The sequence below is a fragment of the Ursus americanus genome, chromosome X, assembly GCF_024610735.1.
Source record: "Ursus americanus isolate L20-20 chromosome X, mUrsAme1.1.p, whole genome shotgun sequence".
NCBI lineage: Eukaryota > Metazoa > Chordata > Mammalia > Carnivora > Ursidae > Ursus > Ursus americanus.
In genome coordinates this window covers 1,522,315-1,591,036 of record NC_142164.1, presented here as the reverse complement: position 1 = coordinate 1,591,036, position 68,722 = coordinate 1,522,315, and the positions used below count along the sequence as shown (strand labels likewise).

Below are 68,722 nucleotides of genomic sequence, written 5' to 3'. Positions count from 1 at the left end.
CTTAACCCATAGACCACTTGAAGACAGAGGCAGGGACTAGAGTGATGTGGCCACAAGCCAAGGGATGCCTGGGGCCACCAGAAGCTGGGAGACAAAGAAGGATCCTCTCCTAAAGCCTCCAGAGGGAGCGCAGCTCTGCAGACACCTTTATTGCAGATGTCTGGCCTCCAGAAGTATGAGAGAAGAACTATCTGTTGTTTAAGCCACGCAGTTTGTGGCCATTTATTACAGCAGGCGCAGGAACCTCATACAAGGGGGTAAGGAAGGGGGTGGTTGAGACTTCCCATTGATGTCTGCTGATAAACTCGAGACTGTAGAGAATAGAGAGGATGGGTGTTGCTGCCCATGCATAGGCCACTCATAACCCTGTTGGAGTGAAGAAGGCTTGAGGAGGCCAGGGCCCTGAGAAATAAAACAGATGAAAAGAATGCAGATGAAGAAATCAGATCCAAGAAGGTCAGGTGGCTTCTCAAGGTCACCACCCAGCACAAGGATGTCGTTCCAAACGTGGGGCTTTTAGCTCCTGGCACAGTGCTTTCCTTGTTATCCCAAATGTCCCCCACTGAGGTTGGAAAGTGAAGTCCTCACTAGTTTTGTCATCCTTGCCAGCCCCTCTCTCCTGTGCACTGTGTCATACTCCATACCTCTCTAACTCTAGCCCTCTCGGTGTTTCCACCAGACCCTCTTGGGGTTACTGCCCACAAAGCCTTTCCTGTGGCTGGGATCACTGAGGCTTGAGGTCAGAACCACTGCCTTCCTCACTCTCCCTCTGGCCTCCCCACTCCCATATCTTTGGCCATGGGACCAGCACGACCCAGACTTTCAACCATGTGCCCACCACCATTTGACCAACACTGTCTCTAGGTTCAGAGTCCAGAGGGAGGATCTGATTGGATGAGCCTAGTTAATGAACACTCGCTCTGAAACAGGAAGCCACCTTTGGTCCACTGGGGGCAGTCCAGTGTATGTACTGGTTCCTGTGGAAGGGACTGTGTGAAGGGAGTCAGTCCAGGAGCCCAGGGCCACTCCAGGAGCACCTGAGTCCTTTGCTTTGTGTTCCACCCCCTTACACCTAGAAAGGGACTCGGTGAAGGACAAGTGGAGTCAGTCAGAGCTTGTCTCTGCTATTTGTTTCCTAGGCAAGGAAGTCAAATCCTCAACTCTCTTGACAGGCAGTCGATAGAGAAGGTGTAAATCGCTATAGGAAGAAATAGCTGTGGAAATCAGTTGTCTACTGATATGGAGGCAACTATTAGAAGAGTTACAATGTTAGGGCAAAGGCAACCAAATGAAGTGATAACAAAGTGCATCTGGACTGGAAAGGGAAAGAGAAAACTCTCTATTCACAGATGACACAAAAATCTAAAGGAAATCTAAAGGAATCCACAAAAAACAAATTAACAAAAAACCCATCAGAGCTAATAAACAAGTTCAGCAAAATTGCAGAATTCTAGACGAAAATACTAAAACTGATTGTATTTCCGTACACTATGAATGAACAATCCAGAATGAAATTAACAGTTCTATTCATAATGTCATCAAAAAGAATAAAATACCTAGGAATAAGTGTAACAAAAGAGGGGCAAGACTTGTACAACAATATACTATTGAAAGACATTAAAGATCTGTATAAATAAAAACACATTTTATGTTTATGGATCAAAAGACCTATTGTTACAATGACAATACTTTCCAAACTGATCTACAAATTCAACATTACCCCTATCAAAATTCCAGCTGGCTTTTTTCTTGCAGAAATTGACAAGCCAATCCTAAAATGCGTATGGGAATGCAAGGAACTCAGAATAGCTAAAACCTTCAAAAAGAACAAAGTGGGAGGACTCACACTTCCTGATTTTAAAACTTACCATAAAGCTACAGGAATCAAGACTGTGTAATACTGGCACAAAGTTAGATATATAGATCAATGAAATAGAATTGAGAGCCCAGAAATAAACCCATGCTGCTATGGTCAACTGAGTTTCCACAAGAGTGACAAGATATTCAATGGAGAAAGAATAGTCTCTTCAACAAATGGTGCTGGGACAACTAGATGGCTACATGCAAAAGAATGAAGTTAGACCCCCCCACATCTCACACCATATACAAAAATTAACTGAAAATGGATCATAAACCTAAATGTAAGACGTGAAACTGTAAAACTCTTTAAAAAAAAAAACCTAGGCATAAATCTTTGTGACCTTGAATGAGGCAATTGTTTCTTAGCTATGATACCAATAATACAAGCAACATAATAAAAAATAGATAAATAGGGCTTCATAAAAATTAAACAGCTGTGTGAAGCAAAGGACACCACCGAGAAAATGAAGAGACAATCCATAAAGTGGAAGAATTTACCTGCAGATCATATAGCTGTAAGTGTCGTGTACCTAGAATATATAAAGAACCATTACAACTCAATAATAAAAACACATATAGGGGCGCCTGGGTGGCACAGCGATTAAGCGTCTGCCTTCAGCTCAGGGCGTGATCCCGGCGTTATGGGATCGAGCCCCACATCAGGCTCCTCCGCTATGAGCCTGCTTCTTCCTCTCCCACTCCCCCTGCTTGTGTTCCCTCTCTCGCTGGCTGTCTCTCTCTCTGTCAAATAAATACATAAAATCTTTAAAAAAAAACACACATATAAAAGGGGCAACAGACCTGAACAGACATTTCTCTGAAGACCGTATACAAGGTACCATGAGTTTCTGAAAAAATGCTCAGCATCACTAAACATTAGGGAAACCACAAGCCACTACTTCCTACCCATTAAGGTAGCTATAACTAAAAAGACATAATAACAAATGTTGTCAAGGATGTGGAGAAATTGGAACCCTCATACATTGCTGGTGGGAATATAAATGGTGCAGCCACTATGGATAAGTTTGGCAGTTCCTCAAAAAGTTAAATGTAGAGTTATCATATGGCACAGCAATTTCACTCCTAAGTATATACCCAAGAGAAATGAAAGCATATGGCCACACAAAATCTTACCCATGAATGCTTATAGCAGATTTATTCATGATCACTAAAAACTGAAAACAACCCAAATGTCCATCAACAGGTGAATGGACACACAAAGTGCGGTCTCTCCATACAATGGAGTATTATTTGGTCATAAAAAGGAGTGAAGTATTAATAGATGCTACAACACAGGTGAACTTTGAAAACATTATACTAAATTAAAGAAACCAAACACAAAAGGTCACATACTGTATGATTCCATTTGTATGAAAGGTCAGAATAGGCAAATCCGTAGAGGCAGAAAGGAGATTTATGACTGCCAGGTGCTAGGGAGGAATAGGACAGTGGTAATGGTTGAACAATAATATGGTGGTAGGGATGAATATTCTGAAAACCATTGAATTGTACACTTTAAATAGGTGAGTTGGTATGTAAATTATACCTCAATAAAGCTGTATTTTTAAAAATGAAAGCCAGAAGGAAACATTTTAATTGTTACTTGCCCGGGGGCAACTCTAGCTAGAAGGGGAAGGAGGTTGTCCTGAGTGAAGGCCGTGCTGTGGGTCTCTGAGGCCCTGTGTGAAGATGCCACGTCACAACCTCAGGGTCAGGTATAATGCTGCACTATCATCATTGTGTAAGATGTCACCATTGGGGGAAGCTGGGAGAAGTGTACACACAGTTCCCTGTACTGTCTTTGGAACTTCCTGTGACTCTGTAATAATTTCGAAACAAAACCAAAACACAACAAAGATGTCAGATGGGCCAGGCTCTCATCTGGAGGCTCCTGAAGATTCTATATTCAGGCTGTTGGCAGAATCCAGTTCCTTGAGGCTGTAGGACTGAAGTCACCATTTCCTTGACACATGGCCTCTTCGTCTTCCAGCCAGCAATGCTGGGTGGAATTCTTCTCATTATCTTTGAATCTTTCTGACTCCTGTCTGGTCTTGGCTGGGAAAGTTCAGCATGTCAGGGCTCCTGTGACAACATTGGACCCAGCATACAATCTACACTAATATTCTTATATTCAGGTCAACTGGTTAGTAGTTTTAATTACATCTACAAAGTCCCCTTGGCCATGCAATGTAACATATTCACGGGCATAACATCAGAGGGCAAATGTCACAAGGGCCAAAATTGTGCCTACCACAAATGGATTATTTAAAAGCTATTTAGTTGTATGGTGACAGATGGTAGCTATCCGTGCTGAGCACAGTATAACATATAGAGATGTTGAATCACTATATGGTACACATGAAACTAATGTCACATTGTGTGCCAACTGTACTGAAGTTAAAAGTAAATAAATAAAATAAAGATTTTAAAAATAAGTAAATGAAGGAATGCTATTAGGGATGTAAGCCTCCAGAATGGGTGAGGAGTTGGACGTTGGGAAGGAGGAAGGCGGGCATCAAGAAGTTGTTCCCAGTTTGAGGCAACCCAAGGGGAAAGACCTGGGCAGATATGAGAGGAAGGGAAGTCACCCAAGAAGAGAGTGGGGCAAGAGAAGAATGGCTGGGTAGGGTCCAGCTGTGATCCCCTCCTGGGATGCTTTCCTCACCCTCTCCCGCCCCAAGCTTAGCGTGCAATCTTCTCCTTGGGTCGAGCTTCGGAGGACCAGTCTCCCATCTGTCTCCTTCATCTCCAAAGACCTCTCTCCTAAGTCAAGGCTGGAAGGAATCCCAGTGAGTCCAGGGAGCAGCCTGCCCCTCTGAGCCCAGTGTGCTGGCTGAAGTCTACCACTAGGGGGCACAGTAGTCTACACCAGAAACCACACCACTGGAGGGAGTTGTGTGCATGTGCGTGTGTGCGTGTGCGGGTGTGCGCCCGCACGCACTTGTGCCCGCTTGTTGGGGGCGCGCTCCTCGCTGGGTTGAAGGGACACAACTCACTCGCCCACCACGTCAGAACTTCCTCCCCGCAGCCAGGTGGCTGAAACGGTCCCCTCTGCTGAAACCCGGAAAGCAGGCTCTTAAAATAGAGAGGTCAGCGAGGAGGAGCCCAGCGGGTTCCGTCCCACCCCAGTGACCTCCAAAGCACCAATCTTCCCCTGTTCTGCCCGAAGAAGGTATGTAATTGTGGGTAGAAATTGAGTCTTGTGGCAGCACCAACAGCCTTGAAGGTTGGGGCCAAGAGTTGAGTCTCCTTCAGAGAAAGAAGGGGAGCATGTCACTTGTCCAGCCCCCTCAAACTCAGGCCCAGTAGCCCCAATGCCAGCTCTCCAGAATTGAAATTCACAGCAAAATGCAGAACTAGTGAATAACTGGGCTCAGGTCCCAGAAATAGGCTGCCCTTTCTGCAGGGTGACAGGAAGATCCTCCCAGCTTCCCGTTGCCATGGTTTCCACTCTGCTACCAGGCAGCCCCGCTCGGCGGCGGAAGCCATTTCCTGCAATGGGATGCTGGTGCCGCAGGGTGTGCAGCGGCCGGTGGCCAAAAGAGAGACGGTGAAAAAAACCGGGTCCCAGAGATCCCCCAGTCAGAGAGTAAATGTCAGGGCATTACATACTCCTTGAGTACACAGATCAAGAGGCCTTGAAGAGAGACTACAGAGAAAAAAATAGGAAAATGTTGAAGTTAACACATGCTTGGGCGGAACGTGTAGCTGGTTTGGGCGCAAGGTCCTCGGGACAGGGGAGCCCATCTGCTCTTCTAGCCAGAAAAACATATCAAGAGGGGAGAGCCCCTAGGCCATGCTACCCACGTTGGAGTGTCTTGGGGGTCCCCACCCTGACATTTGGAGTCTTAGGAAATGTCTAGTAGGTCTGAGCCTGGGCCACCATGGACTGCAGCTCCCCCGCTGAGCCAAGTCTCTTTTCCAAGGGCCCAGGGATGCCCTGTAGGCCTGCCCACCCCGGGCAGCTTGCCACCCTCCCAGGAGAGCGGGCAAAGATCTGAGCCCCTCTGGTCCCCAAACCTACAGGCCACCCCTATCCTGACTCAGAGACCCTCTCACCTCTGCCTCAGTTTGTCCTGAAACCACAGCCCAGTGATTTTCTGTCTATACTGAGTGTCTCCCCACCCTGCCTCCCTGGCCTCAGTTATGGGAAATGTTTTCTGGGGCTGCAAGTCAGCCTGGCTTGGCTTTTGGAAAGTAGAGAGTCCTTTGAGGTGCTGCCCTACCGACCCCAGACCCCCATCCTGGCTGCCTTCTGGGAGAGGCCCCTTGGCCGGTATGCTCCTTCCTGCTCTGCCCCACGGCAGCCCCCTGCCACAGCCCACTGCTGGCCCCATCTCAAGGGGACAGGGCATACAGAGCCCCCACAACAGGGGTTGTACCTGGGTCTGCAGCCCCTCTGGCACTTCCTGGGGCTCCACCAACCATTCCAGACCTTTCCTGCTGGTGTAGCTCAGGATAGGTTTTGTTTATGCCAGTCAGGTGTGTTCTGGCACCTCCCCCGACCCCCACTCCCTCACCCCTGACCATTAACTTTTCTGGTTCTTTTGGGTGATTAAAATTCAGCCCAGATTCACATCCTATTTGAAACTCCCCCTCCCCATCCCCAGGACTGGAATGGACTGGAATAAAGACAGGGTGCTCTGACCTCCCCTCCCCTCCCACCCCTGTCCTGGGCTGAGGCAGGCAGGCCTTGTCTCCAGCCCAAGGTCAAAGGGGGGAGGGTGCTCCATCTTTGCCTGTGGCTTCCGACAAGGGGGGTCACCTCTTTCCCAGGGTGGGCTCAGCCCCCTCTTTGCTGAGGATTCTTTAAGGCTAGCAAGCCCTGCCCTCTTTGGGCCCCAGCCATGTCCACAGCCCCCACCCCAGGTGAGTGCCCCCTGCAAGGACAGCTGCCCTGGCAGCCCTCCCAATCTGAGCCCTCTAGCTCCAGGTTTCCTGCCCTTAGGGTGCAGTGGAGCTGGGGTATAGGTGCCCCATCCTTTTCTTCCCAGCACAAACCCTCAGTCCCTCCTGGCCTCCAGCAAGCCTCCTGCCTCCAGAAACCCCAACACCCCAATGCCCCAACGGGCAAATGCAGGTACCCACTCATGAGTCCAGTGTGCACCCCCATTCCCAGGGCCACAAGCCCAGCTCTCCCTAGAATTTTTGCTCCCCATACCTCACTTCCTGCTTGGAAGGCAGCCCAGAAGTGGATCTTCTGAGACAGAGCAAGGGGTCCTTCTCCTCAAGTGACAGTCTTTGAGCCACCTCATCATTGGGCTGGGGATCACCCCTCCCCCCATTAAGCCATTAAGAGCTTCTGTATGAAGGACAGCAGAGGAGGCCTTGCCCCCCAAAGATGGTGGAGGCTCATGGGGAGTGAGAGGGAAGAATAGTAAAGGAAGAGAAGGATCTAGAGATCTGGGTGGAGTTCTCCATGCTGAGGGAAGGGCAAGAACAAGTCACAGGGAGAAAGCGGGGCTGCTCTGGAAGCTACCCAGAGGCTGGAGAGACACCCCCCCCGCCCTCCCCCCAGCCTTCAGATGCATCAAAGCAGCTCTGCATCTATATCAGGGCCTTATTTTTTCCCCAAATTTTGGTATTTTAAGGATTAAAAAAAAAAAAGGAGGAAAACAAAGCATCCGTCTCAGGGCAGCTCACTTTAGTCTGTGTTTCTGTAGTGAAGTGGATCTCCAGGCCTCCACAGCAAACAGTAAATGGATTAACTCTGAAGACATTGCACGGAGGAGGAGGCTGGTTTGACCTGTCGGGGTCAAGGGCCAGTGACAGCAGAGTCATTGGGTCCAGAGGCCATTAGAAACCAGGAGGACACCCAGCACATTTGTCCACTTCAAGGACTTTTTTGCCTTTGGTATAAAGATCTTTTCCTAAGGTTGTTTTGTTCTAGGCGTAAGTATATTTCATTAACATATTGTGTACATTTTGTGTTTCATAATCCCGTTTTCTGTGTGAATTTGATATAGTGCAACATAAGGTGCAGCTAAGGGCAGTAACTAGCTGTCCCACGTGCCCCTTCAGTGGACAAAACTGGTGTGGCGGTGTGGCGGGGCGGCGGCAGGGCTGCAGGGAGTGCCTCCCCGCCAGGTGGCCGGCGCTCCAGGGCACAGCCACAGGGAGGTAATGCTAAGCTGAGGGGCTAATGGGCAGCTCTAGGAAACCCTGCGATGTGCAGCTGGACATGGCTACTTTGGCAAGAAAAGAAAGAGCGCCCGGGAGAGTGAGGAACCCCTAATCCAGCTGTGAAACAATCCTTGGAAACACACCACAGAGACAGAATGGCCTTTGGTGAATCGGTTTCAAATGCTTAATTTTTTTTAATTGGGCAAATTGATCATTAAAGAACTGATTAAGCTGGAGGCACTGTTAGAATAAAAGGTGAAAATAAACTCCTTCATTTGAATTCCAAATCCCGGCTTGGAGGTGACCTGGTAAGTAGAGCAACTAGTCATTAGGCAAACTGGCTGTGGGTGGACTGGATGGTAAATGGATCCGGTGTGCCGAGGTAACCTTGAGTCTTCTCTCCTCCAAGAGTGAGGGTGCTGGGCCTTGCTGCGGGGGGGGGGGGGGCAGCATGAATATTCCTTGCACTTGACCCCAGAGGCCCAGGCAGGGAGGCTGCTCCGGGACTGGAATAGGATCCAGAGAGCGAGTGCTAGTTATGGAATCAGGATGGGGGCAGGAGGCACCCCACACACACCCCCGGAGGGGAGGCTGGGGCGATCAGCAGGTGGGGAGGATTTACTTTAGTCCCTTAAGTGCCAGTCCCACCCTAGCCCTGCTGTCAGCTGCTGTGACCCAGACCGCAGGGTCAGAGCACCAGGCCCCGCTCCCACGCGAGGCACCAGAGCCCGAGGGCTGCTTCTGAGCTTCCCAGCCGCAGCAGGATCACGGTGCCTCTCCGTACACGACGCAGGGGAACTCTTCAGGTTTAAAATGGTTTCTGTTACATATTGAGAAAACACACCAGAATACTTACAGAATGTGTGTGAGTATGAAGAACAATACCATGAGCCTCTGTGTACTCACCACCCAGCTTGGAAAAAAAGAAAGGTGACATTACCTGCGAAGGACCTTGAGTGTTCCTCCTCATCCCCCCCACGCACCCCCAGAGGTGACCTCTTTCCTGAATTGTGCATTTACCAGTCCCGTGCTTTTCCTTATAGTGTCACCACCTTTGTATGCATCCCCAAACGATACATGGTTTCATTTTGCCTCCTTCGAACTGTACGCAAGTGGAATCATGCTACTTGTATTGTTCTGCAACCTGCTTTTCCATTGAACCTGAGATTCCCAAGACTCATCCACGCTGCTCCATGAGAGCTGGAATCCATTGATCCTCTGAGCATGCTGTTCCCTTGTAGGACTAAGTTTAGTCCCATCGTGGGCCTGATGAGTGAGCTGTGGCGAGCCTGATGGACAGCTGGGTTGTTTCCGCCTTCTGTGATGTTGCAAACAGGCGTCCTGATGCCCAGCACAGGTTTCTCCAGTAATTACATCCAGGGGGAAACCCCCACCCCGCTTGGCTGAGGAATGACAAGCGATTGCACCAGTGCCCAGGCCCACCTGCAGGATCTAAGTTGTCTTGCGGTTCCCCAGGCTTGCCAACACCTGATGTTGTCACACTTTATTTGCCATCTGGATGACCAATTGTCCCAACATGATATACTGAAAAAACATCTCCTTCCTCCACTGGGCTGCAGCGCCAGCTTTGTCACAAATGGAATTTCTACACATGGTTTGTCTGCTTCCACATTCTCCATCCTGTCCCACTGGTCTATTTGCCCATCATTTTGCCAATACTGCACCATCTTAAATGCAGTACCTTTAGAATAATTCTTAGAATCTGCTAAGGCAACTCCTTCCACCTCCCTCTTTAGGAGTGTTTTAACTCTTCTTGGCCATTGGCTCTTCCACGTACATTTGAGAACCACCTTGTGAAGCTCCATTTAAAAATGGCATTTAAATTACAATTGCATTCAGGGGCGCCTGGGTGGCGCAGTCGTTAAGCGTTTGCCTTCGGCTCAGGGCGTGATCCCAGTGTTCTGGGATCGAGTCCCACATCAGGCTCCTCCGCTAGGAGCCTGCTTCTTCCTCTCGCACTCCCCCTGCTTGTGTTCCCTCTCTCACTGGCTGTCTCTCTCTGTCAAATTAATAAAATAAAATCTTTAAAAAAATTACAATTGCATTCAATCTATAAATCAAATGGAAGAGGAATGGCATGTTCAAAATATTGATTTTTTTTGAGAATTCTGGGTAACCAAGATAATGGCAAAACCCTCAACATAGCTTCCAAACAAAAATGAATTAAAAAAAAAAAGACAAGAACAAATAAAACCACACAAAACCCATGGCCTCAGCATCACTAGAAGACAGAGAGCATCTGAACTTCAATAAATAAAATCACAAGTTTGTGGGGAATTATCCAAAAATGAAATACAAATGGAAACAAATGGATGAAGCCATACATCAAACAATACCATAACCACCCTGAAGGGGAAGAAAAGAACTAACCCAAGTAACTTTTGAATGGTGTCCTTGGATGCTATGCCCTCAAAAGAAAAAAGAAAAAGAAACAAATATTGAGCTCTAGAGAATAGTTTCCTTTTTTTGCAGAGACAGAGGGTGACAATTCTGAAACGGCGTTCTGAGTATTCTAGGACTGAACAAATACATACATATAGTGCGAACGATGGGTGCCAGCTTTCTCAGTGACAGAGAAAGAAGTTACAGATAAGCAAGTGGGAAGAAGGCTAGAATGAACCTGGAATTAGAGGTGTCAGTATGAACCCACAGAGATGGATGGCTAGATGGATGGATGATGATGATGATAGATAGATGATAGATAGATAGATAGATAGATAGATAGATAGATAGATAGATAAACAGAAATGTGTGGAAGTGTAGATACATATACATTTTTTACTGCTACATTTATTAATAAATGTGTATATGTGTACATATATGTATCAGGGTGTGTGTGATTTTCCAATAGGTTTCTAAGTGCAATTACTCATTCAAATTGAACTAGGGATCCTAGGATAAATGGCTGGTTCTAGGAATGGGGGACAGGGAAAGTCTGGAGGAGCTTAGAACATCCTGTTCTTCCAGAAGGTAAGGTATCTATGAGTCTCCGTTGATATAAATAAGTAAGTTAATGGGGAGAAAAGAAACTCCTCCTCACAGTAGAAAAGCCAAATGATAAATGTAGAAGGAATGATGGAACTGGAAAATCAGCATTTGGCAACCATGATAGTAATGATTGATTCAAGCAAAAATGATCGATGGATGAAAAAAGTAGTGGGTGGGGGCGCCTGGGTGGCTCAGTCGTTAAGCGTCTGCTTTCGGCTCAGGGCGTGATCCGGCGTTCCGGGATCGAGTCCCACATCGGGCTCCTCCGCTGGGAGCCTGCTTCTTCCTCTCCCACTCCCCTGCTGTGTTCCCTCTCTCGCTGGCTGTCTCTCTGTCACATAAATAAATAAAATCTTAAAAAAAAAAGTAGTGGGTGAAAGTTTGATGAGGAACAGGATATTTAAATAGCCTCAAAATGTCTCCCCACAAAAGGAAAATAATAGCAACCTGATAGTGGAGAAACCTGGCAGACACCACTTTAACCAAGTGACCAAAGATACTATCACCAGTAATGGAACAAACCACCATTACGTGCCTCCAGATCCGATGCACAGAGCCTACATCACTTCTCTGGCATTCCTGCCTAAAGTGCAAGACCTGAATCTAATGGTAAGAAAACATCAGGCAAAACCAAACAGACGGACACTCCACAAAGTAACTGCCCTGTGCCCTTGAAAAATGTCAATGTCATACAACACAAAGACCAAAGAGCTGCTCCAGATTAAAGGAGACCAAAGAGATATTACAACTGAATGTGATGCATGATCAGAGATGCTCCTTTTCGGGAAAGAACATAGTTGGGACAGTTGGCAAACTCTGGATAAGTTCTGTAGACTATAGTATTGTATCAATGTTAATTTCCTGATTTTGGTAACTTTACTGTGGTTCAGTGAGAGAATGTTCCTTGTTTTTAGGAAACACTCACTGAAGTTTTTAGAGATCAAGGAGCATAATGTTCCAATTGATTTGAAAGATTCAGAAAATAAGTGTGTGGATGTGGTGGGGGACGTGTGGAGGGTGTGAGGGTGTATATATATAGAGATGAGAATAAAACAAACATCATAAAATGTCAACATTTGGGGAATCTGTACAAAGGGTATAGAAGTAATCCATCTACTATGCTTTTTTTAGCAGCTAAATTGAGATATAATTCACATGCCATACAATTTATCGATTGGGACTATCTATCCCTAGGAGCGAAATTGCTGGGTCATATGGACACTCGATGCTTAACATTTTGAGAAACTGCCAAACTTTTCCAAAGCAGCTATACCACTTTACATGTCCATCAGCAATGTATGAGGATTTCAATGTCTCTATATCTTCACCAATATGTTTTGTACGTCTTTTTGATTCCAGACATTCTAGTAGATGGGAGCAATATCTCACGATGATTTTGGTTTGCATTTCCCTAATGACTAATGCTGTTGAGCATCTTTTCATGTGCTCATTAGCTCATTAGATCTTCTATGGAGAAATAAATACCTATTCAAATTCTTTGCCCGTTTTTGGAATTGAGTCATATATCTTTTTATTGTGGAGTTGTAAGGGTTCTTTATATATTCTAGATACAAGTCCCATATCTGATATATGATTTCCAAATGTTTTCCCTCATTCTGTAGATTGTCTTTTCACTTTTTTGATAGTATCATTTGCAGTGATTTATCTAGTTTATCTTTTGTCACTTGTGCTTTTGGCATCATATCTAAGAAACCATTGCCTGATCCAAGGTCATGAAGATTTACATCTATTTTTCTTCTAAGAGCTGCATAGTCTTAGCTCTTACATTTAGGCCTCCGATCTATTTTTATTTACTTTTTGTGTGTGGTGTAAGGTAGGGGTCCAATTTCATTCTTTTGCACGTAGATATCCAGTTGTCTCAGCACCATTTGATGAAAAGACTGTTCTTTCTCCCACTGAATGGTCTTGGCACACCTGTTGAAAAATTAATTGACCTTAAATGTCAAGGTTTATTTCTGGACTCTCAATGCTATTACACTAATTTATAAGTCTATCCTTATGCCAGTACCACACAGTCTTGGTTCCTGTAGCTTTGTACTAAGTTTTGAAAGAGGGAAGTGTGAGTCTTCCAACTTTGTTCTTCTTTCTCAAGATTGTTTTGGCTCTTCTGGATCCCTTGCACTTCCATGTGAATTTTAAGATTGGCTTATCAGTTCCTGTAAAAATACCAGCTGGAATTTTGATTGATACTGCACTGAATCTGTAGATCAATTTGGAGAGTATTGCCATCTTAATATTAATAATTTGATTCATGAACATGGGATGTCTTTCTACTTATTTAGATCTTCCTTAATGTCCTTCAACAATATGTTGTTGTATGAGCCTTGCCATTCTGTACATTGGCCTTATTTCCACAACCTTGTTGAACTCATTTATTAGTTCTAACCATTTTTAGTGGGATTTTCTATATGAGATCATGTTATCTGTTTAATATAGATAGTTTTGCTTCTTCCTTTCCAATCTGGATAGCTTTTATTTCTTTTCTTGCATAATTTCCCAGCTACAATGTCTAGTATATTGTTAACTGGAAGTGACAAGAGCAGACATCTTTGTCTTGTTCCTGTTCTTAGGGAGCAAGTTTTCAGTCTTTCACTATTAAATATAGTGTTATCTATGGGTTTTTCATTCATGCTCTTTATCAGGTTAGAGATGTTCCCTTCTATTTATTTCTACTTTTCTTGTAACATTTTTATAAATTTAAAACTATGTTTAAGAAAGTTAAAAGGAGGGAGGCCTGCGTGGCTCAGTCAGTTAAGCATCCAACTCTTGATCTCAGCTCAGATCTTGATCTCAGGATCATGAGTTCAAGCCCCACCTTGGGCTCCAGCATGTAGCCTACTTAAAAATTTTTTTTAATTTAAAAAATCAAGTTAAAAGGAAATTGTGTTCTAGGGATGCCTGGGTGCCTGAGTCAGTTGAGCATCTGCCTTTGGTTCATGTCGTGATCCCAGCATCCTGGGACTGAGTCTGGCATTGGGCTCCTTGCTCAGTGGGGAGTCTGCTTCTCCCTCTGCCTGCCGATCCCCTGCTTGTGCTCTCACTCTCTCTCTCTCTCTGACAAATAAGTAAATAAAATCTTTAAAAGAAAAAGAAATTACGTGTTCCAGTCCATGAACATAGCATATATTTTTATTGTTTTTTATTTTTCCTTCACTGTCTTTCAAACTATTATAAATTTCTACATAATGGTTTTGCATGTCTTTATTAGATTTATTCCTAGCCATATATTTTATGCTATTATAAATGTTATCTTTTTCATTTATAAATTATGTCTCTGTTAATTTTATATATTGATTTTGTATCCAAAAAATGTGCTAAATTTTCTTTTTAATTTGAATAATTTATCTTTAGATTTTTGGGGTTTTTTTTTTTTACATAAACTATTATATCATCTGCAAATTACTTCTCAATCTTTTCTTTTTATTTGCCTTGCCTTACTGCACTGGCCAAATACTCAAATAGAATGCCAAATAGAACTGGTGTTAACCAGTAACCTTATCTTATACCTGATCTCAAATGTAAAGCTTTCAATATTTCACAATTAAGTAATTTGGGTTTTAGCTATGTTACCCTGATGTCCCTAGCTATGCATTTCTCTTCACTTATTCTGCAGTTTCTAAACCCTCTTTAATCTGTGATTTGACATTCTCCCCATTTTTGGAAAATTCTCAGCCATCATGTCTTTTTTTTTAAAGATTTTACTTATTTATTTGAGAGAGAGAGAATATGGGGGGAAAGGGAGAGGCACAGAGGGAGAGGAAGAAGCAGATTTCCCACTAAATGGGGAATCCGACATGGGGCTCGATTCCAGGACTCTGAGATCATGACCTGAGCCGAAGGCAGACTCTTAACTGACTAAGCCAACCGGGCACCCCACCATCATGTCTTTTATTATTGCTTAAGCCCCATTTTTTTCTTTCCTTATCTTCTGGGACTCAATTTACACATATGTTACATTTTACTATATCCTCTCTGTCTCCTTCTCTTTTAAAAAAAAAAAATTTCCATCCCTTTGTCTCTCCCTTCTTCATTCTGGATAGTTTCTTCTGATTTACCTTCCAGTCCAACACTCTTTTCAGCTGCACATATGCTGCTATTATGCCCATCAGTTATAGTCATTTTTGGTTACAGTCATTTTAATTCTAGAATTTCAAATGGCTCTTTTTTATAGTTTTGGTCTTCTGCCATAAGTATCAATATTGCCATTTATATCTTTGAACATGTGTACTTAGTTATTTTGAAGTTTATACTTGATAATTCCAATGTCTGGAGGCACTGTGGGTCTTTTTCTGTTGTCTGTTATTTCTGTTGGTTTTCATTACTATTGCCTTCTCTCCTCATATGCCTGACTGTTTTTATTGTTTGCTTAACATTGTAATTGGAAAAAAAAGTTTGTAGCAATAACTTGAGGGTGAGGGTGAAGTTATCTTCCTCCAGAGAAGATTCCACTTGGCTTTGTAAGCTTCTGAACAAAATGTGGCTTCTCTGAGCAATCTAGGGTCATCCTAATCCAGTTTCAGGGATTGTGAGGATAAAAAGCTAGCTAAAATCCTAGGAGACTCTTTCTATTTCTGGATCACCTTACTCCTAGGGAGCAGCTCTTCAGGGTCTCAGCTAAAATGAGGAAGATTCACCAGGGTGTTTCTTTGGCAGGTCCTAGGTTCTAATGCCTAACCTTCTAGCCTCATGTAGCTGTCAAAGCCCTCTGCCATCTCCAACCCACCCATTCTAGACTCTGAAGACACACTCAGAGGATAATCAGCTCCAAACACTGGCTTCACCTTCCTCAGTTCGTGTTCTTCTCTGCATCCTGACCTGGAAATTCTGCATCCTCTTTTTTCTCTGTGATGCCTTCAGGTAAGTGACTTTTCTATTTTTCTAGCTTTTCTAATTGTCCTCATCAGGAAGTAGGCATGAATTAACTAATTTATCATTACCAGAAATGGAAGTCCTTCATTGAATTTTCAAACTCTATTTTATTTTTCACTTTAAGAAGTATTATTTGTTTTTTCACATATATTTGGTTGTTTTTATAGAATTCTGCCCTTTATTATATTTTCAATCTCTTATTTCTCTGAACATATTAAACATACTTATTTTATCCTCTGTGTCTGATAATCTCACCATTTGAAGTCTTCGGGGGTTTTATTCTGTTGTCACTCCCTCATGGGGCTCCGTTCCCTTTTTCACTTGCCTTTTTTAAAAGACTTTATTTATTTATTTATTTATTTATTTATTTGAGAGAAAGAGAGAGTGAGCGAGAGAGAGAGAGAGCATGAGTGGGGGAGAGGGAGAAGCAGACACCCCCCTGAGCAGGGAGCCCAACGTGGGACTCAATCCCAGGAGTCCGGGATCATGACCTGAGCAGAAGGCAGATGCTTAACAGATTGAGCCACCCAGGTGCCCCCCCACCCTGCTTTTCCATTTGTGTGTTTAGATTTTCCAACTAGATATTTGTATTCCTTTGAACATCATAGTGGGAATGCCTTGAAACCTAGATTGAAGGTGGATTCCTTCAGAGAGCATGTGCATGGGCTTCTGGTGATTTTCTGGAGGCACTCCAACCCAGAACCATTTTAAACTAAATTCTCAGTTTGAGGAGTTCACAGACTACCCAGGTATTCTAATTCTAGCTGCGAATCCACGTGGTGCTTGCTTGTCAGCACAAATGTGCAGAGCAGATATTCTCCCCTCCCTCTCACGCCAGGTTTGGAAGTAAGCCACTCTCCTTGCGGTCTAGTGGACAAAGAGGTGGTGGTCAATGTCTCTAGTTCACCTCTCCAACGATGACTAAACCTTTTATGTCTCACCTTCATGCAGTGGGGAGAGGTGGATGAAGGTTTCCTATTTTGCAAGACTTAGGCTTTGTGGCCCGTCCCCACAATCCATGAGGCCATGAAAACTGAAGCTGAAGGTCACCAGGGTCCACAAATGCCCTCGGGGTGAAAGTTGGCCTCCGTGTTCTATTTACCTCTCTGGGTTCCTGTCTTGACTTAATTTTTGGACTCTGGGATTCCTAACTTTTTCACCATCTCATCGGTGCCTTTAAAAAGATGATTTTAACATCTTTTCTTCAGCAATTTTGGTTATTTTCATCAGAATGCTCATTCAGAGCATCTAGTTTATAATACTGAAGGGAACAAATCAACTTGTATCTTTTGAAATGCCACAAAACTTACATGCTCACTAACATAAAAACACTTTCCTTTTTGGTTTTCTGATTGCAACAGTCTGGAATCTATCTCTCAGTCTTGGTTTTTGTTGTTGTTGTTGTTGTTGTTGTTGTTGTTGAGGGGTGGCCTGGTAGTTTTCTTTCATAGATAGTTTTGCAATACTAATTACACACTTACCTATTAGATGTGTCATTAAATGGCTGTCCCCCCACTAGATAATATCAGAGACTGCATCTGTTTTGTACTTTCCTCTGTCTGTTAGGATTAGGTTTAGGAATACACATGAGAAAAAACTAATAATAATGGTGGCTTGACCAAAGAAGACATTTATTTGTCTTGTGCATTATCGAAGTCCAGAGGTAAAATGTTCAGGGCTAGTACGGATGTTCCACAAAATCATTAGGGTTCAAGGGTCCTTCCAGATCATTCCAACTCACTAATCTCTAGGGTGTGGCCTTTACTGCCTTGATCCAAGATGGCAGCTAGAGCTCCAGCAGTCACATAGAGCAAAGATGAGGCGGGAAATAGAGGAAAGAGTGAACAAGAGGAACAAGAATACCAGCATCTCTGAAAGGAGTTTCCCAGAAGGTGCTTTGCAAGACTTCTGGTTAGATCTCACTGGCCAGAACAGGTCATGTGGCTACAGCTAGCTGTAAAGGAGGCTCAGAAGTATAGCCTTAAGTCAGGCAGTCATGGGCTTAGCTGAGAATCTGTCACCAGAGAAGAATGGGCGAACAGACACTGGGGAAGCAACCAGCAGTCTCCATTGTAATCATGGCGTCCAGGGAGCCTGGCCCAGAGTAGGTGCTTCTCAGGAATAACAAATGAGTGGAAACCAGCCACCACCCACCACGCAGGCCTAGGTGAGTCAGCTGTGGAGACCTGCCTCTCGGAGCGCTATGCAGGTGGATAAAGGAATGCAGGAGAGCTCCTATCCTCCGCCACCGCATGTCTCCAGGATGTCAGGGTACATCCACAAACGAGGTACAGCACAGTACCTAGTAATATTTGTGTAAGAAATAGGAGGCTATAAATATACAAGTATTATTTCATGAAAAACGTTTTTCTATAATTGAAAAAATTAAAAAGGAGACCAAAGCAATCCCTAAGAGTCAAAAACAAACAGAAACAAATGAACATAACCATTTAACAGTTTTGGCATAACTGTGCAAAAAGGAAGTATTTCAAGTGTCTTGAAAACATGGAATTTTCACTATACATACCTAATGGGATACACCTTAAGAAGAAAAAGAACTACAAGAAAATCTGAACTGTATTCAGCAGTGTTTAGGCGTGGTCTTTCGGAATATCATCTCCTTCTAACAGGAGCTGGGACTGGAGCAGGAAGTGTACACAGTGAGCCCGGGACGTCCTGCTATGGCAGGAAATGAGGAGGGCCTCAGACCACAAACACCACATCAGGGGGACCTGAGAGCCCCCTTGCAGGAGCTCCCACAGGCCACAGATGGAACGACTGGAGAATCAAGGGTGGAATGATGGCAATAGCAGACACATATTCAGTGTGCAGGAGTCCAGGCATTCTTAATGACTGGTCATTCTGGAAGTTGCTAGGGGACCAAGTCATTACTCTGAAGGGGAATAAATAGAAAGAAGGCTCATACATCTATGCTGCTTGTCCCGGATTCCCTGTGTTTCATGATAACTGAATAGTTGATGAGGGGAATTTCTTTCATTACCGAATTCCAAGTAGGAAATGCAGGAAGAATGATCAAATCAGAAAATCGCCCTTTTGTAAACCTGTGATGAAGGACTTGGCTTTTCCACCAAATAGATGACACGGAAAAGACGTATGAGACATGTCAAGCCCATGCTAAGTGTGGACTTGCTGGCATTCATATCTGAACAAACCACCATGAAAAGGCGTCTTTGGGACAATCAAGGAAAGCGTGGATTAGGCGACATTAAGGACTTATTTTTAATATCAATTGTTAGGTGTGCTCAGGTTTTAGAAGCCTTATCTGCTGGCAATCCATAGGTAAGCGTTTATGTGTGAAATGACATGATGTTTAGAATTTATACTAAAATGTTCCAGACTAAAGGCACTGTGGGGTCCTGGACCGGGTCCCAGGACACAAAAGGGACATTAGTAGAAAAAGTGGTGAGATGTGAATGAAGTCTGGCCTTCAGTCAGGTGAGGGGGAGGAGTACCCAGGATTCTTGGTAGCATCTCGGCAACATCTCTGTAAAGGTAAAATTACTCCACGGTCAAAAGCTCGTTTTTTAAAGAAATATTCCACAGGAAAGGGGGGAGTATAAATGAACCAGATGTGCAAAATCCAACAGTAAAAAGGCAAACAATCTACTTAGAAAATAGACAGAAAACCATTTCACCAAAGAGGCCATGGGAGTGCTCGACCTCATCCGCCCTCAGGGAAACGCCAATCGAAAGCACGAGGCAGTAAGACCAGGCTTGTATGGTAATAGCAGCCGGAGCAAGGGCTCCAGGGCGGCCACTCCAGGGGACAGAACAGTTAAGCACCTATGAAGACATAGCGGGAGAGTCTGCGTGCAGAAGGAACAGCTACGTTTTGACCGCGTTTCAGAGATGCACATGTGTGCACATGTGTGCACGCGCGCGCACATACGGAGCAGCCCCGGGATGACACCACGGTCGTCTGCTGGACGTGCAAGACGCTGACGCTCGGGGCAACTGCCTGTGAATCAAATTATTTCAAGAGAGTAAATTCCAAAAAATACTCCAGGAAACAAAGGCGGCTATCGACGAGAAATGCCAGCAAATTGTAGATAACTGCTGCCACGGGCTCATCAGTCTCCAGGGGCCCCGGGGCTAAAGTAACGATTCTCTCTGCCTTTGTTTAAGGTTGACGGTTTCCATGATAAACAGTTTTCTTAAGAGTCACTGCTAAACAAATGTTTGTTGAATGAATAAATGAAGGATTAATGAATAACCCCAGTCTAAACCTGGGGTTCTACAGATAATGGAAGCAAGACTTAGGGAGGGAGAGGCTGCTCAAGGCCGCGTCGGATAGCAGAGGCCACGCCAGGCCTCAAAGCCAGAGCTCCTGATCTCCAGTCCAGCTCTTTTTAAATAGATTTTTTTAAACTTTACACAAGCAGTACAGAAACACATGCTCATTGTTTTTTAAAAAAAAAGGAAAACTGACCATAAACTAAGGGCTCCAACATGGGGTGAGGGGAAACAGAGTTCCAACATGGTGGGGGCAGGGCCTGAGGGCTCCAGCCAGGGGGAGCTTTCCGCAGGACGTGGCAAAGGGTAGACACCGGGAACAGGGGCACAGGCAGCTGGACAGCCTACGGCCAGTCCGAGGGCTCTGCCACAAGAGATTTTCGTTAAGAAGAAATTACTAGAATGTCTGGTCTGTTTGAATGTCTTGAGAGAACATTTACACACCAGGACGAGTCTAGGGTTGAATTAGTGATAAGTGCATGGGAAGCTAAGCAAACAAGCTCACCAAAGGACAATTATTAACTCCTGGGAAAACAAGATGCTGTGCAGAGAAGAAAAGTAACCATGGCTTGCATGGCTTAACTGTGAATGGCATTTATGTAGCTGCATAATTTTCAAGGATGGGGAGATAGGAGGGGGCAGGGAGAACAGAGCCCGGGTCTCGCAGAGGAAGCACTGAAGCCCGCTGTACTCCGAGGGCGTCCGGGTTGGGCAACCTCAGGAGCAAAGGTCTGCTGGTGGGATGGAGGGAAGCCTACAAGATGGTTCTCGGGATGTGCCTGGTCCCTCTTCGAAAATGCTCCTGCCGTCCCCTGTGCCTCCTCCTGTGCTGAGGAAACAGAACCTGCAGCCCCGCCTGTGCTGCTTCCCCCCCACCCCCACTTCATCTGGTCTCTCCCAATAGCCTGTCCTTACTCGCATCTGTGGCCAGCCCCTCCTCGGGGGCGCCAGCCCCTTTCCACGAGCCCACCCCAATGCCCACTGCTCCCCCAGACACCGGCCTGTGCACTTGCCAAGCCACGGACACCCCGAGGCTACTCTGAGGAGAGGACTCCCATCTGGCTGCGTGCTGGACAACAGCTAGGTGACCCGGAGGAAGAGGACACTCAGCTCCCTGGAGCCAGAGCGGGAAACGGCTGCAGAGCCTATGGCTTTGGGGGCCAGCCCTTTCCGACCTTCAGCAGAGAACAGATAGAGCAAAGCCATGGTGCAGCTGGGGCCACCCAAGAACCCCCATGACCCGTTGTCCTCAGAAGTGGGGTGCCTGAGAGTGTGGCACACCGTCGGGGTGGTGGGGGTGAGTGGGGGTCCCCCAGGAGATATGTCCACGGACCCTATGAATGGAACCTTATTAGGACAAAGGGCCTTTGCCGATGTGCTGAAATTAAGGATCTGGAAATGAGCCCCTCCTGGATTTCCAGGGTGGACCTTAAATCTAGTGACCAGTCGCCTTAGAAGAGACAGAAGAGGACTAGAAAGAAAGTCATGTGAAGACAGAGGCAGGGATTGGAGTGGTGTCTACAAACCCAAGGACACCTGGAACCCCCAGAAACTTGAAGAGGCAGGAGGGATCTTCCCTTCAAGCCTCCAGAGGCCCTCCAATGCTTTGCAGGCTTATGGCCCCCAGAACTGTGAGAGAAGACATTTCTGCTGCTTTAAGCCCCCCCCCCCCCCAGTAGTGGTGAATCGTCAGCCCCAGGACGTTCCTACAGTGAGAGAAATAGGGATGTAAGAAAGGATTTGCTGCTGACCTGGGAGAAAAGGGCCATCAGTCTCGGCTCAGTAAGTAGCCCAGGTGCAGCCCCCCAGCACACCCTCACTCACCGTGAGGGCCAGGCCAGGGGGATCCCCTCCAGCCACCACCTCCTTACTCACAGACTTCCTCTCACTCAACTGCCACCCACCCCTCCTCCAACACATCTCTGGCCAAGGTGGCCGGTGCCCTCCATGTTGCCAAACCCAGTGGTCCTCACAGCTTCAGTCCTCGAAGCGCCTCAGCTTGTCCATGACCCTGCTCCCTGCAGCCCTGACAGCCCACCTATCAGTCCATCTGTCTGAAGCTTTGGCTCTATGACCTCTGGCCTGCACTGGGCGCGGGGATAGCAGAAGGGACCCAGGACAGCCGGACAGATTTATTCTCTGAGAAGTCCTTGGGTTTGCATGTAGATACCGGGCGGGGGATGACACTGTGGGTAGGACGAGGGCAAGAGAGACAGAACGTTTGTTCGTTCCGACACACACGGAGGGGAGGGCCACAAGGCTTCCCGTGCAGGAGCAGGGCGCTGCACAGGGGTGCTTACTAGGCTGAGCCCCACACCCTCCCCTCAGGGGCAGGCAGGCCTAGAAGAAGAAGCCAGGCTCACCACAAAGCCAGGTGCCCAGAGCTTCTGGCCCCAGAACGGCCTCACGGCTGCATAGACACTGCCACCTAGGGCCTTCCAGTCACCACGGAGCCGGGGGTCAGAGTCAGGGCCCTACCGCAGCCATGCTGGCTCCAAGGGGCTCTGGGAGGGTACCTGGGCCCAGGTACGCCCTGGGCTTTGGGCAGCTTGCCCTTCATCTGAGCAAGCATCCGGCTTCCCTGCTTGAATGTCACTCAGTTTCGGTAGCTTTGCTATCAGTGCCCAGCCCAGCTCGCGGCCCACTGTGGGTGTCACTATTTGTGCAATGAATGGATGAATGGATGAAGAGTCCCAACGCTTCAGGAGCACTGGGGGCAGAGGATGGTCTGGGCAGCCCCTGCTAGTGGCCACTCCCATTGAAGCATGGTTGCTCTGCCCTCCCCCTCTTTGCAGGGGGGGAGGCTGGGGATCAGGGACATGGCTGACAGTGTCCCAGGGGCAAGGGGCATCCTGCTCAAAGCCCCACCGCCTGCAGCCTGGGGGGGGCCTGAAGACACATCACTGAAGTCCTGCTCCAGGTCCTTGCTGTCCCCAGATCCGATTCTCTTCCTTATGGTTAGGTCTCTGGGACCTGCTCTGAGGGCACCGTCCTCTGAGCCCCTGCTTACCAGGCACGGAGGCCACATGCAAAGGGGCCCAGCATAGCAGGCATCTTCTCCCTAAGGAGGCAAAGGAGCGAGGGTGTTCCGGGAACGCATGAGGAGGAGTTGAGGAGAAAGAGTGAGGAGCTGCCAGGGGTGAGGGTTTGCTTTCCTCCTCAGTCCCCGGCACCCCCAGCTGGCCCTCTCCCCAGCTGGCTGGCCTGGCCATCCCTACCTCCCTTCTCTCCTTGTCTGAGCTTGGCCCAAGATGGGCAGGCAAGGTAGCTGAGGTGCAGAGGGAGCAGCTGCTGTCTCAGTGCCCTGGGGGCCCTGGCCAGGCCAAAAACAGCTTCCTTCGAAGGGCACGTCAGCAGCAAAGCAGCCACTCTGCATCAGGGAAGGGGCCCAGAGAGGACGTTCAAGGGGAAGCCAATCGGTCAATGGGAAGTGAGTGAGCAGCTCTGGAGGGAAGGATCCAAGCCAGCAGAGGGCCGACTTTCGGGGAGCAGGGGCCCAGGCAGTGCCTGCGGGCTATGGACACCTGCCCCAGAGCCACAGCGCGTGTCATGTGGGCAGAAGGAGAGCAGAGTTTCTCCTGAAAGTCCATGGACACATCAGTCAGCACCAAGAGCCACTGGCACAGGGCTACCGTGCTCCATCTCTCCTCCCATCTGCTCCCCCCCTTATTGGAGCCAGGGGGCCTGGTACCTTCTCTGAAAGAGGCAGCCTTACCCACTGCAGGCAGGGATGGTGTCCTGATTCAGAATCTCGGCCCACGTCTCTGCCAAGCAGCGCAGGCAGCTGACCCACTCAACTGGGGGGGCCCACAGCAGTGCCCTAACCTGGGCTCAGGCAGCTGCACGGGGGTGCCCAGGAGTTCTGGGTTCACAAATCAGCCCCTGGTACCCCGCGGGACCAGGTCAAAAGCCAGCGTGGGTGGGAAGTGTCTTCAAGGGCCGCACGTGGAAAGCAGTGTCCTGGGGTGGGGGCAGGCCCAGACAGCAACAGCCCTGGGCATGTGCCCTCACCGGGAGGCAGAGTCAAGGGGAAGCAAGGTCGTAAGCAGAAGAGAGGGAATGTGCGTCAACTTGGTGCAAAGGTCAGGTATGACTGGAGCTGGAGCAGAAAGGGCAAGGGCCAGGAGCCTCAAGGGGTGAGCAGGAAAGAAGCTGGGTGTGCTGACCCTGGGGCTCCCCCACCACCTGTAATTCCCTGTGCCTAGCCCAGGCTCGCAGCAAGCCCCAGACCCGTGGGCCCCACCGCCCACCTACCATCTCATGGCAATGCTCCGGGAAGGCCCGATGTCCTCCAGCCTGCAAGGGAGGGGTCCCTCACACACCTCCAACACCCAAGCACTCTCGGCAAGCCTCTGAGCAATCCTGCGATACCTAGTGCTCCTCCACCCGCTCCATGTCTAATCCGGCTCTGGCTACAATTGCTTCTACTCCTGCATATCTTCTGGGCCTGTCCACTTCTCTCCCCACTCTCCCTCAAGCACACACACAGGCCTCCTGTCTGGAGGCCGGACAATGGCCGCAGCACCCCAAAGCCCTGCTCACTTTAGCACAGATGTAGGCTGCTTGGGGGTTTCTGGAAAGCTCTGGCCCTTTCCCTCCAGCAGTATCCTGAGGGGCTGAGTGAAGGTGGGGAGACACACATACAAACACACACACACACACACACACACACACACACACACACACACCTGCCTTTGCCTTGCACATATGGGTGAAAATCCTTTGATCTCCATGGCAGGCAGGCAAGGAGGCTGGGCCCAGTAGCCCTGAGACTCTCTCCACAACCAGATCTTGGAAGAGGACCACTCCAAGGGACCTGCCAAACGATCCCCATCCTGCTGGCCCAGGAAGGTGGCTGGTCCCAGAAGTTAGCTTCTCAGGGGAGGACTGAGCTGGCAGGGCCAGCAGCAGACACTGGGTGCTTAGGGCCTCCCTCCCCCAACGGCCCTACATCACCCCACCGCACTGGGACCAGAGCTACTGGGCCCTGCCCTACCTTGCCCGCTTCCCCTCACCCACACCTTTGAAGGTACAGAAAGCCAGAGGCTGGCATAAGAGGGGGCAAAGTCAGCCAGCTAAGAGGGGCCCTTGTCAGGAGTGACAGGCAATGCAAAGGGGCACCTCCAAGGACAAAAGTCTGCTTTCCGCTCAGTGGAAGCAAAGGCTCTTCGAGATGAGTGGGCATTCAGGAAGCATCTTTGGTGTCTTGAACAAAGGCATCAGCTTCTGCTAGCTCCCTTCCTCCAACCCCCTCCTCTGACACAGCCGCCACGGGGCCATGTCGGTCTGGCCCTGCTACACCTCCAACCTCAATTTACTCTCAATAACACACATGCATTTACGCCCCAGGGCAAGAGTGTTCAGGTCCCTGAACAGGTTAAGCATTTCCATGCCTCCATACTCTTGGCCATGCCCTTCCCACTGCTCCCCCTGGCGAACTCCTGCTTCAAGACTCCGCTCTGGGGTCCACCGTCTGTGGCACTTCCCCGTCCTGCCCAATCTGGATTTTGCGGGTCACTTGTTGAAAGCCGTCCACCTCCTCCTGGGTCCTCAGCTACCATTTCAGTAACTCTCCCCAGACCTAGAATAGCCCTGGAAACCAATCGGATCGGTTCATTCATTTATTCCACAGGCATGTGTTGGGTGCCTCTTCCCTCAAGATAAGCTCGTAGTCAACATAACTATCAATTACTACATTGGGATGCATATTTAGGGAAAGCTACCATTTAGACCAAGGTTTAAAGAAATGCCATAAATTAAGAATAGACTAAGAACGTTGTTTTACTGTCAACTAGGAACCACTGTTGCTTATAAGCCAATGGGAATGTTCGCTAGTGTCTTCCCTTCTTTTCCATGGAGAGGGGCTGAGGGGAGTACAGGCTGCCCTTCCTTTTCCTTACTCCAGCTCTAGTCAAGCCAAAAGCAGCAAAACTACCTCCTCTGAATTCAGTTTCCTTTCCCTCCAAGACCTTCTTCCGCGGCTGCTCCCCGTACAACATGAAAACTACAACGGATCCAAAAAAATTCAATTGCATAAAAAATCAAATTAAAAAATTCATTTCAAGAACAACAAAAACATGTGCATATACATTTAGTTTGGGTAGCAAAAACTGGTAGGGGCAGAAGGAGAAATAGACACATCCACGAAGGCTCTAGAAGGACTCAACAACACCGGCAACGAACAGGATCTAATGGGCAGTCACAGACCGCTCTAGCCAACTCCAGCAACAACATGGCAAAATTCGTGATATGTAGCTAAGACAATACTGAGGAAGGACATTTATAGCAAAAAAAGATTGACTGTTTCTCTCCCAAAAGAGAGATCAATTTATCAGAGGTAGGACAAGGCATAGAGTAAGGGTGGACAGTTTGCCTTGACCCAATCAATCAACCAAAAATAACTGTCAGGCCCAAATCTTGCGAAATACACACTGTAGGAGCACCTGAGTGTCACAGTCGGTGAAACGGCCGACTCTTGATTTCGGCTCAGCTCGTGATCTCAGGGTCGTGGGATCAAGCCCCGTGTGGGGCTTGGTGCTCAGCTCAGAGTCTGCTGGAGAGTCTGTCTCCGTCTCCCTCTCCTTCTGCCCCTCCCCCCAAATACATTTTGAACATAAATAAGTCTTATAAACAAACACTTTGTCCCCACCCCACCCTGAAATACACACTTTAAAGTAAAATTAAAATATGGCTAAATCAGGAAGCTGGGAGACTTTGGACACCTTACATTTCACTGAATCTAGATTTAAAATCAGAAGAGTTGCCTTGAGGCCTGCCTGCGTCTACCTTAAACCGACCGAATTTCTCTCAACAACTCGCTCAAATGTACTGAATCTTAGTTTCTTCCTCTGTAAGATGCTAGGACCATCTACCTCATGGCAATATTTTAGCTTTAAATGATACAACAGAGAAGAAAGCATTTTGGAAACAGAAAAGCTCTGTACTAGTTTGCTAGAATCACCATAATGAGGTACCAGAGACAAGGGGGCCCCCACTTATGGGCTGCGCTCCTTCTGAAGGCGCTCGGGAAGGCTCCGGGCCAGGTGTCTCCCCTAGCTGCTGGGGGCACGCTGGTGACCTTTGATGTCCTTGCCTTGTACAGCCCTGCCTCCCTCCAGCTTCACACGGTGTTCTCCTAAGTGTGTCTGGGTCCCAATGTCCCCAGTCATTCTGGATTACAAGCCCATCTGACTGTGATATGAGCACACCTTTATTACATCTGCAACAACGTTATTTGCAAATAAAGTCACATTCCCAGGTACAGGGATGTAGGAATTGACCATATGAATTGAGGAACGGGGGGACATTATTCAACCCATAAGAAGCCCTATATTAATGTTATATTAGAACATTTTAGTCTTCTGGATTATTGTCCCTTTTGCCGGCTACAGCTTACATATGTGTGCCTGTGTGAGTTTGCTCGTGTGTCAACCTTGGCAGGCTCCCTGCCGGTCTGCCTGGATTTGTGTCCCGTGAACATTTGTGCACACCCACATGTGGACACCACGTGACTGCCCTGGTTTCGAGTCTGTGTTACCACAGCATTAGTAATAACGTACGTTTTAGCACCAACTCGAGAAACCAGCAGAGCCCCCTTCCACCCCCCACCCCCTCCCCCTGAGGCCTTGCAGCCCTGGGAGTCAGCCAGGCTCTCCAAACACATCTCTGGGTCCATCCAGTGGGACTCTGGGCAGTCGCGCGGACACCCCACCCCTTGTCCCTCCCAGATGACAAGCACTCACATGAGGCTTCGCTTCCTGTAGTAAGTAAGGCCTGCGACTGCCCAGTCACACAACGTATGGCAGAGGCATCCTGGGAACCACCAAAGGGACCACATGGCAGCTCCTCTTCCTGCGCCGCCCGCCTTTCGTCCTCCGCTTGTGCCCAGCAAACACACACTCACACTTCTAAGCAGAAACGAAGACGAGGCTAGAGGTGGCCACAGGGTCTGGGCCCACTGTCTGCCGCAGAAGCAGGATGGGTGGGCCTCTGAGGGGTGGGCAGAGAAGGCGGGGGGCACCAGAGCACAGAGAAGAGGTTTGCAGGCTGGGCTTCGCCCCAGGAATTCAGAGTCCTCACCTGGAGGCAGGACAAGGCCACAGGAATGAGGAGGCGGCATGACGTGCGCCAGGAGGGAGGGAGGAGGAGGGGGGCAGCCCCTGGGCAGGGGTCTCCCAGAGGCAGGTCCAGACACAGTGGGATGTGGTGAAGGTCTATGTGGGGCTTCACGGCCGCCCCGGCTCGACCGCATTCACTCAGGAGACATGTGCGCGGTGCCCGCGTGCCCAGGCATCTGCAGCAGCGCCCGGCCAGCCAGCTAGCCGGGTGCAGGGCACAGACAGGGGAGCAGGACGACACCTGAGGGAGGTGCTCCCAGCTGTGGGGTCAAGGAGGAGGAGGAGGAGGAGGAGGGGGCGAGGGCTGTACAGGCAGAGAGCTAAGCAGCACTGCAGTGAGGGTAATGGCCGGACCCAGCGCAGGCAATCCAAGGGCTTGGCTAGAATCCTGGGAGCACAGGAGCCTCCTGGTTAGAAACAGAAAAACAAAGCTGGCAAGCCAGGAAGGGACAGGGAGATGTGGCACTCGCCACCGGCCGCCCTCACCCGGGCTGCTGGGACTCGGGACCCAGACGACAGGGCTCTGGTCATTTTGCTTCTTCATGTTGAAGTCATCTAGCAATTCTAGCCAAGCTCTTGGATCCGCTTGCTCCCGGGGTCTACACACGATGCCATCCCAGAGCCACACTGGGCACAACATGACGTGGCCACTCTCCTCCAAACATTCTCTCAACTCACAGAGGTGGCTCTCCATGCTTGGGCCACAGTGGTCCAGAGCTGGGAGGACACGGACGGCCTGAGCCAGATGGTCCCAGGAAGGGAAGAGAGTACACCCTTGGCAGGCAGAGGGGGGCCCGTGACAGTGACAGGCAGTGGGCATGGCAGGTGAAGCCTTTGCCAGATGGCAGGATGGTGGCAATGGATTTTGCCCATGGGCCGGACATGAACTAGGGACAGAAGGCATGTCATAGTAGGCTGCAGAATGGACTCACAAAATACAGGTCCACCTCCATGGAGCCTCAGAATTTGAGCTTATTTAGAATAAGGGAAAGGGACACAAGACATTCTGGTACATTCTGGCCACCACCAGCAGAGGCCAGTGGCCTGCAGCATGTGGACTTTGTCCTCAAGGCCACGCAGGGCCATTGAAGGGTGCTGGGGGAGGAGAGTGTGATGACCTCTGTGGCAGGATAATTGTTGCGTCCTCCACATGGGTGGGGGGGCAGGTGGGAGGGTTAACCTTGGAGGTTTCGAACAGTGAGGAGGGGCAGGGCCTGGCCAGGGACAAGAGGTGATGCCCTTGCAAGCTCTTTAAGTGGGAAACTCATCAGAAACTGTGAGGGGTGGTGGAGAGAGAGGAAATTGAACTCAACCCCTGACATGGGCATTTGGGTGACTCAAGCGAAGACATGCTGCATCTGAAGGACCATGGGGCACTCAGGTGGCAATGGCCAGTTGCCAGTTTTTGCTGTGGGTATGGCCCCCAAGAGACACTGTGATGTCACAGTCATCACCCAGGAGAGGAGTTGAGGTCATCCAGTGGAACACATAGAGGGGAATGAGGGCCATGATGCCTGAGACAGACTTGGGACAAATGGCCAGGAGCATGGGACAGAGGAGGAGAATGTTCCAGCAGGAGAGCACCGAGGGTCTGAGTAAGAGGGCACCTCAGCAAGCAGCATATGGGACAGAGGTTGAGGGGAATAGGAGATTGGGCCACTGAGGGCCAGGAAGAGGACTCCACCTCCCCCAAGCATGGATGCCAGGTGACTGGGACTCCAACTGCAGAGTGGTCGAATTGTGTCTGGAAGCCACAACCTTGGGAAGCAAAAGTGATGCCGCCCGGCCCTGGGCTCTGGGAGGTGGGTGTGGCAGAGCATGCAATGCCCCCGGGCCAGAGGTCAGAAGAGAGCCGGGTCACTCTGAAGGCATGGGTGTCATGGGAGATTTTGAGGGCTGGCTAGGTGCTTGGGCAGAGGCAAGGCTGGTGTTGGGGGTGCCAGGGGCTGGTGCTGGGGGGGCGGGGGGCCAGAGATGGGAGCCATGGGGGAAGGGTAGGCTTGGCTAAGAAGGAGACAGCATTCTGGGCACCACATGTTCCCCTTCCTGAAGACAATTTCTGGATAATTCTATCCCTTGTAATCTGCAGAGCCTATGTGGGCTGGCCACCGTGGATGGGACCATCACTGAAAGCGGAGCACAGGAAGTTTGCTCTGATGACTGGGAAGTCATCTTAGGCTTATAGCCTTGGGGACCCCATCCTCAACACCCCATTTCTCCTCTGGGGCTACAGAGAACAGGCAGCTCCAGCCAGCAGTGCCACAGGGATGCTAAGGTCACAGTCACAGTCCCCGTGGCTCTGGCCAGCTCTCCAACAGCAGGTCCTGAGAGCTGACCCTTGCAGGTTGAGAAATTGGGCTCTGTGTTACCCTCATGGTCCCACTCCATGCCAGCCCCAACAGCTGTCCCCAGAGTGGGGGTACAGTGAAGAGAGGCTTCCACTGCTAGAAGACCACTGCTCCAGGTTGGTGACAGCAGAGTCAAATGGTACCCCAGAGTGGCCCGGGCTGAACCCTGACTCTCAGGGTCCTCACAGGCCCCATCCTTTCTCTCTGTGATGATGACATGATGCTGACCATGGGGTGGGGAGGAGAGGGCCCAGCTGCGGGTACTGAGCAGAGTGGCTGAGGTCCTTCTGCGTTTCCCCGCAGGAGATGGCAAGCGCTGAGAGCAGACTCATCACACCACTGAGGCACACAGTGACAGAGGGAGATGGCTCTGAGGACTGGTACCCTACCATCTGCAGGCAGATGGAGGAGCCCCTGCCAGGGACTCAGCAACTCATCACAGGCCCTCACTGGAAAGACCAATGTGGAGGCCCGGCTGTGTGCTTGACCCTGAGCAAGGGGTCTTGTCTGTCCCCTTCCCACCCGAAGCATCTCTTGGGCAGGCCTCGCTGACCCTCACCATTGAGTGGATATGAATGATCCCTCTAGCTTTCTCACCAGCAGGCCCTGGCCTTCCCCCTCCCTCTTCTATCCCCTCTCTCTGTGCAGGGGCTGGCCCCAGAGGGATGGTGGTCACGCGGCACCACAGCTGCGCTGCTCTCCCCGCACTGGGTGCTCTCAGGATGCAGATCAGTCACCAACGTGGGAAGCAGGTATTGCGGGGTAATAGCAGCTCTCTAAATTTAGACCGGAAAAATCCCCATAGAGCTGGCAGAAATATCCTGAGCCTTCCTTGTGGCAAACCTCTTAAGCAGGAAAGTGGGGAGGGGGCAGCAAGAGTCGGGGGCTGTGTAGAGGTTGGGGGAAAGGCCACGAGAGGGTGACAGAGGAAAAGACTCACAGTTGGGCTAGGATAAGCCTGCTCCAGGGGCTCGGCTTTGTCACCCTGGAGCCACAGCCTAGGGCTCGACCCTGGCAGGCGCGGCCTGGATTCACTGTGCCACCAGCCCCTCTCCGCAGAAGGTTCTTCGCCGATTCAGACCCCGTGGACAGCTCTCCAGGGCCCCTGTGCAACTAAGGGCTGCCTCCTTCCCTGCTCTAGCTGGGTAGCTAGCCATGCCCCTGCCCACCCCCACCCCCACCCCCAGCCAACGATTACTAGGACCAGACCCAAGCCCCCAGGGCAGAGGCGGTCTCTTCTATGGAGGCTGCAACGTGGCTGGGGGCCTAGACCTTGTCTCTCTATGAAGAGGAGCAGAGCAGCGCTCAGCGTCCCTGACCCCAGAGCAGCACATGCCTCAGCCAGCCTGGTGTGTGGCCTTGGTCCGGGTGCAAGGAGCCAGTAGGGCCCAGGCTGGGCCATGCATTGTTGAGAAGGGAAGGGGCAAGTGGCTGATGGAAGCAGCTAGACTGTGTTCCCAATTCTCCGATGATAGGAGGCAGACCCCTGAGGAACAATGTTGGGGGTGGGGACACATAGCACCCTCAGGAAACCCCGCCCCAGTCCCGCAGACATCTGAGCCAGGACCACAGATAATCTTCTTTGCTGTGATGAGATACTCTAACTCGAGAGGGCCGTTCCTGGTGGGGGTACGGAGAAGATGTGGCCAGAAAGGCAGACGGGCCACCCTGAGAGGCCTCTGCCTCACAGCAACTGGTGGAGGGGGGTCTATAGCAGGGGAGCAACTCCTTGCAGGCTCTGGGTACCCCAATCTCCCTTGTCATTCTGGCTCCCCTCTCTTCTGCCCCCATTCATCCCTCAACTTCCCTTGGACAAGGCAGGAAGTCATCTGCTTCCCTCTCCTCCCCTTCCACAGCATGGTGGCTGGAGGGGCTCCCCACTCTGCTCTCCCTCCTCTTCCCACTCACCTCCCTTTGCCTGTCCAGCCAATGGGCGTGGGTGTCTGGCTCTCTCCCGGTAAAAGGATTATATCATCTGTAATGTATATGCAGACAGGCGCACTGCTTCTCGGGAGGACAAGACAAGGAGAGGGAGCCCATACAGCTGGCCGGAGGGGGTTTATAACCAGGTTATTGATCCTGAACCTGAGCCCTCCCAGAACGGGGGTGTTAATGGCTCCCGAGCTCACAGCCCCTCAGAAATCAATTTGCCACGCAGCTCTCCTTTCCCTCCTCTCATCTCACTCCTTCCCGTCTCCCTCTCCTGGGAAGGCTCTCACCCTTTCACCTGCAAGTGCGGATGCTGGGAGCTCCCGCAGGGCCATTTGGTTCCAAATGTGTGGCCCTGGCCCTGTTGGGAGCTGCCACTGGTAGCAAGATGGGTCTAGAAGCCTCCTGAAGGCATGGCACTGGTAGCAAGATGGGTCTAGAAGATGCTGGCTAAAGCACCTCAGATGGGAGCCTGCGGCCCAGGGGCGGGGTGGCGGAGTGATGGCGGCCTGGGAGGGGGACATGTGGGCAAGTGGCTTCAGCCGCAGATACTGCTCTCCGTAGTAGCCATGGCTGCCCAGAAGTAAGCCTCAGGGGCGGTGCGCCCGTGTGCCGGCGCCCCCGAAATGGGAACAGGATCTCCACGCTGGGGCCAGATGACAGAGACCTCTCCTCAAAGCTTTGCTTGCCTGGAAAGTGGCCTGGACTCGGGACCTGAGAAACGTGTGCTTTAACAGGTAGGGCTGTCTTCAGCCAAAGGCCCGTCATGCCCAGAGCACCGGAGCAGGGGCCAGCGGACAGTGGCACTTCCAGGCTAAGGGGCTCTCCGTCCCAACCATGGCCCAGCTTTCTGTCGCTCCACCTTGCCTAGGGCTGGGAGTTCTTGGGGCACCCTGCAGCATGCCTTGGGGTTCTGGTGGAAAAGGGGGTGGGGGTGCAGAGGAGAGAGTAAGGCTTAGAGCCGCCTGGTAAGTCCGCCGGAGATGTCTGTCAGGAACCCACAGGAGTGAGCATGTGGGCTCGGCTGCTTTGGAGACGGAGGCCCAGCTGTGCCCGCGGAACAACCTTGATTCTAACACAATTGGCCTGGCCCTCAAGTCCTCCTCAAGAAGGTTGTGCATTTTATTCCCCAACAGGGTACAAGCCAGGCCTTGCCAACCAAGAGAAGTCCCTGAGGCGGAGCAGGCCTGTGCCTTTAGAGTTCCTCGGACTGGTCTGGCCCTTCACGCTAGTATTCTCCTCCAACACTGGGTGGGTCCTGTTGCCTGGAGAGCAGAGGCACTGTAGGAGGGCAGGGATGGGAGCTTTGCAGGGCTGGGGGGGGGCGACATCATTCAATCCAAATGTTCCTCCTCCAGTGTTCAGCCCTGAGTCACTCCAGCACAGGGTTGGGGTGGGGAGGTGGGGATCGGTTACCCAACCTTTCCCCAAAAGACTCTGAGTCAGCTCACCAAGTCTTTGCCGGGGGGGCTGACTGAGCACCTTGGGCCATGGGCGCAGCCGCTGTGGGTCTTCCACCAACGGGAGGAAGGGGGATGGGGGGATGAACACCAGCCCCCACTTTTTTGGTCTTCATATGTTTTCATGTTTTGCCACATGGTGCGGCTTTCAGCCTATGGTGATTTCTCAGCAAAGGCCCCTGGCTTCAGAGCAACCAGAAGCACAGGGTCCATCCAGCAGCAGGGTCCACACACAGCCTGCTTAACTCACCTGTGCAGCCGTGTTTGGGCCCTCGGGCTCCACACTGGCCCCCAGAGCCCAGATGCTGAAAGGGGGTGAAAACCCCAGCCTGGCTCTGCAGGCGTTGGGCCCACCTGGCAGACGCACCTGCCCACAGCTTCCCCCCGGAAGACCGGGGGGCTAGAGCAGCAAGTGGGTTATAAGGGTGATCAAGTGGTGAGGCTGGAAGGGCAGGTGTGCCAGGCCGGTGGCAGCAGGACCCTGCTTGGGCTCACGCATCGTGCATTGAAAGTGCAACGAAGCTTGGAGAACCCTGAAAGATCACGAGGTCCTCCCCTCTCCCCAGCTGCACAGATGAGGAAACTGAGGCACCAGAGACAAAGCTGCCCCTCTCTCCTCTCTTTTCCAGGAAGTGACTCAGGGGAATTCAGCACTGCTGCAGGCAGGAGCTGGGCAGCCAGGCCTCCCTTGGCTGCCCCCTCATCCACGGAGCTGCTGGCATCCCAGCTCAGCCCGTCTCCCTCTTGATGCCTCCCCTCACTCTGATCTCCGTGAGCAGCCACACACCGCAGGCCCTGCCAGAAGCTAGCCCACAACAGCCACAGCGTGGTGCCGGTTCTCAGCACCCCTTGTGCCACTTGGGGGGGGGCACTCACCCATTACTCACCTGGGAGCCCCCTGTGTGCTGCTCCCTGCCCCTTCATCCCCACAGCAGTGAGTGAGGCCGAGAACCCAGTGAGTCTCCTTGTTGACACTCAGTCCGGCTCTGCCACCACATCACTGTGTGACACCAGGAAGCCACTACCTCAGTCTCCCTAGCTGTTCCATGGCTACAGTCCCCTCTGACTCCCAGACTGGTGTAAGGACAAAATGAGGTTCTTGATGGAGATGCTCATGGCCTTTGCTGCAGAGGAAAGCAAAGTGGGCCTGGTGACAATGCCCCCTCTCAGGCCCTCCCCCAATGCCCTGGCTCCACCCCTTCCAGGCACTGAGGCTCAAAAGCTATTATTATTAGCTAGAATCTGATACATGAGAATGGGAGAAGACAGTGCAGAGGGACCTGGGAGTTGGGGGGGGGGCAGGATTTGCATTACTGTCAGATGGAACTTATGCCCTCTCCTGTGTGGCAGTAGGAGGTGGCCCTGGGGGCCAAGCTGTGACCGGTCTTCCAAGGGCCCCTTGGCTTCCCTTGCTGGAAGCAGATGCTAGCCTAGACTCTTCGGTGCAACCCTCCTCCAGCCCAGGTCCAGACTAGGTCAGGTCTTCCACCCCACTCCTGCGTCCTAAGCTTGAGGCCCCCACGCAGCAGGGCTGTCGGGGTCCGGGGCTGCCCGAAGCATCCCACAGAGGAACGGTGGCGGGCGGAGCGGACAGTCTTGCAGGTGGGAGGAAGGCGGTCGGGGGCGGGGAAGGTGGAAGGAGACGCCAGGCAGGCCGCGGTCCCTCCCCGCTCCCTCCCTGCGCGCCGCCGGCGACATTGCCCCTCCTGGGCAGGGGGCGGAGAAGACGGCGACGGGAGGGGAGGAGGCGGCGGCGGAGGCGGGATTTGGAATTTCCCTCGGCGGTGGCGGCGGCGGCGGCGGCGGCGGCGGCGGCGGCCCCTCGGCTTCAGGCGAGGCCGCCGCCTGAGGCTCCGGTGGCGCTCGGCGGCAGCGGCGGTGGCGCTTCCCGCCGCCCGGGCTTCGGGAACTTCCCGGCCGCGACGCGCGGAGCCGGCGCAGGAAGCCGAGCGGATCGGGGGTGAGCGGAGGTGAGCGGAGGTGAGCGGAGCACGCGGCTCCCCGGCACCCACCTACCCCACCCCCACCCAACCTGGCCGCCCCCTCCGACGTAAGCTCCTCCACCCCGCACCCCAAAGTCTTGCCAGCGCGCACCCCACGGGGCCGACACACGCGCCCCTGCGAGACCCACTCGACCCTGCCACCTCACACCCCCCGCATCCCGCCCGTGCACCTCCCTGCCACTTGCACGCGCGCGCACAAACCACGCACCGCAGACCTAGTCCCTGCAGTGTACACAGCAGCAGCCCCTAATCCACCACCCACTGCCCCAACTCAGGCTAGAACCCATCCCAGACCATGCCCTGCCTCAGTACACACCCAGGCACGCGCGCGCACACACACACACACACACACACACACACACACACACGATACATCCCTGCCATTATCTGCACTAACATAGCTCCCCTCGCCGTGCCACCACCATCTCCAACTCCCCATATGCTGATTACAGACACCCCACCCACGTTCCCAGCCCAGAGACACTGCAATCCACCTACCCCTGAGTGAAGCCCCAAAACTAACTCCTGCCCCAGCAGCTGACACTCCCCACGCCCCACAGCCAGGCCCATTCCCCAGGCACACACCTCTTGCATCCCCAGCGTGCACACTCATACACCCCAACATGTATGCACACCTGCTGGATTTACACTCTCCAGCACCCTGCCCCAGCCCCATCGCAAATAGCCCCCAACACCCCCAGCACATCCCTGAGTCCTTCCCACCACCACCCCCTGGCACCTGGCACATGGGCTGTAGAGGCTGCAGCGTTTGGTGGCATCCCTGCCAGGTGCCTCTGTCTCGCCTTTGGCAGCCGCAGCTCACCGTCCTGAGGCCCCCTAGGTGCCTTGCTAAACAGACCTTGAGTCTCCCCAGCGACTGACTTAGCCTCTTCCCTAAGAGATAAAGAAGGCACTTGGGGTGCAAGGTACCGTACTTAGATGTCCGGCACGAGTGGGGTGGGGGAGGGGAGGAAGGGCGAGGCGGCCCAGCTGGGACCTAAGAAACGCCAGTTGCCAGGCACGCACGTAGTAGGTCGGTTCCACAAGGACAGGAGTCTGCTGCGGTCTGTGTGCCTATTTGCGTGTGCGGTGAGGGGAGGGTCGTGTGTGTGTGTGTGTGTGTGTGTGGGTGGGTGGGTGGGTGGGTGTGTGTGTGTATGTGTGTGCTGTGCTTGTCTGTGGGGTGGGGGAATGTGTGTGACCCTCTGAGAGAAAAAGCAGATCAGCACCCTCCTAGGCTCCCTCATGCAACAATTGGTTTCATTCATTCATGACTTCTTTGTTAACAAGCATTTCTTCCGCGAGCGCCGGGCCTGGCCTGCATACGCCAGGCCCCGCACTGGGGGCTGGGGCCAGCTTGGGGCCGGGCGCACACCCGCTCCTGCCTTGGAGGAACTCCCAGTCCAGCGAGGAGACGGACCAGGAAAAGCAGAAAGCCATCCCCAGCGGAAAGTGGATTTGGTGGAAAAGACACTGGATTTGGCAGGGACGCTGTCGCTAGGACTTGTGCTCCTGGCCATGTGACTGGGCCGCGACAGCTGAAATCCTTCCATTCGGCCCGGCGGGAACCGTGCATTTCGGGGTGAGGGGGTGAGGCGGGGCGTCGCTCTCCGGAGGCTCGGGAGACCAGAGGCCGCACGCGGCGCGCGCGGGGTCTACGGGCTGCGGCATCCCCGCGGCCTCCCAGGGGCACGGGCGGAGGCCGGGGACGCCCGGTGGGAGCTGGAGCGGCAGGCTCAGCGCCCACCCTGCGGCGAGTGCGCCGCCTGGCTCCGCCCGCCGTGTGGGCCTCCGGGAGGCCTGGGAGCGCAGCGCTGCCTCCCCCGGCCCAGCCCGCCCCGGGAGCGGGCGCGGGGCGGGGCCGGCGCCCAGACCTGGCGCTACAGGGGGCCCGAGGGCCGGCAGGCCCGGCTAGAGTCGCGGGGTGGGGGGCTTGGCTGCGCTCAGCCCTGCAGTGCGGAGGTGGCAACAGGTTCCAGTTTGTCCTGCTGCTGGCACAGCGGGCGCTACTGGCGCCGGGCACCGAGTACTCACTTGCGAGATTGAATACCGCCCCCCCTCCAACCGTTTTCTCCCGGTTGGTGGGCTTGCCAGCGGCGGGAGCAAGGTGCAGGGGAGCCACTCTTAAGGTGTTGGGAGCCGCAGGCTATGGCACAACCCCACTCCGGGGGGAATTTCTTGGAGCCAAGCTTCCTCTCCCTTCACCGGTGCGGAAGTTGCCTAGTACCCCCCCCCCGCCCCGCCCCCATCATCTTCCCACAGACTCCCCTCACCTCCTCCAGGGACCCTTCTCCAGAAAGCATGCCTGGGCACCTCAGGAGCCCCAGACTGCAGTTCTTAGGCATTGCAGCTTCAGAGAACTGAGGCCTGGAGCACAGAGGAAGGAGACAACAGGAAGGCTGCCTAGAGGAGGGCACCTGGGGGGGGGGTGCCTGAAAAAGGAGCAGAATCTGAACAGGCCACAGAGGAGGGAGGCCTGGGCTGAGGGCAGGAAGACACAGCATAGCTCCCTGAGGCCCCTGGATGCAGCCAGTAGGACTCATCCCAGAGACCAGGCCATGGTGGGCTACAGACAGAGATGAGTCCCAGGCTGGCAGCCCCTGGGCCAGGGAGGAAGGGAAGGAGGGGACACCGGAGGCCCCTTTGAGGACCTGGTTCTCTGTGACCTGTCCTCTCCTTGGTATTACTTCTTGAGTTTTCTCTTTTTACACTGTGGCTTAAGAGAGGGGTCTTCATCAGCGCCGCTGAACTTGATTATCCTAAACGTTGGCCTTCCAGTGGTTTTGCGTCCTTCACACCTTAGTTACACATCTCGTGGTGCCCATCCTGTATGCCTTCTTTTACTTAGTTCCTAGGGATAGATTCCCAGAAGTGGCCAGAGGGTGTAGATCTCGTCCTAGCTCTGGATGCATATCACCAAATCAATTTACAGAAGGGCATACAGATAGAGAGCCCTCCAGCAACCAACAATAGAGCAGCAGGCTGATTCCGCAGCACCCTTGGCAGCCCTGGGTGTACTCACTTTGAGAACATTTTACCAATGTAACAGGTGGGGAGTGTTACCTTGTTTCTTAAATTTGCCTGCCTTCCATACCTGAGCTTGAACCTCTCCCCAATGGTCCTGTACCCAGTTTTGTTTCTTCCCTCATGCAGTCTTTTCTGGTTCCTTGCCCATTTATCAGAGTCTTAACCTTTTGATTAATTTGTATGAGCTTTATCTTATCTGCTGTACATTTTCCTTCAACTCTGCTGTTTACTTTCAATGGGTTTTAAGCAAGGAAGGGGCACCTATCACACCCAGCATTATCTTGTTCAGTCTCCCTGCTTATTACTGACCTATTGGGCTAAACTGGCAGTGCCCTGCAAGCAAGGACCCTGTGTATCCTGCCCGCTTGTCATCCTGTGTCCATGGAAGGTATGGAGGCCATTGGCCTTTGATAAACAAAGGTCTGGTCCAGGGCAGAGCGGGGGTGGAGGTGGTTGAGGCTGATAGGCCTCCCTGGAGGCAGGGAGAGAGGGCTTTGGAAGCTGGGATGGCGACCCGGTCAAGAGTTGGCCAGTGAAATCCCTCGGCTAGTGCAGGAGCCGCCGGGGGGGGGGGGGTGGGTGGGTGGGTGGGAGTACAGGTGTAAGAGATCAATTTAAGTAGAAACTACCTGGCCCTTGACCAGGGAGGAGGCAGAGGGAGATGCCAGGGATAACTCTCAGGAGAGTAACTTGGTAAGAGCAGAGCACCCCAGTTTAGGACTGGAGGCTCAGAGCTCCTGGCTGCCTTGGATCGCGCCTGTGCGAGGGAAGCCCTGGGGGATCCCCAGAAGCTGTCACCTGCCCGCCTAGCCCTTGGGCAGAGTTCAGTGCCAGAAGATAGCAGTGAGTTTCTGGTCTTGCTTCCTCCTCCCCTCCATGATTTCAGTGGCATCCCACAGTAGCCCAAGGTGGTGGCTATGATGAGCCCACTGTATAGATGGGGTCACTGAATTCGAGCCAGAACACATGACCGTCCAGGGTCAACGAGTGAGTGGGGCTGGAGGCAGCCTCTGGGACAGGGGCACAGGGGTCTTAGCCCTCCCCCTCCCCCTGCCTCCGGCTGCGGACTGGCGCAAGGCAGAAGAACCGAGGCTGGTCCCCTGCTGGGCCCCTGACCTGCCCTTGGCCTCTGCCCCGGCCCTGTCCCGCTCGGGTGGAAGCCCCAGCTCAGCGCGCCACTTGGGGGCCCACCCGACTGCTTCGCTGGCACCCGTTGGCTCGCTGGGCCCCCTGAGCCCGCCCCCACTGCCCCGCCCCTCCAAACGGCCACTCCACGTCCAAAGGCAGCGGCTTCCAAGGTGGAAGCTGGGCCCCGCTGCCAGGAAGCCGCCGGCTTGAGAGCGGCGCGGGACTCGGCTTCCACGTGCGCGCCTGCTCTGCCACCCCACCGTCTTCCCGGGAGGCCGGGTCCCGGGACGCGCTTACCGGGGGACGGCGCCCCGCGTCGCGCGCTGGCCTCGGCTCGGACGTCCGCGCGCGGCCGCCCGCCGCCCGACCACTCTCCAGGTCTCTCACCTCCCGTTTTCTCCTCCCGGGGGCCACCAGGGCCGGGGCAGCTCCGAGAGGGCCGGCTGAGGCCCTTCATCTCAGCGCCACCTCTGCTCCCCGGGTCCGCCTCTCACACGCGCACGTCCCCAGAGCCGCAAGCTTGAACTTGGGGAGCGACTGCAGGCAGGCCGAGCGACAGCTGCTGGAAGGGGGTGTGAAAGAAGGTGGCCGAACCCTTGAGCCGCCCCAGAAGGGGCCGGGAAAGGACCCGCCGCTCTCAAAGGGCCCATTGGACGCCCGGCCTTCCTCTTCTGGAGGACCTCTCACACGTCCCTTCCCGGAGCGGGCAGCAGCGCCGGGCGCCCGAGTGGCCGCCTGGGGCGATTTCCTTGGGGAGTCCCGAGGCGCCTTTTCGCGCCTCCTCGCTGTGGAAGGCGCGCGAGGAGAGGCCTGGGCGGTGGAGGGGTGTCTCTGCGGGACCCTAGGCGTCCGCCGGCAGGATACAGGCTCGGCCTCACGTCTTGGCCCCTCGGCGGCCGGGCGCGGAGGACGCGGGCTCACGCGGCGCGCCTGCCCTCTCTCCGCAGCGCCGGCGGTCCGACGTGCCAGGAGCCGCGAGCCCATGGAAGGTCTGGGCCGCTCGTGCCTGTGGCTGCGCCGGGAGCTGTCGCCCCCGCGGCCTCGGCTGCTGCTTCTGGACTGCAGAAGCCGCGAGCTGTACGAGTCGGCGCGCATTGGCGGGGCGCTGAGCGTGGCCCTCCCCGCGCTGCTGCTGCGCCGCCTGCGGCGGGGGAGCCTGTCGGTTCGCGCGCTCCTGCCCGGGCCGCCGCTGCAGCCGCCCCCGCCCGCCCCGGTGCTCCTGTACGACCAGGGCGGGGGTCGGCCCCGGCGCGGGGAGACAGAGGCCGAGGAGTGGGAGGCCGATTCGGTGCTGGGCACCCTGCTCCAGAAGCTGCGAGAGGAAGGCTACCTGGCATACTACCTACAGGGTAGGTGCGGGCGCTGGTACCGGGGAACCGGCCTGGGAAGGACCCTGGGCCCTGGGAGGAGAGGCCACACCTTCCAAGGGGATTCCTAATTCATTTGACCTTGGGCTGGCCCAAGCTTATTTCGTCTAAATTGGAGGTGAGATCCCCTCCCCAGATCACGACCTTGGGCAAGCTCTTCACCCTTGGGAGCCCCAGTTTCTGAGTCTGGAAAATGGGGAGATTCGAGCTGACCTGCCCTGGCTTAGGGGATGCTCAAGAATGGGGTACCAAGTGCAGGCTCCCAATTGCTACACACCCCCCGGGTTGATGTCACCACCTCCTGCAGCTGCTCACTGGCAAAGGAGGCAGGGGCCACAGGAGGCCAAATCCCGCTCTGCAAAGGCTCCAGAACTGGGAAGTGGAGAGAGAGAGAGAGAGAGAGAGAGAGAGAAAAGCAGTGAAGGCAGAAGGAGGCAGAGATCCATCCCATCATAGTCATGGCAGGGCTGAGGGGTGGGGGGGCATAGGCTGAGACAGGCCCCTTGGCCCCTTGATGAGCCAAACAGACACCCAGAGGTCCAGCATAGGGACAGGGTTCCCATGAACTGACAGAGACGGCTCCCCACCTCCCCATCAAGGGGTGGGCGGTCATTGGACTGTCGTCCTTTGCTCCATTCCGAAGGCACAGGGATGCAGAAACATAGCAAGTTCTGGCTCTCCAGGCCCCACCCCTAGCCCCGGGAAAATAGTTGTTATCTGTAGATGAAGGAAATGCTGGCTTCTTGGGACTCTGAATCAACCCAGGTAGAATATTGCGCTCTCTCCCAGGCTCCCACCTCTTGGGGTGCTCCTGGTGGAGCTAGATGGGAGGTGGCCACCCAGGCAGAAAACTCACACCTGAACCTTTCCCCTTTTTAACTGATGGTGCTTGTCCTCCCCAAGACCGACAGTACATCTAGACCACGACCCCTCATGCCTGCCTCAGCTTGGCCCCGGGGCTGTAAGATCCTCTTTGGGGGGCTCTGCTAAGCCCAGAATCTTGCACCCCCAGCAGCACAGTGGGTACTCAGAGTGCAGCACATGAGGACACCAGTATGGATCAGGCTGCTGACTCCTGAGTTCCCTTTGGGAACATCTGCAAGCCCCCTTGGGTGTTGGAGTTGTCTGCGGTCAGTTCCCTCTCTCCCCGCCAGGGGTGCTTGGACGCCCAGGTAGCCAAATCAACAGGGGACTCTCCCCTTCTCCCCTCTCAGGTGGCTTCAGCAGATTCCAGGCAGAGTGCCCCCACTTGTGTGAGACCAGCTTTAGCAGCCGTGGTGGCCCAAGCACAGCCCCCGTGCCCAGCCCAGTGGTCGGGCTGGGCGGCCTGTGCCTGGGCTCAGACTGCTCTGATGCAGAATCCGAGCCTGATCGTGACTCCATGAGCTGTGGCCTGGATTCAGAGGGTGCCACACCCCCCCCAGCGGGGCTGCTGCCATCCTTCCCTGTCCAGATCCTGCCCAACCTCTACCTGGGCAGTGCCCGGGATTCAGCCAACGTGGAGAGCTTGGCCAAGCTGGGCATCCGCTACATCCTCAACGTCACCCCCAACCTCCCTAACCTCTTCGAGAAGAACGGTGACTTTCACTACAAGCAGATCCCCATCTCAGACCACTGGAGCCAGAACTTGTCCCAGTTCTTTCCTGAGGCCATTGCATTCATTGGTAAGTCTGCTGTGCCCTCCTCTTCCTCCCTCCCCCCACTCCCACCAGGCCTGACTCCTAGCCTCTACCACTCCCTCAGGAGGGCTTCTCCTGGGCTTAGCTACCATCCCCAGAGCCTAAAAGTGGAATGGCACTTCTGGGGTCAGGCAGTGCTGGGACCAGCTCCCAGAGGCCACCAGCGAAAGCCCTAGGACTCCTCAGGCAGGACGGGGCTCCGAGGCCAAATGTGGCCAGAGCCACCTGGCTCTGAGAGCAGGGCGGGGCCGGGCCCCCGCACATCACACTGCCTCCCGCTGCCCCCACCTAGATGAGGCCTTGTCCCAGAACTGCGGGGTGCTCGTTCACTGCCTGGCAGGCGTCAGCCGCTCTGTCACCGTCACCGTGGCCTACCTCATGCAGAAGCGTCACCTCTCACTCAACGATGCCTACGACCTGGTCAAGCGGAAGAAGTCTAACATCTCACCCAACTTCAACTTCATGGGGCAGCTGCTGGACTTCGAGCGTAGCCTTCGGCTGGAGGAGAGGCGCGCCCGGGAGCGCAGCAGCGGAGGGCAGGAGTCCACTGCCTCCGACCCACCCTCCTTCTTCACCACCCCTACCAGCGATGGTGTCTTCGAGCTGGACCCCACATAGGCCCCTTTCCACCACCCCCCACTGGGTGCCCCTCACCACCCATGTGCTGGGGGGAGGTGGGAGGAGGCTCATCCGGAAGCAGGGGGTGGGGGGGTTGAGCACAATACCTCATGGGAGGGCTGTTGGGAAGAGGTGGAGCCAGGAGCCCCTCCAGAGTGGCCGCGGGGAGAGACCCGTCCTACCCACTTGAAACATCCACGGGAATCCTATTAAATGTGCCTATAAGCCGGGCCCAGGGCCACCAGCCTGACCCGCGCCGCTTTCGGGCGGAACCACGCTCCAGAACCTGCCTCTTCTGCGACTGTTACTTTTTTCTTTGGGGGGTGAGGGTGGGGGGAATTCTCATTCCAAGGGACTGCTCCAGGTGGCTGCCTGTTCCTGGGCCTCGAGCCTCCCTGTGGCTTTTCCCTTCAGGAGTGTGTGTGCCTGCTCTGGGGACCCGCTCCCAGTCCCGCCCCTGTCCCCAAATGGCTGCTTCTGGGGAGGGTTTCACCGCCAGTTAGTCGCCTCCCTGCTTCTCTGCCAAGGGCTTAGGCCGCTTGGGGCTGAGGGCCTCCCTGGAGATGTGGGCTTGGAGGTGCACTGCCTGCCCGGCATCCATGTAGACAGCCCCTCTCTGGGTGGCTCCTCGCTGGGCAGCACCGCAGGGGAGGGTGCTGGCCTGGGAGCTGCCCGAGCGGGTTCCTGGCCACACATCTGGTGCCCTGTTTATCCACTTGACGTTTGAAAAGATGCTTTTCTTTCCTCTTCCCCCAGATGTCTTAACAGGATCACTGGGGCTCTTTGTGACTGAGGGTGGCCAAACTGCTGCCAGAGGAGATGGGGGTCTCAGAGCAAGAGCTGGGGGCGGGGAAGGAGAAGAAGGAGGCCTGGATTTGGCCGCTGTGGGTTCCACATAGCCACGGACGGTCTGGGGGGCAGGGAAGGGGCCAAGCTGCATATACAGAGTCATTCATTGCAGGGCACACCCCTGGTGGGCGGCGGGCATGCACGTGTGTGCGCTTGTGTCAGCGCTCACACACCTGGCCCAGGGCCAGCAGTCCTTGCTGCGGGACCATCTCAAGCTTGGGAATCCACACCACGGTTGCTTTCTTTAATTGTTCCTGAATAAACACTTTCTGTAAGACACTGAACAGAGGGAACTGCTTCCAGAGCACCCTGCAGGGCTTGGGGGAAGCTGGGGAGGGAAGCCTCAGGAGAGGGGCGGGGTGCGTGGAGCCCCATGCTGGGCTGGTTGGGGACTTGAGCACTACCCACCCTCACGGCATTATTTCCCATCTGGCACCCACGCAGCCTGTTGGCCCAACCTCCAGCAGAGCCGCCCATCCACTCTTGACCCATTGAGCCCCTACACTGGGCCACACACTGCTAGGGACTGGGATGCAGCAGCGAGCCAAAGATGCCTACTGCTCAGAGCTGACTTCCTGGAGGGGCAGGAAAGACACTAAACAACAGACCCCAATGGTGCTGAGAGAGTGAGGGAGCGGGGACTCAGCAGTGACCACAGGGTTTGGCAGCTGAGCCCCAAGACTCTGGTGTGGAGTCAGAGCCAAGCCTCAGGGTGAGCTGATGGGAGCCACATAAGGACAGGAGCTGGGGAGGGATAGGGGCAGACTCGCATGTCCAAGCTCATGTCCCTGTGGCTGACGCAGTGTGGAATTTGGTCCTTGGACGGCAAAGTCCACCTGAAGTGACAAATGAGGCTTGCTCTTCCCTGGCTTCCTGGCCTCAGCTCTGGACAACTCCAGGGCCTTCTGCACCCCGAAGCTGGAGTGGTCCTTCCAAAGCCATGATTCCTGGGGCATCTGCATGGTGCAGTCGCTTTAGTGCCCAGCTCGTGGATTCGGCTCAGGTCATAATCTCAGGATCATGAGATCGAGCCCTACATCGGACTCTGTGCTCAGCGGGGAGTCTGCTTCCCCTCCCTTTCCCTCTGCCCCTCCCCCCAGTCTTGCACACACATACACTCTCTCTCTCAAATTAATAAATCTTTAAAACCATGATTCCCAACCACAGACACATGGCAGGAGGTGGAAGGGAAGCTAGAGGGTGGGTGGGGACAAGTGCACTATAAGCGTGTAGCGGAGACTGTGTGTCCAGAGAAACTCTCCTGGTCCAGGACCCCTAAAACCGTTTGAGTAAATGGCTGAGCTGGTGGGAAAATAAGAGAAAGGCTCCAAGGTCAGAAACAATGAGGGTCCTTGAGTCCAGAGGAGTGAGACAGCCCCTGGGCTGGCACCTGACCAGGGGGCATCTACACCCAGGAACCAGGACCCCAGGCCACCTCTTCCCATTGGACACCCTCTTCCTATAGCTATCCAGATGCTTCCCATGGGAGCTGGGAGATGATTCCTGGGCCCCCACATAAGACCCGTATTCTCAAAGGGCAATGATCTCAATAGGCATGGTTGGCAGAATACTGGCCCCCCAAAGATGGCCACATCCTAAGTCTGGGCCCTTGTGAATACGCTTCCTTAAGCGGCAAAAAGGACACAGCAGACGTGATTAAGTCGAGGATCTTGGAACGGGGAGACTGTCCTGGATTATCTGGGTGGGCCCGAACACCATCATATGCATCTTTACAAGGGAAAGAGGGACGCAGGAGAGTGAGAGGAGGAGACGTGGCAATGGAAACAAGGGTCAGAGCCAGAGAGAGATGAGAAGAGGCTACATTGCTTGCTCTGAACATGGACAAAAGGGCTGCAAGCCAAGGAATGCAGGCGGCCTCTAGAAGCAAATCGACAACAGGTTCTTCCATCTGGTCTCCCGAAGGAACACGGCCCTGCTGACGCCTCAAGTTTAGTTCAGTGAAATCTATGTTGCATTTCCGACCTCCAGAACTGTGAGAGAATTTCACACAGCAGCAGCAGCAAATGAATACAACTGGTGACCTAGAAACAAAATAGCCCACCAAAAGAGGGCTGGCGGCTGGGGCGCCTGGGTGGCTCAGTCATTAAGCGTCTGCCTTCGACTCAGGGCGTGGTCCTGGCGTTCTGGGATCGAGCCCTACATCAGGCTTCTCTGCTGGGAGCCTGCTTCTTCCTCTCCCACTCCCCCTGCTTGTGTTCCCTCTCTCGCTGGCTGTCTCTGTCAAATAAATAAAATCTTTAAAAAAAAAAAGAGGGCTGGCTGATCTTGACCTTGGATCTGGGTAAAGTGGAAAAAGAGGGAAATTTGGCCCTCAAGAATTTATAGCCACACAGTGAAATTTTAATTGAAAGGATCAAGGCATATACAATACTTGATGTTCCAGAGTTTTTTTCTTGGAGGAGCTAAGGGACAGTGATCTGATTGGGAGCACAGCTCCGGGATTTGTCTGGAGGCTTCCTTTGCTTAGCTTGCACACAAATTTTGCTTAGATTGGAACAGCCCAATAAAAATAGCAAAGTTTTAAAAATACATTTTTTAAAAGTTCTAAATGCAGTGGTCCAGAGGGAGTATTGCCCAAGAGTGCAGCAGAAACAAGCATGAATCCTCCGTGCAGGGGCGTCCTTTCAATACAGGCCTGTAAGTTGGGCCAGGATGACTAGAAGGGGCTGTAGTTGGGTATTTGCCCTCTATTAGACTCTGATAAAACCCCAGTAGGTCAGGATCAGGTGTAATAGTTTGTCCTGAAGGCAGGCCTTAGTAAGAACAGAATGCTCTGGTGTATTTCAAAATGCCTACTTTCCCCTCCTGCTGCCAGAAGCACGAGACTTTTCTCCAATCTTCACTGTGCAAACCTGGTAGGGCTTCTGGACATAAAACTCATAAAAGTGTGGGGTCCTCCCTAAGATCAGGCCCCCTCCCTGGATATTTATTTTGACCTCTTAGACATGTCCACACTGAACCTCAAGCAATTCCTCAATTAAAATTCAGGTTTTCCTACCCCAGCACTGTTCTCTTCTGGGTTTGTGCTCTGCTAAGCTGTGATTCTCTGTATTTGCCCATCCAGTGTGTGGAGCAGTGGTTTGCCCTGTGAACTCACTTCTCTGACTTTTCAGTGTGTTCAGCTTTGTACTGGTGACACCCAAGCTCCTTCCATTCTGGACTGTTTTAACCAAAGATATATAATAAACCAAGAAGCTAAATTTCGGGAGCCTGTGGCATCCTCGCCTAGGTTTGCTCCCATCCCTCTCAGCTTGTTTTGGCATGGGCCAGGGCAAGGCAACCCTTGGAGACCAGCAGCTTCTCTGCCTAGGTTTGAGGAAAGCTAACTCAGTTTGGAGTGGTGGATAATACCTACATCCAGGGACATTCTCAGTGGAAGTGACTTCTCAGAGGCAAACCAGCCAGGAAGAGCTAACAACGCAACTTCACTAGACCGAGATTATGAATGTGGTTGGGGCAAGCATATTCCTAGCTAACTGGAAAATGAAGAGATCTCAAACTATTCATGCTCTCCTGGACTATCTTGCGGCTACACACATGTATATAGGAGACTCAAAAGGACCCAGTAGAAAGAAATCACAAGGCAGACCTTCAAATAGCCTGAACACTCAAAGAGCTCCCCTACCCATGCACAGATCCATCAACAGCGTACAGAAGCCTTACTACCTGAAGATGTCTTTAGTAGTTTCCATCCATTTAATGGCCAGCCACTAAACTAGGCTGATACAAGGGCAGCCCCTACAAAACCAAGTTTAAATTTTTAAACAACAATATTTTTTTTTAAACCAAGCAGAAGGGCATCTGGGTGGCTCAATTGGTTAACCGTCTGACACTTGATCTCAGCTCAAGTCTTGATCTCAGGGTAGTAAGTTCAATCCCCATGCTAGGCTCTGTACTGGGCATGGAGACTACTTATAAAAGGGGGGGACACCTGGGTAGTTCAGTCAGTTAAGTCCCCGACTCTTGATTTAGGCTCAAGTTGCAATCTCAGGGCCATGAGTTCAAACCCCACCTTGGCTCTGTGCTCAGCTGGGAGTCAGCTTCTCTCCCTCTCCTTCTCCATCTCCCTCTGCCCTTCCCCCTGCTCATGCTCTCTCTCTCTCAAATAAATAAATAAATATAAACAGATATTAGTGATTGCACACTGGAAGGGACAGATTTTACAGATTTAGTCCAGAAAAGTTACATAACAAAGTAGAAAACAAGTGACAACACACACACACACACACACACACACACAGAGCAAAAACAACCTCTAGAGGGAAAGGGAATATCAGAATTCACCATTGCTGGAAAATATCATCCAAAATGTTCGATTTTCAACAAAAGAATTTACAGACATGCAAAGAAATGGCAAAGCATGATCCACATTCAGGAAAACAATCAAGCAATAGAAACTACCTATGAGTGTTCCAAGATGTTGGAGCTAGCAGATAAAAACTTCAAAGCAGTTATTACAAATATGTTCGAAGTACTAAAGAAAACCACTGTTTAAATAGTTAAAGGAAAGTACGACAACAATGAGTCAACAAAAAGATATTCTTGATAAGGTTATAGAAATTATTTTTTTAAATAACCACATGGAGGGACACCTGGGTGGCTCAGTCGGTTAAGTGTCTGACTCTTGATTTCAGCTCAGGTCATGATCTCAGGGGTGTGGGGTTGAGCCCTGCATTGGGCTCCATGCACAATGGAGAGTCTGCTTCAGGATTTTCTCTCTCTCCCTCTGCCTCTGCCCGTGTCCCTGCTCATACTCTTGCTGTCTCTCTAAAATAAATAAATATTTTTTTTTTAAATTTTAAATAAAGTGGCAACTGAGTGGCTCAGTCGGTGAAGTACCTGCCTTTGGCTCAGGTCATGATCCCAGGGTCCTGGGATCAAGTCCCACATCAGGCTCTGCTCAGTGAGGAGCCTGCTTCTCTCTCTGCCACTCCCCCTGCTTGTGCTCTCTCTCTCTCTCTCTCAAATAAATAAATAAAATCTTTATTTAAAAATAATAAAAATAAATAACTAAATGGAAATCATGGAGTTGAAGAGTATAATAACTGAAATGAAAACTTCTCTAAACGTATTCAAGAGTAGGTTCAAGATGCTGGAAAAGAGAATTAATGAATTTGAAAATAGATCAACATAAATTACCCAATCTGAAAACCGGAGAGAAAAATGATTGAGCCTCAGAGACCTCTAGAACATCAAGCATAGTATGCTTTGAAGAGGAGGAGAGAAAGGGGCAGAATAAACATTTGAAGAAATAATGGTAGAAACACCCCAAAATTTATGAGAAATGTTAATTAAACCCAAGAAGTCCAAAGAATCCCAAGTAATATAAACACAAATGGAGTTAGTTGTAGACACTTCATAAGCAAAGATAAAAGCCAAAGATAATCCGTTTTGAAAGCAATAAAAGAAAAATGACCCATGCAGAAGGGAACCACAATGAAATTAGCAGAATCAGTGGAGGCCAATAGATAGTGGAATGACATAAACAAAGAACTGGGAAAAAATACTATCAATCAAAAATTCTATATCCAGCAAAACTGTCCTTTAAAAGTTGACGGTTAAATGGGGGTGCCTGGCTGGCTCAGTCAGTAGAGCATGCAACTCTTGATCTCAGGGTTGTGAGTTCCAGCCCCACACTGGGTGTAGAGATTACTTAAAAATAAGATCTTAAAAAAATTAAAAGTTGAAGATTAAAAAAAAAAAAAAGAGAGAGAGAGAGATTCCCAGATACACAAAGACTGAGAAGACTCACTGCTAGTATAGTTCTTTACAGGAAATATTAAAAGAAGTCCTTCAGGCTGACACCAGTTTGTAACTCAAATTCAAAGGAAGAAATGAAGAAGAGCAAAAATGATTAATATGTATGCTAATATAGAAGTCTCAATATGTTTTTCCTCATTTCTTCTCTTAACTTCTTTAAAGGACATAAGATTGTATAAAGAAAGCAATAACTGTAACAATGTATTATTCGATTTATAACCTATATATATGTAATACACATAATACATAACATTAACTGTGCCAAAGAGGAGGGAAAGAATGGATCTATATTGGGGCAAAGCCTCTACATTTTACCAAAATTGAGTATTAATGTGAAGTAGATTGTGATTAGTTAAGATGTATATTGTAATGCAACTGTAATTCAAAAAATATATAGTTCAAAAAAATCAACACGGAAAATAAAATGGTACATAAAATAGTAAATAAGAATATTTAATACAAGAGAAGGCAGTCAAAGAAGAGAGGAACAAAAAAGAATGAATATATATAGAAAACAAATAGCAAAATGGGTATTGTAAACCCAACTACATCGATCATTACATTAAATGTGCATGGTCTAAACACCACAATCAAAAATCAGAGATTCAAAAAAGCAAGATTCAACTAACTACATATTGTTTCAAGAAGACAAATCTTAGATTCAAAGACAAAAATAGATTGAAAGTAAAAGGATAGAAAAAATATATCATGCAAACAGTAACCACAAGAGAGCTGGAGTGGCTATATTAATATTAGATAAAATAGACTTTAAGACCAAAGCTATTATTAAAGAAAAAAGGGACATTTCATAATAACAAAAGGGTCAATTCATCAGGAAGATATAGAAGATATAGCAATTATAAGCATATACACATCTAACAACACATAAAGCAAAAATGGACAGAAAAGAGAAAGAGACAATTCAACTATGACAGTTGGAGATTTCAATACTCCACTTTTCAATAATTGATAAAACTAGAAAGAACATCAGCAAGATACAGAAATCTTTTTTTTAAGATTTATTTATTTGAAAGAGAGAGAGTAAAAGCACAAGCAGGAAGGAGGGGCAGAGGGAGAGGGAGAAGCAGACACCCCACTGAGCAGGGATCCCAATGTGGGGCTTGATCCCAGGACCCTGGGATCATCGCCTGAGCTGAAAGCAGATACTTAACCAACTGAGCCTCCCAGGCATGCCAAGATACAGAAATCTTAAACAACACTATCAACAAAGCTGACCGAACTAAAATCTATGGAACACTCCACTCAACAAATGCAGAGTACTCACTCTTTTCAAATATTTATGGAACATTTCTAGGACAGACTAGAACTTAAACCACAAAACAAGTTTCAATACATGTAAAAGGATAGGAATAATACAGAATATGTTCTCTGACCATAACAGAATTAAATTAGAAATCAAAAACAAAAACATCTAGGAAATTCAAAAATATTTGGAAATTGAATAAAACACTTCTTTTTTAAGATTTTATTTACTTATCTGATAGAGAGAGAACAAGCAGGCAGAGTGGCAGGCCGAGGGGGAGGGAGAAGCAGGCTCCCTGCTGAGTAGAGAGCCCAACGTGGGGCTTGATCCCAGGACTCTGGGATCTTGACCTGAGCTAAAGGCAGCCACTTAACAAACTGAGCCACCCAGGTGCCCTCAAAACTCTTCTAAATAACCCACAAGTCAAAGAAAACATTACAAGGGGAATTATAAAATACTTTGAAACAAATGAAAATGAAAATTCAACATATCAAAATTATGGGATGCAGCTAAAGCAGTACTTAGGAGGAAATTTAAAGCTTTAAATGCCTCAACGGGGGATGCCTGGGTGGCTCAGTCGTTAAGCGTCTGCCTTCGGCTCAGGGCGTGATCCCGGCATTATGGGATCGAGCCCCACATCAGGCTCTTCTGCTAGGAGCCTGCTTCTTCCTCTCCCACTCCCCCTGCTTGTGTTCCCTCTCTCGCTGGCTGCCCCTCTCTGTGTCAAATAAATAAATAAAATATAAATAAATAAATAAATAAATAAATAAATAAATAAATGCCTCAACCAGCCAAAAAAGAAAGGTCTCAAGTCAACAGCCTAGTGATCTACCTTAATAACCTAGAAAAAGAAAAGCAAACTAAATCCAAAGCAAGCCAACATATGATTGGTGTAGAAAAGATTGATATAGAAAACAGAAGAAAAACAGAAAACTGAGGAAAACAAATTTTGTTCTTTGAAAAGATCAACTAAACTGATCTTACCTGGACTGATCAAGAAAAAAGATTACCAAGATCAAGAATGAAGAGGGGGACATTACTACTGAATGACAGAAATTGGAAGGATTCTAAGGCAATGTTTTGAACAACTTTATGGCAACAAATTAGACAATTCAGATGAAATGGACAAATTCTTAGAAAGAAAGAAATAACCAAAATTGAGTTTAAAAGAAATAGAAAATCTGAATAGACTTATAATAAGCAAATAAATTGAATTAGTCATTTAAATTGTTCCACAGCAGAAGAAATGAATAGACATTTCTCCAAAGAAGACATCCAGATGGCCAATAGACACATAAAAAGACGCTCAACATCACTGATCATCAGGAAAATGCAAATCAAAACTACAATGAGATATCCCCTCACACCTGTCAGAAAGTCTAAAATCAACAACACAAGAAACAAGTGTTGGCAAGGATGTGGGGGAAAAGAAACTCTTGCACTGCTGATGGAAATGCAAACTGGGGCAGCCACTGTGGAAAACAGTATGGAGGGTCCTCAAAAAGTTAAAATAGCACTACCCTACAATCCAGTAATCGTACCACTGGGTATTTACCCCCAAAATACAAAAACAGTAATTCAAAGGAATACACGCACCCCTATGTTTATAGCAACATTATTTACAATAGCCAAATTATGGAAATGGTCCAAGTATCCATCAATAGAATGGATGAAGAAGATGTGAGATATATATATATATATATATATATATATATATATATATATATATATATATATATATATAATGGAATACTATTCAGCCATAAAAAGAATGAAATCTTGCCATTTGCAACAGCATGGCTGGAGCTAGAGAGTATCGTGCTAAGCGAAATAAGTCAGTCAGAGAAAGACAAATACCATATGATATCACTCATATGTGGAATTTAAGAAACAAAAACAAAACAAAAACCAAGCAAAACAGAGAGAGAGAGAGACAAACCAAGGAATAGATTTTTAGCTATACCTGAGAACACACTGATGGTTCCCAGAGGGGAGGTGGGTGGGGGGCAACAGGGATTAAGAAGCACACTTGTCATGATGAGCACTGGGTGGCGTATGCAATTGTTGAATCTCTTTATTGTACACCTGAAACAGATATAACATTGCATGTTAACTATACTGGGATTAAAATAATAGGATGAGGAGAAAAAGGAACCCTCTTGCACTGTTGGTGGGAATGCAAACTGGTGCAACCACTGTGGGAAACAGTACGGAGGGTCCTCAAAAAGTTAAACATAGAACGACCCTATGATCCAGTAATCGCACCACTGGATATTTACCTCCAAAATACAAAAACACAAATTCACTCATTCGGTTAAGCTCGGTCGGTTAAGCATCTGTCTTCAGCTCAGATCATAATCCCAGAGTCTTGGGATCGAGCCCCACCTCGGGCTCCCTGCTCAGTGGGGGGTCTGTGTCTCCCTCTCCCTCTACTCCTCCCCTGCTCATGCTCGCTCTCTCGCCCTCGCTCTCTCTCAAGTGAACAAATAAAATACTTTTAAACAAAATAATTAATTAATTAATGTTCCCACAAAGAAAATCCAAGCCCAGAAGTCTGCACAGGTGAACTCTATCAAATAACATAACTGAAAATATATGTCCATAGAAAAACTTGCATAGAAATGATCATAGCAGCATTATTCACAATAGCCAAAAGGTGAAGACAACCCAAATGTCCATCAATGGATGCATGGATTAACAAAATATGGTCTACCCATACAATGGAACAGCATTCAGCTATAAAAAAAGAAATGAAGTACTCTTACATGCTATAATGTGGGTGACCTCAAAAACATTATGATAAACATAAGAAGTTAGACACAAAGGGTCACATATTGTTTGATTGCATTTATGTAAAATATCAGAAGAGGCAAATCCACAGAGACAGAATGTAGATTAGTGGTTGCCAGAGGCTGGGAGAGCAGGGGTGTTGGGGAAAATGGGGAGTAACCACTAATAGCTACAGAGTTTTTTGGGGGGTGATGAAAATGATTTGGAATTAGATCATGGTGATGGTTGCTCACCTTCATAAATATACTAAAAACCAATAAATTGTACATTTTAAAGGGTGAATTTTTTAATATGTGAATTATATCTCCATAAAATAAAACAAATTCTAACTTTGAAAGCAAAAGGATTAAACAAGATACACCAGACAAATATTAACCAAAAGAAGGTTGTGATTGCTATGTTACTGTCAGGCAGAGCACACTATAAGGCAAAAGCATTACAGTATCAATGCGTGTCACTACATTTGATCGAATACCCAACTTACCTGAAATATGTAGCAATTCTAAATTCATCTGCACTTAATAACCTAACTTAAAAACACATAAAGCAATAGTTGAAGGAACTATAAGGATAAACTGAGAAACAGCCATCAGGCCTCTACTCAGGGCATCATGTGAGGCAGGCTTGGCTCCCGGGCAACAAGAAGTATCAACATCTCCACGGGGCCTCAGGGCGCCTGGGTGGCTCCATAGGTTGAGCGTCCGACTCTTGATTTTGGCTTGGGTCATGATCTCAGGGTCCTGGGATCAAGCCCTGTGTCCACCTCCCAGGTGAGGGTGTAGCCTCCTGGGGGTTCTCTCTCTCCCTCGCCCTCTGTCCCTGCCCCCTACTTGTGCACGCACACGGGTGCGCACTCTCTCTCTTCCTCTAAAGAAAAAAAATTTTTTTAATCTCCATGGGGCCCGGAGACGAGATCTGGAGATGAGGTTTTTATATTTATCACAAAAGGCCAGATAGGGTTGAAATATACTGAAAACCTCTCTTAAAGCAAAAATCTAATCCTGTCACTGCCCTGCCTACAAATAGCCCTCCAATGGTTCCCAGCGCCCTCTTAAGAAAGTTCACTTTCCAGGCCAATCTCTAGCCACTGGTCACAACTGCCAGCCAACAACCAAAGCGGGTTATTTGTTATTTCCCAAACACTTCACACTTCATGTCTTGCCCACCTGAGGAGACAGGGCTGGAGGCAAGGCTGCTTGGACTAAGCTGGGATTGGGTAGAGAACATGGCTGCCATGTGCCCACCAAGTGGCTGGCAGAAAGGGCTGGGTCCTGACTGGTCCCCTCATCTCCTGAATAAGCCTGCTTCTCTCCTGGGTTCGACTCCTTCCCACCCCACCCCCCTCCATTTAGCCCACGACAAGTGATCTCCATCTTTCCAGGCCCACTTCAGCTGCCTGGTCACAAGCTCTCTCCGTCTCTTGCCTTGCCTCCCACATGGCCTCCCAGACATGTGTCCCTGCCACCAGCCCTGCCTCATCTCTAACACTGAACTCCAGAGGGGTCTTTCTAGGCCTCCGATCCCATGCTCCACCTCTGGCACTGTGGAAAGACCTCCAGGTTCCCATTTCCCAGGGAATGTAATGAAATGGAACCCAGGCCCAGGGCTCCCCCTGTTTCCTCACACTGATAACATACACTCGCACAGAGAAGGATGAGGAACCCCCCCATCTTTTCCTCAAGTCCCCACCCACCTTCATGCTCCCAGTGAGCCCTCCTCATTTGCACAGAGGCAGTCAGGGGGGTAAAGGAGAAGGCTGTGTGGCCTTGGCTCAGTCGCTTGGCCTCTCTGTGTCTTAGTTTCCCCATATGTAAAATGGAGATGATAAGGAGAGGTCCGAGTTATTACATATGAAGCTCTCTGAAACAGTGCCTGGCACGTGGCAATGCTCAAAATAAAGCTAGATCCACATCCGCAAAAAAAGGATGAGAAATAGTCTCTTTTGCTCTGTTTCGGTGCCCCTTCAGGCACCTCAAACTCACCATGTCCAAAACCTACCTTGTCTCTTCCCCAAACCCACCCCATTGAACCCTTCTTGGTAAATGGTCCCAAACGTATGGGCCACCTGGGAACCCATCTCCTTCGTTCCCCACCCCAACTGATCACTGACTCCTCAAGAGCTCCCAGGACCACCCCCACCCCAATCAGTCTTCCCATCCCCAGCGTGGACCCACAGGTTGAGCATCTCCCGAAACCGTGCCACCCACAGGTTCGCTCCAAGACAGAGTATGTGACCCAGCCTGAGAGCTGAGAAGAGGCCAGCCCACTGGACCCTGCTCCCAACTCACAGTGCCCAACTTTTCCAGCTGTCCACGCTCAGCACCTGCTACCCCTCCAGGGGGTCACCACTGCTCACAGACTAAGGTCCAGCTCTTACCCTGCCAGGCCTGAGCACCTGTTGTTCCCCAAGCCTGAAATGCTCTCACAGAGCCCCTATCCCCCGCCCCCAGCCAAGCTCACTCTCCACCCACCATACCCCCAACTCTTGCCTTTGGCTGCACCAGTCTCTCTCCCAGACAGCAAGACCTACGTCCTCGGCACCTAGGCGACCCAAAGATTTTCTCTCACAAACTGCCCCCTCTGATGGGAAGGGCTCTGATGGATGAAGGATGCTGCCCCTGCCTGCCCTGGAGGCCCCCCATCTCCCAGATGGGAAGGGCAGGACTTCTCCTCCAAGTGATGACTTCACCAGGGCCCGATGAGGGGGGACAGTGGGGAGGAGGGCAGTTGGGGAGAGGAATGGTTTTGAGCAGCTGCCCCAGGTGGTAAAGAACTGGGAGGATTGATGGATGTTTTTAGGTGTGGTCATGGCGCCTCCTGCTGGTAGGAAGCCAAATTGCACCCTTTGTCACGGCAGGCGGCCCTGCAGCCCCAACTGCGCAATGGTCTGGCCATCTCTCTGAACCAGTGCGGACTCCTATCATCCGAGTGAGCTCACCCCCTCCGTTACAGGGCCTCCTTTGCAAGGGCAGGCACCTTGCATGCTGGGCCCAGCAGCTGGCACAAAGTAGAGGCCAAACCAAGAACAAGTAGGTGTCTTGAGAGTCCAGTGTGAAGACGTCAGAGGTGTCATGACGGGAGATGACAAGGGCCCAAGTGAGAGCTAAGGAGAGGCCAAACAGGTCATTGGAGGCGAGGGGACCAAGCTGTTTAGGCCTGGCCGTGGCACTGGCCGCCTGAGGTCCCCTGGACTGTGGGCAGAGAAAGGAGAGCAGGCATGGTAGGACTGGATTGTGTGACCCAAATGCCTGGAGTGAAGAATGACCTAGAAGTGGCCATGGGGACAGAAGAGGAAGCTGCCTACCACACTCCAGATTTGCCCTGGGCTCAGGGGCCCATGGGGGCTTATGCACGGGGCAATATGGAGCAGGAAGGGGGTGGGAGGAAGCTAGAAGAAGAAAGCTACAGAGGGGTTTGTGTGCCTGGGAATGAGCAGGCAGGCATGCCCATGCCGGATGTGCCCATTCCCAGCTCTCTGCAGGTGCACTGTGCCCAGCTGTTCTTCTCAGTGCAAGCCAGGCCCCCTGGATCCAACCCCAACACCGCCGCAGGCCTCAGCAGCACACACACACACACACACACACACACACCCGCGCCTGCCCACAGAAACCCAGGCCAACCCTGCTTGGGCCTCACGGCCTCCCTTCGGGTCCTAAAGGTCGACAAGGAGAAGGGTCTCCTCCATCATGCTCTGCAATGGGGGCTGGCGGGGAGCAGCAGGGGCAGGAGTCAGCGGGGAGAAGGATGGCCAGTTTGCCCGGGACTCTGAGGGTGCTTCCTCTGCTCTGGTTAGGGCTCAAGAGTGGCCCTAAGAGTCTGCCCCTAGTGGAGGGAGGGAGTAGGGAGGGAGAAGGCCTAGCAGGGCCAGGAGACACTTGAGGTCCTGGAAGGCAGGACTCTGGAGCCCTGGCCCACCCAGAATGCGGTTGCCAGGGGCAGGGCCCATGCAGACTAGAGGACTCTCCACCCCTCTTCACACCAGAAGCCATCACCAGCCCAGCCATGGCATCTTCCTATCCCGAGAGCATCATGCCCTCCCCTCCCTCACCGTGTAGCACATGGGCTCCAAGCCGCAGGACAGGACAGGCGGTGCCCCCCGCTGGCTAAGGAGTGCCTCCTCCACCTTCTGCACAGGGAGGTCCCCCTGGAAATGCTGTCTGTCGAGCCAGGGCGGTGGAAAGGTGGGGCGAAGGGAGGGAGAGGTTGGAGGAGACAGCCCAGGGCTCTGGTCGCCCTCCGGGCTACACTGGGCCTCCACTTGCCTATGAGCCCTTCCTAGCCCGTCCCTGCATCCGATCCCCAGGGGACCAGAGACGGAGCTCCGTGGACCCCGGTTCGGCCTCCCGACACCCCCCTCGGCTGGCAGTCCACAAGGCCTGAGCTGCCTCCATTTTCTCCCAAGGAGCCAGAGCCACATGCAGGCTGACCTCTAGGGTGGCAGAGCTGGCCGGCCAGGCCGCCTCTTGTTGGCACTTTGGGGGGGACAGGGACAGGAAATTCTTGAACAGCTGGGAGCTTGTCTGCTATGACGGGAGGGAACAGACGTTCAGGTGGCAGTGGGTAAGGTCGCATGGTGGGGTCCTGTGGGCAGTGGGCCTGCCTCCTTGGTTTCCCTCCCACAGGTGACATCCATCCCCTCCACAGTCATCCCCCATCCCTGTCCCTTACCCCTCCCTCCAGCTCGCCATTGGCCCATTGCTCTGTCTGTCTTTATTGATTTGGGGAAAACTAGAGGGGGGCTGGAGGGCCATGACGCAAAGCAGGACCACCACAGTCAGCAAAGCACAGAAGAGCGTGCAGGAAGAGCTGCCTCTAGAAGCCTCTTTGGCTCCTAGAGGGGGTGTGGTGGTGACAGTGGAAGAGAGTCCCTGTGGACACACCCCACCAGCCCCTAGGCGAGGGCAGAGCCTGGGTGGCAGATGGGGGAGTCCCACTCCTGCCCCAGTGCCATGCACCACACCCACACATCTCCAGCTTTCCAGCAGAGGCCAGCCCGGGGTCCTGGGGGTGGGGAAAGAGGACTGAAAGGGTCCACCCATGGGAAGGGAATCCAGGAGTCAATGCACTCGGCCACAGCATCTGCCTGGGGGGGAGAGGGTCAGAGAAGCACGAGGAAGGAGATCAGCAGGAGGGGCCCCCAGCCTGCCCTGCACCACCAATCCTCATGGTCCCCTCAGTCACTAGTCCCCGCTGGCTTCTATTGTCTGCTTCTGTGGGAACCCCACCTCCTTCCCTCTATCTACACTTTCTGCCCTCAGCCCTCTGCTCTATGGGGTCCTCCCCACTTAGTCCTTGGCCACATGGAGCCCAGCCCCTTCTAAGTTCACTCGGGAGTGAGCTCCCAGTGGGTGCAGGGCCCACACTCACACACCTGGGCATCACCACTTGGGGGGCTGGCTGGACCGGAGGCCAGGGTGGCTGTGGCGGGCCATCCTCCGCTCTGAGGCCTCCTCTCCCTCTGGGCTTTGCCCCAGCTTGCGGATGTGGTGCAGGAAGGAGGTAGCATTGAATGCTCGCTGTGGGGAGAGAGGGTTGTCAGACCATGGCCCGGCCATGGCCCCAAGACTTTGAGGACCACAGAGGCCACTGGCAGCCCAGGCCATCCGCCTGAGGGGTGGGGGGTGGGGGCAGCCTCGAGCCAGGTCCACAGGCCCCTCCCCACGCTGACCTTCCAGTGGGTCCGGGCAAAATTCTTCTGGATCTGCTCACTGACTGAGCCCAGGATGTCCTTGTCAAAGGCCGCATCCCCAGAGATCCTAGGGGGAGGCCAAGGGTCAGTGGTGGAAAAGTCTCTGAGGGTATGGTCCCTCTGGTCCCAAGACAGGTTGGCACGGGTCCCACTCACCAAAGATGCTGTAAAGCCTGCTGGCAGGTGAACCTCTTCTGGGGGTCTCGCTCCAGAAGGTGCCGGATGAAGTCTTTGGCTGGAGTGGGGATGTCAGGTCAGCCCACCCCATCCCCACTCCCCGTGTCACTCCCCGCCACCCCCCCCACCCCCCCCCCGTGCTCGGGGCCAGCTTGAAGTTCACCTGATTCTGAGATGTCATCCCAAAAGGGAGAGTCAAACTCGTAGCTGGCCCTCAGGATCTGGCTGAAGAGTTCAGGATCGCTCTCGTCGTAGAAAGGGGGATACCCACACAGCCTGGCACCCACACATGAATCACCCAGCTGCCCAGTCCTCCCCAACCCAGCAGAAAGTAGGCAGGCAGAAGAAGAGCCTTCCCAGGGGTCACTCACAAGATGTAGGAGATGACACCCAGGGCCCACACATCCACAGCCTTCCCGTAGGGTTTCTGCTCCAAGAGCTCCGGGGCTGGGGGCCAGAGACAGACAGACACACACCCGCACGCACACGTACCACGCCTTCAGCCTAGTTAACCCCAGGAATGACCCACCACCTACCCTGCCCCTGAGTACATGGCTCCCGTAGTGTCCCCCAGCCCCCCTAGCCCCCGGTGAGCCTCAGGGTGCCCCCCTCACTGACCCACATATCCCGGGGTCCCACAGGCGGTGCCTAGCATGTTGCCAGCCTGGATTTTGGAGAGGCCAAAGTCGGAGACCATGATTTTGGAGTCCTCAAAGGGCGTGGCATAGAGGAGGTTTTCAGGCTATGACACGGGCACCAGAGAAAGTGCCAGGTCAGCCCTGGCATGGCTGCTGGTGCTGGGCACCCCCCAGGCAGGCAGGCAGGAGGGCAGGCACCTTGAGGTCTCGGTGGACGATGCCCAAGCTGTGCAGGTAGGAGACGGCACCGAGGACCTGGCCCACTAGGTGGCTGGCGTCCTTCTCTGTGTAGGAGCCACGCTCCATGATGCGGTCAAACAGCTCGCCCCCTGTCACCCTGGGGGGAGTGGGGGCTCAGCTAATTCAGGCCCATCGGCCCCCCACTCACCACCCAGCCCCGGCCACCCCATCCTGCCCCTGCCCTCCTCACAGCTCCATGGCCAGGTAGAGATGGGAAGGGCTCTCATGGACGTCCTCCAGAGCCACGATGTTGGGGTGGCTGACCCTGCAATGGCAAGATAAAGGCCCTTATGGGCCACCACAGCCCCCTCTGGGCCTCTCAGGGTCTAGGAGGCCTTTGTCCTGCCCCCCCCCACCCCACTGGGAAAGACTTCCTCCCTCTTCTCTTCCTCCCTCCTCTGCCCCCCTTCCCTACCACAGGCCACCCCTGCCCGGTCCAGCAAGGCAGAGCCCCAGGCCAGGCGTTCCTGGGGCCGCAGAAAAGGCAGGGCGCTCTCCCCCCAGGGGCGCTCCTCCACTGCAGGCCTTGAGCCACTGGCAGCCTGGCCAGGGGCTGGCGCCCACCTGCGGAGCACTGCAATCTCGTTCTCCACCAGGGCCTCCTTGCCTCGAAGGGCCTTCTTGGGGATGCACTTGAGGGCCACAAGGTGTGAGGAGCCCCGCTCCTGGGCCAGCACCACCTCAGAAAAGGCGCCCCTGAGGCAGAGAGCGGGAGGCAGGAAGGGAGGGGGACGGGCAAAGAGGAGGAAAGGGGGGAGCAGAAGATGGGGAGGTCCTCCCAGTCCCACGCCACCCATCCGCCCCCCCCCCCACACTCACATATTCACTGACATACACACACACACACAGCATTCATTGACACACGTTCACTGACACACACACACTCACGAGCCGAGCTTCTCCCGGATCTCGTAGACGCTGCTGATGTCTTCCGTCTGTTTCTTGAGCAGCAGCATGTCTGTTGGGGGGTCGGGCAGAGATGAAGGGAGGCCCCCTGGGCGAAGCCACCCTCAGGGGCAGCCCTGCTGAGAAACACAGAAACCAGCCCCAGCCCAGATACGTTTCTCCCCTCCCCCACCGCCCAGGTCCGCACTCCCAGGTGGGCTACTCCCAGCGAGGCCACCGCATACACTCCTCCCCTCCCAGATACGAGGCCGCGATCCGGTGGCCCCCACCCTGACACCCCGACGGCGATCAGCACCCAGACACCTCCTCTATGCCTTCACACAACCGAGTCAGCTGCGGCCGGCCTCCTTCCAGAAGGCTCCGTGCACCCCCACCCCGTCCCCTCCGGGCCCACCCCCCATCCACAGCGCCCACAGACGACCCCCCCAACGCCCCCAGGCCTAGACCTGCCACCCACGGCCCAGCGCTCACGGCACGCGCCACTCAGGCCACCAACCCTCCCGAGATGCACCTGCGACCCCCGCGCCCAGCCGCCTGCCACGGCCACGGCCACCCACGCGGCCTCCCAAGTGCAGCCCGGCCCTGGGCGCCTCGGGGAGGGAGGGACTCGGCAGCCTCGGCCTCCGACGTCCCGAGCTGCGTGGGCCGCGCCGGGCTTGACAGGTGTGCGCGGGGGTGCGCGGGGGCTGCGGCTGCCGTGGCCCGGAATCCCACGCGCCCCCGCCCGCGCGCGCCCGCGCCCGGGAGCGCCGGGTGCGGACCTGGAGCCGAAACTGCAGCGTCGCCTCGCGCAGTGGCAGCCGCGCCGAGCCCCCCGCCCGCGCCCCGCCGGACCCGCCCCCTTCGCGCGCGCCCCCTCCGGCCGCCGGCGACTGAGCATGCGGTGGCCGAGCGCTGCCGTGGCGCTGCAGGGAGCCTTGTAAGGCAATGGGCCGGGACTGGCCGCCACAGCCTCCCTCCTGGGTCCTTCACGCCAGTTCCTGCCGGCTCCGGTCCCTAGGTGGCCTGACTGGGCCGGCCCCAGGGCCTTTGCACCACTGGTGTTCTCTGTCCGGAAGTCTCTTCACCCACATGTTGATGTGGCTCTCTGCGTGCCTTCAGGTCTGTTCCCTAGCCCCAGCCCTGCCACTGCCACTCTGTCACCCTGGCCTGAGCCCCCCATCAGCACTCAAATGGAGAACAACCACAGCATCCCCACTGGGCTCCTTCTGCCCTCTAACCCCACCCTTCACCCCCCCCCACCAACAGTCTCTTCCCCACTGAGCAGCCAGAGCATTTCTTATATTGAGATCATTTCACCTGGCCTCCAGACCCTCCCACAGCTCTCCATGTCATCAGGAGTCCTTACAGTGGCCTAAGGGCTCTGCATGATTGGTCTTCCTTCCCTATCATTGCCCTGGTCCCTTTTCACCCACTTTCCCCCTTGCTCAACTAGCTTTAACCAGTTCCAACCACACTGGCTTCCTAACTGGCCCTCAAATACACCACACATGCACCTGCCCCAGGGCCTTTGCACTCACTGCCTCTCTGCCTAGAATGCTCTTCACTCAGATCTCTGCTTGGCTTGCTCCCTCACTCTATCAAGTCTCAGCTCAAATTTCACCTCCCCCAACAGGCCTGCCCTGCCTGCGCAGCCCAGTCTCTAGTACATCACCCTGTCCACCCTGTCTTCAGATCCATCACTGCAATATCAGCTTCTCTGTCTTGCCTTCCTCATCAATGCATCCACCCCCAGAAAGTGTCTCTGCTGACCCAGCTTAGGGAAATAAGTTTCGGGTGACTGATTTCAATCCTTCATCCCACAATGAGTGGATTCTTCCCGTCCAGTCCCATCTCAGTTCTGGCACTCCTCCTAGGGGGGCTGGGCCCCACCGGGGATGAGGGGACGGGAGCTCATCCATACAGGCCGGTGCTGCAGGGGCTTTGTGGCGTTACAGGGTCCAGGGATGGCCTGCTTAATCTATCTCTGCAGGGGTCTGTGGGCCCTGGCAGGACACAGATCTTTTAAGAGGGTCCATAGCTCGGACAGAGGTTTTTCAAAATCATCTTTCCAGAACTCAGCTCCCACATGTCTCTGTCCAAAACTTGGTAAGTCTGAGAAGGCCCCTCCAGTTCCCGTTCCCATCCCCCTTTCCCAATCGTCCCCCCAGTCCAGTCAAGAAGGTTCCAGGGGCCCCAGCCCTCAGCAGTTTGCTCATCTCTGTGAACAGGGTTTCCTAGGAATGGAACTGACGGTGAGCCCCACCTCACCCTGACCAGAAGGCCTCTTTGTTCACGGACACCTGAACTAACTGACACAAACTGGAGCCCCATCTTACTTGTTTGTCTAATAATTACGCATCAACATGTCTGATCCACTGCTGCTGCTTTGGTCAAGCCAGAAGAAGTACCATCAGAGCCCCATGGTTGCAGGTGATAATAAGAAACGTAATTTAAATATGTCTGTGCTTCCGAGAGTCATGAAAGCCTGCCCACCTGGAGAAAGACGGCACCAGGAGACGTCTCTGAGGGGCAGCAGACGACAAGTGGAGGCAGGAAGAAAAGGACTCACCTCCAAAGGGAACATGGAAAGAAGAGTCAGAATCAGAGTTTGAGATGGACACAGGCATCAGGTCACCAGGGGATTTTGAGGCCATTGGTCTCATGTCAAAGGTGGTATCACAGTTGTTGGGCTTTTATAGAGGGACACCAGAAATTACACCCTTTGCAAGTGTGTAAACATCTGTTGAAATATTGTAGATGTCAACTTCAAAATGCCCTTGTGCGTGTTGAGTGGTTGGGATAAAGAGCTTTTCAAAAGGCTTTCAGGGGACCCCTTATAGAAAAATTAACTCCAACTTGACCATAGGCCTAAATGTAAAATATCAAACTTTTAGAAGAAAACAAAAGAGAAAAATCTGTCTTAGCTTGGGCTTCATGATAAGGTTTTAGATATGATAGGGAAAGCATGGCCCATGAGAAATTGGACTGTATCAACATTTCGAATGTTTGCTCTGCAAACAACACTATTAAAGAGAATGAGAAGACAAGGCACGGCTGGGGGGAAATCTTTGCAAAAGATATATCTGATAAAGGACTAGCATTCAAAATAGACAAGGAACTCAGGGGCACCTGCATGGCTCAGGTCATGATCTCAGGGTCCTGGGATGGAGCCCCATGTCTTTTGGGCTCTGTGCTCAGTGGGGAGTCTCCTTGAGATTCTCTCTCTCCCTCTCCTGTGCCTCCCCGCCAAAATAAATAAATAAATAAATAAACCTTAAAAAAAAAACAAAACCAAAACAAAAAAAAACCCTGTGGCCTGTCCAGACAATGAAAGCGCTATGAAGCAATGAAGAAGTGGATGAGTCTTGAATACATACAGCTACGTGCGGCATGAGTCCCCCTTGACATCCCAGAAAAAGCAAAACTACAGAGAGAGTAAACAGATCAGTGGTTGCCAGGGGTTTGAAAGAGGGGAGTAACGATTGACTAGAGGAAGCCCAGGAAATGTTTAGGGCCGTGAATCTGCTCAGAGCAGACACCCTGGGTAAGTCACGACCCAGAGAACTGTACGGCAGAAAGAGCGAACTTAACATCTGTAAATTCAAAAAAAAGTCCTTTAGGAAATTGGGGAATCTCAGGAAGGAATGCAGACTATGACAGAAGAATCTAGGTGTATTACAAATGTATGAAAGCATTTCACTGAAGGGGATTGGGGGAAACGGAATGAGTGGAGTCTGTAAGACCAAAAGCAAAAGGAGCACTGCGCTTTAGTTGACAATGTTGTTCCCCGCAAGGGTGAGAGTTAACAATTCTGAAGCCACTCTACATGCACACTGGAATTAAACAATTACGTAAATGGAAGGCAGATGCGGGGAGCCAGCTTGCTCACTGTTTGAGCGGGATGATACAGACAAGCAAGGGGGCGTGCTAGAACGATCCATGTGGTGATGGATCAGAGTTGGAGACATCAGTTTGAACTGACGTTTACCTTAATATACAGATGCATATGTATATATAAAATGTATATAGAGAATGTATAATAGAGATGCACATACTGTATCTGTTATATATCAATTTGTTATATAATATATAGATATGTTTATAGATATGTGTTAGCATACCCATACATTTCCTTGCTCTGTCAGTGAAGAGAGCCTAGAAGCAATAACACCGCAGTGACGATGAGCACACTAGAGCCAAGACCATGGTTTTTCTAGTAGCATTCTCCTATAAAGGGCTCCTTGGAGAAATGGCTCAGTCCAGGGCTGGGACAAGAAATACAGAGGATGAGCCTGGAGCACTTTATGATGCCAGAAAGTAAGGAAGGGAAGCGTCCTCCCCGTGCTGTCTCGCGTGCACACTCTCCCTCTCTCCCGCTCACACACACAGTGATGGGGGTATGACAAAGGAACACAGGAGCCAACTGAAAGAAAGGGTGCCCAGTCATCAAAGACGGAACAGTTTGAGCAACATAATAAATAAACTAGTACTGGGTTGTAATCCAAAGTATAAAACAAATATCCACTATTATAAATAAATGGTCAAATAAATAAAAGGGGGGGCAAATTCTGTGCAGAAAATTCTAAACAATTTACTCTTCAAGTGTGGGCTGCACAGAATGACTTCCTTCCAAAAAGGATGGATTGGAAAGGCGGAGATTCAATTTAAAGTGGAGACACCCCAAGAACAAGCGTGACCCCAGCCAGGTGATCGAGGTCAACGTGGACAGTGGTGAGTCATGTTGAGAGCATGGAGCCTTGCTAGGATGTGATGGAAAGGACATTAGGAGTAAGCCAAGGAAACCTGAGTTAAGACTATGGATTTTGGTTAATCACAATGAGCAATACTGGTTGATTATTCTAACAGAGTGTGTGGTCGGGGTGCTGGGGTGCAGGAGCACCTGGCTTGGGAGTCCCAAACAGAGTTCACAAATCCAAAGACAGAGAAACGAGTGGCGGTGAAACAGGAAAAGAGTTTATTTCAGGGAGGCCAACACCAGGAAGAGAGCAGACTAGCATCTCAAAGACTGTTTTGCAAAACGCCAAAAATACTTCCAGGTTTATATAAGGAAAATGTGGGGCAAAGGTGAGTGGGTACGTGCTGGTGGGCAATGAAGGTCAAATGAATCATCTCCTTGGAGTCAATTCTTAGCAGGGCCTTACTGGCTCGGGGCAGTCCCTCTGCTGGAGGGGTAGTTTCGGTTCACCCTCAGGGTCTTCCACCTGAGCCAAGAGACCCGCTGGAAAGAAGAAGCCAACTGGCAAGTCTGAGGTCAGAACGGAAGCAGCTGAAGTCCTATTTCACTAACGTAGAGTGTTGGAAAGAGGGGAAGCTGGGTGAGCCTGTGTGCAGGCCTGGAGGGTCAAACTGCCCCTCCCTGGCGCTGAGGACCCTCTCAGTCCCCCAGTCCCCAGCCCTGGAGGTGGCCTCAAGCCACTCTCCCTTCCTCAGTTGTTGAAAGCCCAAAGCCCTTCAAGGTGGGCTCCACCCTTCCCTCTGTTCCCAGCTAATTCTAATTCCAAAGCTCCTTGGGCCCCCACTCTATCCCCAGCTGCCGAGGTTCTCCAGGGATAACAGGGATAACGGGCCACCCCAGGGTGGGGGGGTCCTCCTCCCCATGCACCCATTCAGCCGCCCCCTGGCCATCGAGACCCAGTGAGCCCTGCAGCCCCAGGCACTGCAGGCACTGGGTCTGATTCCCAGCTGGAACCCCCAGGCCTCCCTGGACAATGAGAGCCTTCCGCTCACACTCCCTTCCTGCCCTCCCTCTAGCTCTCTCCTTCTCCCCTCCCCCTCGTTCTCGGCTCCCTGTCCAACCCCAGCCTAACTGGGCTCTGAGAGGGGGCCCTCCACGCCTTCTGCCCAGAGGGAACCCTTGCTCCTCACTTAGGAACTGCAGCAGCGAGAGCCCCCCCCCCCCCCGCCCGCCCACTCCCTCTGGTGCTCAGGAGTCGGCCTCACAGGGCCAGGAATACCAGAGCCTGGCAGGACAGGGCTGGGGGGAGCAGACACCCTCCTGGCCCTCTGCACCCCACTAACTCCCAGTAGCTACTGCCCGGGGAGGGGAGGGTGGCAAGACAGACCTCTGCAAAGCCCTGAGAACCCACCGAGGGCCGAAAATCCCTCCGCTCTTGATCTGCGCAGGTGGCCCGTGCTCCGTGTGAGCTGCCCCAGGAACGCCGCCACCGCCGCTGTCCTTACTGGTTCCGATGCTGCCACAGGCTGCTTGGGTCAGCACCCCAGAGGCCAGAGTTCCGGCTTCCAGCTCCCACTTTGGACAACTCCTGCTAATTCACCCTGGCCAGAGGCGAGGCTGGGTCCGTGAACATCACGCACCACACAAGCCTGGCTCACCTTGGCTTGGCGCAGGAGGCAGTGTGGGTTCCGTGAGGATGCGCACCCCCCTCCCTGGCCTCGGGGGACAGGTGGCAGCGGAGCTGTTTGCAGAGTCAGAGGGAGGTCAACCCAGCCGGTGGGCCCCACATGGGCCAAGGCATAGGGAGGTCAGCTCAGGAGGCAAACTGATCCTCAGTGCTGGGGAGAGCCCCCAGGCCAGCTCTTGCCCAATTCCGCACACCTTGCAAGGGAATTTTG

General features: G+C 52.2%; 2 protein-coding genes and 1 pseudogene across 7 annotated transcripts; 2 read left to right on the top strand and 1 right to left on the bottom strand.

The window, feature by feature from the left end:
- The first annotated feature begins 35,080 nt into the window (after nucleotides 1–35,080).
- Nucleotides 35,081–35,964, top strand: LOC148106791 (uncharacterized; annotated as a pseudogene).
- DUSP9 (dual specificity phosphatase 9) lies at nucleotides 35,836–44,945 on the top strand. 3 transcript variants are annotated; one of them, XM_087859461.1, is made up of 4 exons: nucleotides 35,836–35,970; nucleotides 41,096–41,497; nucleotides 42,730–43,179; nucleotides 43,487–44,945. In XM_087859461.1, exons 2-4 carry the CDS (start codon nucleotides 41,131–41,133, stop codon nucleotides 43,810–43,812), a joined length of 1,143 nt encoding a protein of 380 aa, XP_087715587.1. In that variant the 5' UTR covers nucleotides 35,836–35,970; nucleotides 41,096–41,130; the 3' UTR covers nucleotides 43,813–44,945. The 3 variants fall into 3 exon arrangements, with proteins under 3 accessions (XP_087715587.1, XP_045658369.2, XP_087715586.1); XM_045802413.2 differs by having other exon boundaries at nucleotides 35,900–35,960; XM_087859460.1 differs by lacking the exon at nucleotides 35,836–35,970 and having other exon boundaries at nucleotides 40,265–41,497.
- Nucleotides 44,946–59,447: 14,502 nt separating this feature from the next.
- PNCK (pregnancy up-regulated nonubiquitous CaM kinase) lies at nucleotides 59,448–62,970 on the bottom strand. Of its 4 annotated transcripts, none has more exons than XM_045802405.2 (12): nucleotides 62,908–62,970; nucleotides 62,129–62,198; nucleotides 61,805–61,936; nucleotides 61,431–61,505; nucleotides 61,199–61,337; nucleotides 60,981–61,104; nucleotides 60,734–60,809; nucleotides 60,526–60,638; nucleotides 60,342–60,420; nucleotides 60,165–60,252; nucleotides 59,868–60,012; nucleotides 59,448–59,579 (listed from the first exon to the last, which is right to left on the bottom strand). In XM_045802405.2, the coding sequence occupies exons 2-11, from the start codon at nucleotides 62,194–62,196 to the stop codon at nucleotides 59,875–59,877; spliced, it is 1,032 nt and encodes a 343-aa protein (XP_045658361.2). In that variant the 5' UTR covers nucleotides 62,197–62,198; nucleotides 62,908–62,970; the 3' UTR covers nucleotides 59,448–59,579; nucleotides 59,868–59,874. The 4 variants fall into 4 exon arrangements, with proteins under 4 accessions (XP_045658361.2, XP_045658362.2, XP_087715712.1 ...); XM_045802406.2 differs by having other exon boundaries at nucleotides 60,526–60,587; XM_087859586.1 differs by lacking the exon at nucleotides 62,908–62,970 and adding an exon at nucleotides 62,658–62,882.
- Between the last annotated feature and the right edge of the window lie 5,752 nt (nucleotides 62,971–68,722).

Excerpts from the sequence above, each read along its gene's own strand:
- DUSP9 (XM_087859461.1), top strand. The coding sequence starts at position 41,131 with ATGGAAGGTCTGGGCCGCTCGTGCCTGTGGCTGCGCCGGGAGCTGTCG. Across the intron at positions 41,498-42,729 it reads CCTGGCATACTACCTACAGG|GTGGCTTCAGCAGATTCCAG; the intron begins GTAGGTGCGGGC and ends CTCCCCTCTCAG. Across the intron at positions 43,180-43,486 it reads TGAGGCCATTGCATTCATTG|ATGAGGCCTTGTCCCAGAAC; the intron begins GTAAGTCTGCTG and ends GCCCCCACCTAG.
- PNCK (XM_045802405.2), bottom strand. The coding sequence starts at position 62,196 with ATGCTGCTGCTCAAGAAACAGACGGAAGACATCAGCAGCGTCTACGAG. Across the intron at positions 60,810-60,980 it reads TGGGACCCCGGGATATGTGG|CCCCGGAGCTCTTGGAGCAG; the intron begins GTCAGTGAGGGG and ends TCTGGCCCCCAG. Across the intron at positions 60,639-60,733 it reads GGTGTCATCTCCTACATCTT|GCTGTGTGGGTATCCCCCTT; the intron begins GTGAGTGACCCC and ends TGTGGGTGCCAG.